The sequence below is a fragment of the Macaca thibetana genome, chromosome 18 (assembly GCF_024542745.1).
Source record: "Macaca thibetana thibetana isolate TM-01 chromosome 18, ASM2454274v1, whole genome shotgun sequence".
NCBI classification, from domain to species: Eukaryota; Metazoa; Chordata; class Mammalia; order Primates; family Cercopithecidae; genus Macaca; species Macaca thibetana.
The window spans coordinates 24,017,203-24,089,291 of NC_065595.1; the positions used below are offsets into that span (position 1 = coordinate 24,017,203).

Here is a 72,089-nt window from a genome sequence, read left to right on the forward strand (position 1 = left end):
GCTATATTTGTTGTTACATATTTAGGATATCATCTCTGATGTTTCCTAAAAAGAACACCCAGAGTGATAGTCAAAATATGTATCCAAAAGGATAATTCTTTGAGGGAATCAAGGAATAAGACGAAGCAAGCACATGTCTTTGTTATAGGACTTAACAGAGACTTTAATGTACTAATGTGATTTGGAAAGTTCCAAGTGAATAACTCAGTGACTGATAGGAGGGAGAGCTTCCTTAGTTTTATTTGAACTCAGAGTCCTTTTTACTGAAGAATCTTTTGTGACTAGTAACCTAAAATAATCTGAGAAACACTGCCTTAAACTTTTAAAAATTTCAGTGAACTCTGAAATGTTTAAGAATGAAGAAAACAATGACCACAACGTTTTAGCACTACAAATACTAGACAAAATATTTAGCTATGTTTTTCTTTTTTTGTATACCTTCAGCTTTTTCTCACAGTTAAAACCTTTATTTATGTGCAGATTTAGATTTCAAAATATTCTCTGATATTCAGGGAGACACACTGATTAGTAGATGAATCCATGATTTTCCCCTCTGACCCACAAGTTCAAAGAGAACTTCAAAAAGAACTAATATTTGAACTATGACTAAATGTATTTTTAAAATAAACACACATACATACACATACTAATCAGAGACTTTGGCAACTTCTCAGCGTATTTTAATTATAAAGACATTATAAGCTTCATATTAAAAGCAAGCATATTATTGATGAAATAATGTTCCTCTAGGGGGATCTGTGAAGCTGTAATATTAAGAATGAAGGAGGAAGGATGGGTACTGTCTTTAAAATGTAGTTGAGTGTATCCAATATCAAATATATATGTAAGTGCTGAGCAGTTCAATTTATCATCAACATGTCTATGATTAAAAATTTCCCTTCCATCTCTTTATATAAAAAAATATTTTATGACCATGGACACTTTTTCAGCTTTCTCATAGTGGGTACTTTTGAAATTTGAATTCTGATGTTATTTTCCCCTTAAGTTTTAAATCCTCTTCAATCCATCCTCAAGTTAATGTATGAACTAATCCTGTTTCCCATGTGCCTGCCTTTCATACCACCCTTCACCCCTGTTACCTCATTCTGAGCAGTTTTTCAAACTATTCCTACATGCTGGCTATTTAATTGGCTGCCCATTGTTGTCTTCTCAAGTGGCAGGACTCAATAACTGCTTTGGCTTTGAATATTCTCTTAATCCTTTTGGTTTTAGCAACAATTTATTTATTGTTTGTCTGAGTCTGTTTAGGATGCTATAACAAAATACCATAAACTGGGTGATTTATAAACAGAAACCAACAGAAATCGATTTCTCACAGTTCTGGAGACTGCGAAGTCCAAGTTGAAGATGCCAGCATACTCAGTGTCTGATGAGGGCTGTCTTTCTGGTTCACAGATGGCACCTTCTAGCTGTGTCCTCTTGTGGTAGAAGAGATAAGGAATCTGTCTGAACCTCTTTTATAAGGGTCCTCATCCCATTCACGGGTGCTCTGCCACTATGACCTAATCACCTCCAAAAAGCTCCATTCTAATACCGTCACATTGGTGATTGGGTTTCATCACCTAAATTTTGGGGGGACAGAAACATTCAGACAATAACACTGCTCTTGTTTGTTTTCCAGGGCTTGATTTTAGAACCAGACTTGTGGGTCCCAACACTGTAAGCTCTAAATGCACAAATGAGATAACGTTCTCTGACTGCCCCCATGATGGGCAAAGGTCAAATTCACTAACTCTGCATGGGATTTTTCCCACGAAGCAAATTGCAATTTGCAAGTTGGAGAACTAGATTTATTAGAGGGACATCAAAATATGAACAACGGTTATTTCTTGGTGGTTATACTGGTAACTCTTTTTTTAAAAAAGTTGTGCTTTTCCATGTTTTCTGAAATTTCTGCAAATTGAAATCTCTGATGTGGTCATCAGAAAAAAAAATCAATAAATGTCTTTAGTCTTATGAGAACCATGTGATAAATATCTTACCTTCAAAAGGCAGAAAATGCTTCCTTTTCTTCTTTCTCCTTCTGCTTCCCTCATGTCCCCTGTTGACTCCCTGCAGCCGTTCTCAAAATTAAATTTAATGATTTCTTATCAATAATTTACAAGGTATTCTTGTTTTCCTAGGAGGATAAGGTGGAGTAGAAATGTTTGAAATAAAGTGTTCTCCACATTCAAGCTATTTGTAATTCCCCAGGGGAGATATAAATAAAATAATTATATAATAATACATAGCAATAAAAATCGTGGACAGAAATGCATGGTGTATGTTACAATTGCTTAAGTATTCAGAGGAGGTGACCCATCTCTCCCTCAGTGTGTTTCTAGAACTTTCCTTCAGATTTCTGGGGGACCCCAACCCCAAATTTATTAATTCAGAATCTCAAGAGAAGGGGCCTGGGAGTCTGCATTTCCCAGGTGATTTCTGTCATCACTGGTGTTTTGGAAACATCAAGCTTGAGTAATAAGGAAAGATTTCAGGAGCTGCTGGAACATGAGAAAAACATTAAAAGACAGGCAGAAATTAGGCAGAAAGGTCAGAGGGCAAGTGCTTTGGGGAAGTCTTTTTGGAAGAAACAGGACCTAAGCTTAGATCCACATCAGCTGGAAAAGTGAGTGAATGAGTTTCTGGGATAGCTGCAAAAGGGGTGTTCCATAGAGGTATTTGACCCTGTAAATCACAGATTTTTCTGGATAGTGAAATTAAAATGACCTTATGTAAAATGTCCACTTCTCTATCTTTTCTTAGAATAGAGTGTGTCGTGGTCTAACCTCTAAGGCTTTTGAAGATTTACATTTGGACTTGTCACTCAGATTTTTAAATGAATGCCAGAGCCGAAAAGGTATCTGTTAAATTCATTGGCAGAACCAGAAGAAGCTATCATGTAATTTTATTCATTTACATTAAATTCAAACCATCCATCTCCATACAATTATTTTCTGCCTTCCCTATAGGATTAATATAAATCATGGGAGATAATTTGCAAAAAAGACTATTTCAACTTGCAGCAGAGCAGTTCATTTGGTAATAATTTGTGTAAAATTCAATTATTACTGATGAATAAAGGTTAGTAACTTAATCATTGTAAAGAACAGACATCTGGGTAAAGAACAAGTAAATTAGGGGATTCCCAAGTCTTTTAATCTCTACCCCCAAGTGATTCTAGAGGATTTTCAAACCTTGGAAGAGCCTTAAAAAAAAAATCTCATCTTTCCTGTTCTTGGATGGAATTCTTCTCATCAGTTTATTTTTAAAGTAATAAATGTGTAAATACATGCCATAAGTTTATAAGTTAGTACAACTCTGTAGTAATTTTTAATCCAGCCTAACTATTCAGAAAATTTGGTCCTGATTTTTCCCCTTCTGGCACAGACCAGAGAGAGAACCACAGCCCATTTGCTGGAAGCCCCGACATCTGCTGATGTGTCAGTTTTGTTTAGTTAAAATGTATTCATGTTTGTGAGGAAGGGGGCCACTGAGAGGCAACAGTGCCGGAGAAGATAAGTTCTACTTTTACCAACATTAACTCCCTTGATTTTGCATTAATTGTGATATGCTTTGTGGCTGGGGAAGCTACCTGTGCACAAAGATTTGGGGCACTGGAAGATTTCATAAATCCAAATAAATACCGAAAGGAAGGCAGGATGTGACAGAGGTCACAGGCTGGGATGCTGTACACCTGGGGAAGTGAGGCTCCTCTCCTGCCCGTCGTACTGCTCAGCTGGAGCGGAGGCCTGGTTCTGATGAGCAGGCAGAAATTCTAAAGAGCTAGAATTTGCCCTTCCCCTCATTATAGCTTCCCACTTTGGGTAGTTAGTATGCATTTAATCCATTCATATTTGTATTGGAATCCACAGCTCTATCCAGACCCAAAGGAGTGCTACTAAACAGTTTTCACAGTTCAGCATTTTTTTGCACTAAGGAGGAAAGCTGGACAACAAGTTTATAAAATGTTGACAGAAATACACAATAATTTAGCGAGCTTCCATTCGCGGTCTTCGAGATTAACTGCCCTACATCTCCCATTATTGTTTCAACTCATCCTTCTGAAATGGCTCACCAGGTAGAGAGACACCGTGAAGGTATGGTCAGCAATGAATTATTAGTAAGCAGCATAAGCTTGGTGATAAACCTTTTAAAACTTGCATCCATACGGCAGGCACTTCAGAAGGTAAATAGGTATAATAACACGTCTATGGGGTTCCCCCTCTCTCCCCACCATCACATGCATTTCTTTTCAAAGAGAAGAAAGGCTGACTAGGTAGCTGGCCTTTAAGCCTTCAATTAATTGAACAAAGATTTTTAAATTGTTCAATTGGTTTCATTAGGAAGTGTACAATGAAATAATAAAGTAAAACAAATGATATAAAGCAGAGCCACTAATTAGCTCTACATGATTGATATAGCTTTGGACCAGGCATTTGATCTCAAACAAAATGCAGTTCCTTGTTAAGAGGATTTTTAATTGATGTGCAGAGAGGTATTAGTTGATGTTAGAAAATAATTACTCCAAAGCTATTCATGCATTTGGCTGAACATAACAAATGAAGTTTGGGCACTGGATCTGGCGAAGTGGACACGTGCTAATTAATAACGAGAAGAACAAGCATCTTACAGGCGTTTTTAACCCAGTATTTGCTAGAAGATTGCTGAGCAATTATGCACCATAATGAGGTTGTCATATAAACAAGATCAACGTTACTCAGATGTCAGATGAGATTTCAAATTCATACAACCCATATGTATTTTCTGGTTGTGATAGATTGCAATGGAGAGCTAACCAATCAAGGCCGCTGCTCCAAGTTCAGGTATGATTAAGGAGACATCATAATGAGATAGCAAATCTTTGCTGTTTTCTGATGGTCAAATTAAGGTTGTCCCCTTAGAATAAATAAGCAGAGATATTGAGCTCACATCAAAGCACAATACATAAAAAAAAAGAACTTCTCTCAAAGATATGAATATTGACTAGGGTAAATATGCTCTTCATCTCTAAAAACTTGATGAGCATATGCGCCAAGTTACACATAATTTGTTAAATCTGACAAGAACGTTAAATTAGCATTTGGTTGGTCTCGGCCAAATTCCTTGCTCAGAAAAATGTGTGCATGTTGACATGAAATTAGAGGGACTTATGGGTGAATATCTGAAGGCGGAATTTGTCTTTCTTTGTTTTATATAAGGCTGTTCCCCCTCCCCCACAAATGGTAGAAAATAAAGCTAATTTGGAATATGTCTTCATAGTTAAAAATGCAGCAGATTCAAGTATGTAGATGACAGACAAACAGCTTAAACTGCAGTTAGGAAAACTTGAGTTTGCTATGAGTTAAAAGCATTGAAATATTGCTTACTAGCTCAACTTAACTTTTACAGCATATAAACTCAGTCTGAGTGACTAATTTAATATCTGCCTTTTAGAAAGTTCATTTTACTCAATTATTCTCCACAAATTCTTATGTTCCCAGCTATTGTACTGAAAACCTGATGTTTCCCATGAAACAGTGGGATGTGTGAATTTTAAAGACTTTCTAAGTTCTTGCCAGATCAAAAAATGTGTGTGTGTGTTTGTGTGTGTGGCGAAAACACATAGAAGTGAAAGAAAGGTCGGAGTCAGAGAAAGAGGAATTCCAGACTGCTAATGAGTTTCTCAGCTTCTTCATGAAGCTTTACTACTCATCTTAGTTGGTGCACAATTCTCTTTACCCGGACTGCTACCACTTTCACCTACACGGAGCAATTAACTGCCAAAGCAAAGAGGAGTTTATTCACAAAGCCTCTTTTCTGAAAAGTCAGGAGTGAGGGTGCTGTCCTCTGTTATTCTGTGATTATTCTTTGCTAATGTTAATCTTTATTATCTTTATTATTTGAACTAATTCCTTTGCTACTCAGTATTTCATTTTTAAAAACATAATAAATTATTTAATTTTTTAACAGAAAACCTCCTAAAATTGAGTGGTGATTGGTCGGGCTCACGCCTGTAATCCCAGCAGTTTGCGAGGCCAAGGTGGGCAGATCACTTGAGGTCAGGAGTTCAAGACCAGCCTGGCCAACATGGTGAAACCCCTTCTCTACTAAAAATACAAAAATTAGCTGGGCCTGGTGGCAGGTGCCTGTCATTCCAGCTACTTGGGAGGCTGAGGCAGGAGAATCGTTTGAACCCAGGAGACGGAGGTTGCAGTGAGCCGAGACTGTGCCACTGCACTCCAGCCTGGGTGACAAGAGCAAGACTTCGTCTCAAAAAAAAATGGAGTGGTGATTATTAAAGGACACTCAATGCCCTGGTCAGTCCCAAGCCCTGTTTTTGTATTAACTGCATAGTCTGCAAGACAATGCAGAGACTAGAAGACAAAGATCGTTGAGAGAAGTTCTCCAGATTCAATGGGGGCAACAGAACCTACAGCAAGAACAAACGGATGGGGTACAGCAAGGAGAGTAGGATTTGTGCCCTGTGAGAGACTTCAACCTTGTCTGAATGGGGTCACATGCAGACCATATCACTGTGGCTTGGAGGATGGATAGGGCTTATATGGATGAATAGGAATATGAAGGGATTCTAGTAGGAAAAGTACATTTCCTCCCTGAAATAAATGAAGGAAACTGCATTGCTGCCCAGTTCTATGAAGACAGAAACCAAAGTGAAGGAGTGGAATGTGAAACTCAAGGAGTGAGCTGGACTCTTATCAAAGTGAGAGACAGGACTATCTGGATTTCCTAGGCCGACTAAGAATCCCTCAGCCTAGCTGGGAAGGTGACCACATCCACCTTTAAACACAGGGCTTGCAACTTAGCTCGCACCCAACCAATCAGAGGCTCACTAAAATGCTAATTAGGCAGAAACAGGAGGTAAAGACATAGCCAAACATCTATCGCCTGAGAGCACAGCAGGAAGGACAATGATCGGGATATAAACCCAGGCATTCAAGCCGGCAACGGCTACCCTCTTTGGGTCCCCTCCCTTTGTAGGGGAGCTCTGTCTTCACTCTATTAAATCTTGCAACTGCACTCTCTTCTGGTGCCTGTTTGTTAGGGCTCAAGCTGAGCTTTCACTTGCTGTCCACCACTGCTGTTTGCCGCGGTCGAAGACCTGCCGCTGACTTCCATCCCTCTGGTTCCGGCAGGGTGTCCGCTGTGTTCCTGATCCAGTGAGGCGCCCATTGCCACTCCCAATCAGGCTAAAGGCTTGCCATTGTTCCTGCACAGCTAAGTGCCCAGGTTTGTCCTAATTGAGCTGAACACTAGTCACTGGGTTCCACGGTTCTCTTCCATGACCCAATGCTTCTAATGGAGCTTTAACACTCACCGCATGGCCCAAGATTCCATTCCTTGGAATCCATGAGGCCAAGAACCCCAGGTCAGAGAACACGATGGTTGCCACCATCTTAGAAGTGGCCTGCCACCATCTTGGGATCTTTGTGAGCAAGGACCCCCCCTAACAAAAGGACAGGACACTAGTTCCCATCTGTGAACTTGGAAATATCTAATTGTTGCTTAAGAAGGCCGCCTCCTCTTGGGTTAAGCACTGAACCATCTGAATAAACACTGCAAAGCAAAAAAGAACAAACAGAAAAATCCCTGGAATCTATATGAAAGTTTGAGTTCTCTCTTAAACATGGCTGTTGAGTATGTCCTGATGCTGCCTGGAGGAAATGCTGTGGATGTTTAGAGACTAAGTAATTACATAGGTTATTATGCTCTATAATCATAAGTGAAAAGAGAGTTATTGAAAATGTAATTACAAATTATGACTATGTTAAATAGATGAATAGGAATAAGACTGGAAGGAAATAAACCAGAATGCCAATGTTGGTTTTGTTAGAGTGGTGAGACTGTGAGTCATTTACCTCTTCTTTTCCAAATTGCCTGTAAAACTTTTAAAATTATTTTTTAACGAGCATTCTTTAAAGTAAGAATTTACTACACTAACTTCTCTCAGAGCAAAAAGGCAGGAAAGTTTCTGGAAGTGCAACTGGTAACTCTGATTGTTCTGTATAACTGGAGATTCCAAGTAGACTGATATTACTCAATAACTTCTATGACATCAAAGGATTTCAAAGTAAATTGTCATCCCCAATGACATGGGTCATCTTTTGACTGGATTGATTTGATTATAAGAGTAGGTCATCTTTTGATTGGATTAAGGGTAAAGAATGGGTAGGTAAATGGGTAAAGAATGCATAGGCTGCTTTCTACACCTTCACATATAGCACTTCAGCTTGACACGTAACTGATATATTTAGGAAGCCTGGTCTTGGCAGCACTGGGCAAATTTAGCCACTCATGAAAGGAGCAATGGTCCAAAGTCACTCCCTATGGCGGAGTTGACAGCTTTTGCTCCTCATGATCTGTGAAATGCAGCCTCAGATGAGATTTTAAATCAGCTCTGAAATATGCTTGAAGATTTACAGAAAATTCCTTGCAGGTAGGTATCTTTCTTTTGTGCAAGTAAGATCACAAGGATAAGTACCCTTTGTGCAAGACAGGCCACCCAGGAGAGGAAATTTCTTCCTGCAATTCACCTAATATCAGCATTTAAACTACTGCATAGTCACTGGTTCTCAAAGTGTGGTCTCAGCCCGGCAGCATCAGCATTACCTGGGAACTTGTTAGAAATGCAAAAATCTCACACCTAATGCATCTGACACTGAGAGCGGGGCCTACTAATCTGTCTTTATGAGACATCCAAGTGATTCTGGATTCTGGATGCTACACACTAAAATTTGAGAAACATTGACGTAAGTACAGTGGCAAAGAGCATGACTTTTGAATTAACTACTTGGGTTCAGATCTCTATCACTTACTAGCAGATGAATTTGGTGCAAGAGAGAAGTAGATGGAAGGAAGATATGAAATTTCAAGAATTTCTGAGAGCCTCTTCATTGAATAGGAAAAGCCCAAGTAAAAAATTTAAGATATTTTGAATTTTATTTCTTCTTAAGTAACTCTGTTTCTTTGATCATTGTTAGACTAAACTATTTGGTTGATAATTTTGAAAGTGTTAACATTTATAAGTTTTTTTAAGTTGCAGAGTACATATTTTATTAAGGAAAAGTATGTCATCATTTTCTATGAGTAATTATGTTCCAACTACATAGAAACATTGGAAAGAGGAAAAGTTCACATATAAAATTGTTCATATGAGATAGAAAAATGGAAGGGAAAAAGACCTGGCCCTGGGCTCTATAAGTAATGTAAGTAATTGTCTGGAAATGGAAGGAAACAGGAATCTTCATGAGAAGAGATGTGAGTCCTCACAAAAATTTAGCAAATAACTGAGAAGTGATTGTTTTAGGCAATGTCTGTTATCTAACTCTTCATCCACAGATTTCACCGGGGCGGGGCAGTGGTAGCAGCACCAGCTATACAATTTGCAGGATCTAGTGATAGATGAAAACATGAGGAACTTTGTTTAAAAAGTAAGAAAAAAGTGCCATTAAAGGTAATAAGATATAAAGCTTTTTCCTTTCTTTTTCCTTCTGTCTCTCAGCTTGTCATATAGATTTTATTGATTGTCCTTATATTGTGCAATCCCAGTTGTAAATGCAAATGTCAGAGCATTTAACTCCTATGTGAGATCACTGAACTTTTTCAATTTTTTTTTTTCCGTGGCTTGTCTCTGAAGGGTGCCTAAAGCTGGCCAGAAAAGGCAAAAACAGGCTGGGCATGGTGGCTCACACCTGTGATTCCAGCACTTTGTGGGGCCAAGGTGGGAGGATCGCTTGAGGTCAGGAGTTTGAGACCAGCCTGGGCAATGTAGGGAGACCCTGTCTCTACAAATAATTTAAAAATTAGCCGGGCATGGTGGCGTGTGCCTGTGATCCCACCTACTCAGGAGGCTGAAGCAGGAGGATCACCTGAGCCTAACAGGTCAAGGCTGAGAGGTCAAGTCTGCACTAAGCCATGATCATGCCACTGTACTCCAGTCTGAGTGACAAAGCCAGACCCAGTCCCCCCAAAAAAGTGGGCAGAAACAAGCCAGATTTAGAAATGTTGGAAGAAGGAAGAGAAGCACCCAAAGTACCAAGTGGCCTGAGGGAGCACCCCCTCCTGCTGGGATACTCTTAGGGTGAGTATGGTTCCCAGAGGTACCTGGGAGCTCCTGCCTTGCAAGTGAGGGAAACTGAGGGCACTCAGGCTTGAGAAATGTTGGATTCCATCTCCTGCCAGGGGCTAGATTTACATGCTGGGCCCCAGCAGGGATGGAAAGTGAAACCAGGAATCTGCCTTTCCCATAGACTTGCTTCCCCAACCTATGGCAAATGGCAACCTCCAAGCCCAGGGATGCACCAGGTCCCCTGATTGGGAGTGAGCAAAATGCTCATCCCTGCTCAGTTGCCCAGAGAATATGCTGTGGCCCTGTCATGCCCCACCCTCACCCTCCTAGGCCTCCCGAGAGTGGCAGAAGTGGTTGGAAGGGAGCCACAATCTCACATGCAGGGATTGGGGAGAGTGAGGCCAAGTGGGGATGGATGCACCAGGAGTGGGGGGCACCTGGCAGGTGAGGGCCTGTCCTGGCCAATGCAGGGAGACTGTAGGAGGTGGGCCTCGAATGAGCCAAGGCTCCAAGTTCCCCATTTCCTTCCCCCCTCCCCAACCCCAGGCACCACCATCTTATTTTGTAGCAGGACAAGCCACAGGCGAAACCCGTCAGGCCCTGAGTTAAAGAAGGAAGGGCTTTATTTGGCCGGGAGCTTCGGCAAGACTCATGTCTCCAACAACCGAACTCCCTGAGTGAGCAATTTATGTCACTTTTAAGGGCTCACAACTCTAAGGGGGTGCGTGTGAGAGGCTCGTGATTGATTGAGCAAGCAGGGGGTATGTGACTGGGGGCTGCATGCACTGATAATTAGAATGGAACAGAACAGGACAGGGATGTTCACAGTGCTTTTCTATGCAATGTTTTGTAATCTATAGATAACATAACCGATTAGGCCAGGGGTCGATCTTTAACTACCAGGCCCAAGGTGTGGCACCAGGCTGTCTGCTTGCGGATTTCATTTCTGCCTTTTAGTTTTTACCTCTTTCTTTGAAGGCAGAAATTGGACATAAGACAATATGAGGAGTGGTCTCCTCCCTTAATTTTACTCTACTTACAAAACATGTATTCAGAGAAAAAGTTATTAAAAATCTCAGGGCAGCAACTGGAGAGTAGTAAATCACAAGCATGGGGACTTCTGTGCACACGGCCCTGGGGGCTGCACTGGTGCCAGCCCATGAGGCCGGTGGCCATGTGATGAATGGGGTGCACCAGGTAACAATGTGCTGTGTGAAGGTAACCAACCCGTGTCATTTGTATTTGGGATCCCTTGTCTATTTGGGAAGAATTGAGACTTAGGAATTTTATTTAATAAAATGTGGCCACAGAGTTTGGTCAAACATCTTATTGAAGCAATTTGCTGAGCTGCTTTATCAGAATCAAGGGCTCTAAAACATAGAACTTTTCACACTCTCCATATTATATGGTTTGGCTGTGTCCCCACTCAAATCTCATCTTGAATCGTAGCCCCCATAATTCCCACATGTTGTGAAAGCGACCTGGTGGGAGATAATTGAATCACGGGGGCAGTTTCCCCCACACTGTTCTCGTGGTAGTGAATAAGTCTCAAGAAACCTAATGGGTTTTTTCATAAGGGGTTTCCCCTTTCACTTGGGTTTCATTCTCTCTTGCCTGCCACCATGCAAGACATGACTTTCACCTTCTGCCACGATTGTGAGGCCTCCCCAGTCATGTGGAATAGTGAGTCCATTAAACCTCTTTTTCTTTATAAATTACCCAGTCTTGGGTATGTCTTTATTAGCAGCATGAAACACAGAATAATACACTGAAGCACATAAGAATGCAGTTTCTTACAGATATGGAAAAACATCTGAATATTCTGAAATTGAAAGTATAGGAAAAAAGTATAAGCCTTAGTGATTTGTTTAAGAGCGTGTAGGTACTGAGAATTCCATTGAATAGCGTGGCAACTGAATTTCACATTTTACCTTCATTTCTCATTGTTGTCTTCCTTAGAATCAATGAAATTGCCAATTATGTTTGTGTGTGTAGTCACTTAAAGTAGGTGTATTTGAAAGAGATTCGCAGTCATATATATGAATCATGTACTAAGTTTTTATTGCTGCCTTTGGAGAACCAGTTGGAGGGGAAGCAGAGTTTCAGTACTTAGAGCCGTCCATGGCATACAGTAATTGCCCAACTAATATTGATGAATGAAATTTCGTGAAGCTGCTTTTCCGTGCAGTTCAGTCGGATTGGCCTATCAAGGCTCACCAAGGAGACACTCTATGGACCCCAGAGCCATCTTGACATTTCTGGCCTTGTGGGCAAATTCAGGCCAACATGTGGATCATCGTCTTTTAAATGAAGCCACTAAAATAAAAGCCAGGTGCTTCCTTTGGTGGTTCAAACCCAGAGTCAGAAACAAGACATAAAAAGATCAAAGCACAAACTGTCACAGTGGATGATGAGTTGGGAGTAGGACCCAGGAGCTTTCTCTTTTGATTTAAATTGTTGTAACATTCCCTCCAATCTCCCACCCTTATTTTTCTTTTTTGCAGGTGTTTCATCTGTACAAATGAATCCAATATTTCCATGTGAGTCCAAAGTTCTCAAATTCTTCACTGGCAGCATTATATGTTTTGGTGTAAAGTCTGTTTTCATGGTTTAAAAAGTCAGACTATTTTCCTGGGACGTTTGATGATAGAGAATAACTCAATTTGCCAAATAATACTGTTTTAATTGACTTGCTCCCCAAACTGACTCTTGTCTAGCAATTATACTTATAGGTATAATTATATTTTTGTATAAGTCTGACTGAACAACCTTTGAAATATTTATGTGCACTTAAAATAAGAAGCTATGCTTCACCAATGGTTATCAATGAAAAATTCATGCATACACAAAAATTCCTGATCCTGCAGTCCTCTTCTGAAAAAAAAAAAAAGCCATTTGAGTATCTACTATGTGTGATAAACATTACAGATGATGTCTCATTTACCCTTCACTGAAGCCCTGTGAGAGACATTATGTTACTTCCCCCAAGTTCCCAGAGGCTCCGAGAAGTTGAACTAGTTACCCAGAGTCACACAGCTAATGTGTAACAGGGAAGATATAAATAGTAGTCACTGGACCCCAAAACTCCTGCCATTGTGGCTGTGATCTCTCCCCTCGACTTCTAACTTTTTCCAAAGGAACATAGCATTCTGTTTCCCTTTCTCCCCAAGAAAAGAGATGCCTGTCTTCGATGCACCAGGCAATATTCTCTCTTTAGGGGATTTCTCAAGCTTTTCCAGTCCCCTGGATTACCACCCCCTACCCCTTTCACATTCTTAGTGACTCCACCTTCCTGCTAGAATATCTTTTAGGGGAAAAGGTGGGGAGAGAGCCTGGGAGGGTTATATTCATGGCTAGCTAATCTTCTCCGAAGCTCCTTCCTCCTTTCTCGTCAGTGAGTCATTTACTTTGAATAAATAGCTTCTTTGCTGAGCAAGGTTTCAGCAATTTTTACAGCCTTATGCTTTTTACTTTTTTTTAAATACGACTGGGCTCTTTCCCTTCTGGATGTGTTTGGGCTTATTGTGAACATAACATAAAACAATGTTAAAACCCTGCAGCTTTGTGTAGATAGAATAGCTAGTGCTTAAAGAACAGGCCTTCCTTCCAGCTCCAAAGGTAAACCTCCCACACATGTCTTTACATGGTTGCTTAAAGCATGTTCTCACCTATTGCCTCCTTTTATCATCTAACATCTTGTGAAATAACCAGAGTGGCCTGTTAGTACTCCCATTACGCAGATTAAAGGCACTGAAACTCAAGTTTTAGAAATTAGTGGCAGAGCCAGGATTCCTACTCAGTTCTTCTCTGGCAGTGGGGCTGTGCGCATTTCTGCAGCGTCCCTCCACGAGGGGCCTGCATCCACCCTTTCCTTGACCTGGGGTCGCTGCTATCTCCAGCCATTCTTTGTTCTGCCATTCTCTGCACTTTCTCAGCCACACATCTCTTTGGCCTAAAAGCAAGGTGAGAAAAATAAATTTGAAGTAGAAACAAATTGTACAAGTCTGAGGGACCATTTCTGTCAATATTTTGGTCTCTTGTTTAATTATTTTTTGAATGTTTGTGCAGTTGTCTGTGTGTCTTTTTGTTGTGAGTCTGTATCAATATTTTTCTTGTTTGTTTTAGAGGGCAAGTTCCGGAGAGAGAGAATTGTCTATTTTTCTTTTCCTGCCCTCCACAAAACACCCAAACTATGTGGTTACTTTGCAGAATTTTTTGATGTGAAATTTTCTCTGCCTGGCCATACCCCTCCCAATTTTGTTCTAGTTCTTTTAGGGAAAAAGAAAATGAATTTATTTCTTGGTTCTCAGAAATATTTGTTAAAGTAATTTTTCTCTGAAAACTCTCAGCTGTAGGGTCTAGTTGTAAACTTGTGCAACAGCGTGGCTTGTAATCCTTTGGTTCTCCTCTCATGCTAGGAGAAATGGGGAATTGTAGCCTTCAAGCTGGACCTTAAGAGTCAGCATTAGCTTGAAAACACAAGTTTATCAGTAATATGTCTTAGTGTGGGCCTCTGTTCACTGGATATATGTGGCCTTTTAATTACGAAGGATGACAGAGCAGAAAGAATATACCCCATGGGGAGCTCCTTAAAAGAACAAATAAATTCTATGTTTATAATATAAAATTCATTATATTAAGTTTGACACTTTGACCAAGTGGCACAGAGAGATTCCCTTTACTGCAGATTTCTGCAGGGGCAGTTAATCTTCTCTTGTTTCTCCTGACTTTTGGAAGAGAAAATAGGCAATGACCTTGACTATAGAACATCAGCAAAAGGAGAAAAATCCAGTTGGTGTCCAAATATTTGAGCTCCTATGATGCCAAGTAGCTGGATGCTTGTGGTCTAACCCTGATGGAAAGAGCCTGGCTTGTTTATGCCAATAGTCTGACCCTACTTATGGTTGCATTTGGAAGGTTTTTTTTGTGTTTATGCCACTCTGTGAGTGAGACTGCAGATTCCAACTTACCTTTCTCCTAATCTCACTTGAGTGGCCCTTGGAGGCATGTGCACTCCCTACCTGCTGCTGCTGAGGCTCCACGCTCATTCAGGGCGGGCCTTGTGTGGTAAATGACACTCATCACTGAGAACCCCTCGCCCACCTAGTGCCTCTCATGAATAGCCTTGGGTACAAATAGGGTGCCCTGCAAGGTCTTTCAAGCTGGGGGCAGACACAGACTGTACTTGGAAAGGAATAAGGACTCCAGGCTAGTCTGAGGATTCAGCTGGAGCCCGTAACTTCTCAGTAAGGAATAACGATCCATGGAGGAGGTGACAGGGACTTGTCATTCCGTGAAGACATACCTGCATCATGTCCATGTCTGAGAAGCAGCCGAGTCCCCAGGAATGGAGAGGATCCTCAAGAGGAGTGAGTCCCTGATATGCCCTATCTTCTTGATTAAACAATGACATCTGCAGATGAAACCAGTCAGGTAAAGAGGGTTTCAATTTCTTCCCACTAACATCTTTGGTGCCCACCAAAGCTGGAGTGACCAGGAAAAGCCAATTTTCTTCTACCTTCCTGCCTTCTTTCCCCCTTCCCTCTCTTCCTATAGCTTTGCATCCTTATTTCATTCAAACATGTATTGAGTAAACATCTGTACCAGGCATTGCAAGGGGCTAAGCAGACCGACTTAGGAATATAATGCAATAAACAGAGGTGCATGTAGAGTGTGATGGTGAATTAACAGAGGCAGTGATCAATTCTGGGAAAGGTAAATGGGACTTATTGGGAAAATTTCCACCTCAAAAGGGACATTAGCATTCCAAGCAGTGGGAACAACACAGTCCAAGGCTTGGATGACTGAAAAAGCATAGCCGGATCATTAGTTAAGAATCTTTTTGTGGTAAATAACAGAATAAACATCTTGATTTTTAAAAAAGCAGAGATTTATTATAAGGACATGAGGGGAAGGACATGAGTATTTATCACCTCAAAAATGTCTCTCAGATGTTCCTTAACCTTCACTGTTACCCCCTAAATTCACAGTCCTGTCTCTCTCACAGGACCCCTGAGAGACCTCTTCCTTCTTTTATTGTGGTCCTATTGAATCCCTGCTCCATACAGCAGCCACAGTCATTCTTTTTGGCTTGCAAGTTGGATCACATCAGTTCACTCAAATCATGGCCCTGACATCCCCTTGCCCGGAGAATTCAACCTGATTACTCGCATGGCTTACAAACCCACACTTCGTGTGGTCCCTTACTAGTTTGTTCCACTCTCGTGTTTGCTCAGCTGGACAAAGCCTTTCCAAAATTCTCTAATCTATATCCTCTTTCTGACCTCAGGACCTTTGCCTAAACTCTTCCTTTGGCCAGAGATGCTCTCCTTTTCTCCTCACTCTTCACCTAGCTATGCTTATCATCCTTCAAGGCTGGGGGTCAATGTTACCTTTTTGAGGGGTCTTCCTGGTACCTCCTCCTCTCTTTCTCTCTCCTCCCTCCCTTAATTCTTAATCCACACCAAATAGTATAGTTCAGTCCAAACTCAGGTAAGTGAAAACAAGGAAGTAAGTATTTTCTGATGGGAGAAATATATCTGCAATCAAAACTTAATTTCCTTGGAATTTATTTTTGTTGTTGCCAAAAATATTTTGATGCAAGCATTTGCACAAGTATATCTTTGTAGGCACAGTTTTAAGTTTTTTATTTTTACTTTTATTTGTGGGCATTATAGAAGCAGTTTCTATTTATTGCTAAAAATTGATTGTAGAATGCATAGAGTGAAGTATTATTCAGTCTTAAAAAGTGTATTAGTCTGTTTTCACGTTGCTAATAAAGACATACCTGAGATTAGGTAATTTATAAAGGAAAGAGGTTTAATGGACTCACAGTTCCACATGGCTGGGGAGGCCTCACAATCACAGTGGAAGGTGAAGGAGGAGCAAAGGCACGTCTTACATAGCTGCAGGAAAGAGAGCATGTGCAGGGGAACTGCCCTTTATAAAAACATCAGATCTCATGAGACTTAGTCACTGTCATGAGAACAGCATGGGAAAGACCCACCCCCATGATTCAATTACCTCCCACTGGGTCCCTCCCATGACACATGGGAATTATGGGAGCTACAATTCAGGATGAAATTTGGGTGGGGACACTGCCAAACCATCTCAAAAAGAAGGGAAATTCTGACACATACCACAATATGGATGAACTTTGAAGATAGTATGCTAAATGAAAAAGCCTGGAACGAAAGAAAATATTGTATGATTCCAGTTCTGTGAAGTACCTAGGGAAATCAAATTTGTAGAGACAAAGAATAGAATGGTGGTAGCCAGGGGCTAGAGGAGGGGAAATGGGGAGTTAGTGTTTAATGGGTATGGAGTTTCAGTTTGGGAAGATGAAACAAATTCTGGAGATAGATGATGATGATGGTTGCACAATAATGAGAATAAAGTATACCTAGTGCCACAGAACTGCATGCTTTAAAATGGTTACAGTGGTGAATTTCATGCTATGTATATTTTATCACAGTTTAAAATTTTTTTAAAAAAATTGCAAAGTAAACACACTAAAAATCAGAAGTTTCCTTAACTTCTTCCCTCCATTCCTTAAACACATTCTCTTCTTAAGAAGTAATTTCTACAATAGTTTGCTGTGCTTTGTTAGTTAATAATATATCTCAGAGTTTTAAAAATAATTTAGTATTCTGATTCTTGATAACTCTGAATTAAGACTTACTTTGCATAAATAAACCATAAACTCTAGACATTCCTTTTTTAATCAGTGTTTGTTTCCTGTTTCCAATTACTACCAAATACAGTGTACATTTTAAATTGTGAAAGATGGTACAAAAGTGTTCTTTAAAAATGCTTCTCATTGGTATCAACAATCTATAAATGAACCCATGTCTTCACATCCTAGCCAATACTGGATATTCTTAATCTTTAAGAAGATTAAACTGTTTTTCCTTTCCTGATTTGCATTTTCCATATTTATTTACAAGAGTTCTTTATATATTAAGGATAGAAAACCTTTGTCTGTTATAAAATTTGCACATATTTTGTTCCAGTCTTCTGCTTGTCTTTACTTTGCTTCTCAAGTTTTCTGTACAAAGATTTATATGGATTTACAGGGTCAAATCCGCTCGTAACTTCCTTTAAGGCTCCTTGGTATTGGAATTTTCTTAGGAATTCTTCACTACCTTGAATAGGAACTTTTTTTTATGTGTTATATAGTTTGTTTTTATGACATTTAAATATTTTGTCAATTTGTATATTTGCATATATATAGCATAAGATAGTATCTAATAACTGTGTGATTGTTTCAACTTCTCTTACTATCATCTTTCAATGGCAAACTCCGCAATTACTTTTGCACCAACCTAATACAATACTTTAGGTTTGGTCTTGCCAAGTGCTCAGAAAAGAATCTTTCAGAATAGTTCTCCTTGTGGACTTTTCTCCATTTATGAACTTGTGTCAGCATTTTCCCCTTGAGCGTCTGTTTAAGCACCTATTGAAATAACTGTATGTGGCATGTTCATTTCTTCCCTTCCTACTTGATGGTGTGTTTGTGCTTTTTGTGTTTGTTTTTATTTTTAGAAATCATTCCAGGGGAAAATAAGGTGCTGCTTTATCCCAGCAGATATCAGAAGAACAAAGTGTTTCTAAAAACAACCTTTGCGCTGGTGACTGCTTTGTGAAGAAATTTCATAACCAAAGGCCTGTTAACAGGACTGATTATTTAAGACAACTGTGGTTCCTGTGTAGATTTCTTGTGCAATGTGTGAACCACACTACTAATTTACTCTTTGACCAAATGCTCCTGCTTCATAATATGCCGTACTCCCCTAAAGCTTTGGAAAACAGCTTTGAGCTTCTCACTTCTTTAGTAAAGAACTTCTCAGTTGATTTCAAGTGAAATGCCAACAGTCTCACTTTTTTTCAAACACGCTTCACAGCCATGGCTGTATATCCAGTTTAAAAGTGTATGTTTTGTGGGTGGGGGTGCGGTGTGCTTTGAGCAGTTGTCAGATGTTTTATTTTTGGAAAATTCTAAATAGCATTTTGAAAGATAATTAAGGGTTGCTCAAGTTTCTTTCAGAACTGAGAAAGATATATTTTACCTCCTTTGTGAATTTTTGCGCTCAGTACTTCACTTGTCACCTCCTCCTCTATTTTATAAATCTTTTAATTAATACTGTTTATTCTCCTCTCAGTCTGGCCTGAGTCGTGTTTTTATGATCATATTATTAGGAAGCGATAACATGTGTGGGTTTTTTTTTTTTTTCTGTTTCTGGGCTTGCCAATCACTATGGAAACAAGCAAATATTTACATAGTCCAGATACTGATTAATACCTACTGGTTATTTTGACATTATAAAGTTACTGTTTGAATGTAAAGAATTTCTCCTGAATAGTAAAGTGGTCTATTCTAATTTATTTACATTTGTAATTTTCCCATCAGAAATTAATACAGTTACTAAAGCTCTATCAAATTATAGCCATTTCTGAAAGATCCATTTTTGCCACCATATGACTCAAAATGTTAAAACGTGCTAGATGTGTAAATACAGTTGTTTTAAATTTTAACAGGGACAACTTTTGGAAAAGAAAAAATTTCACCTGACATTAGTGATACAGATACATCACTTAAGATAGTATTAGCACAACACTATGTACTAAATGTTGAATCTCGAAAGGACTCATTAAAGAGATATTTTATTAGGCCCTCAAAGAAATATTTAGCGAGAAATGTAAGCCCTGGAATTTAACCTCTGGGGGCACTTAGTAATTCCCTCTGAGAACAATATTACCCCACTTCTTCTTTCACTCTCCATTTGGATTTTTTTTTTCCTAGGAAGGTTTTTTTTTTTTAACCTTTTTTTTTTTTTCAGCCTTGGATCCAAAAAGTTGTAGTTTGTATTGGAGAACAGTGGTTCTTAAACTTGAAAGTACATCAGTATTACCCAGGGGCTTGGGCCCCGCATCCCAGAGTCTGTGATTCAGTAGGTTTGATTGTGGCCACAAACAGAATCTGTATTTGTAACAAATTCCAAGGTGACACTACTGGCCCAGGCACTCATCTTTAAGAAACCCTGTCTGAGAGTCTTTTTCTTGTTGTTACCTAAGTTGGGAAGTTTTTATAGACATTGCAGAATGTTTTAAAACAAACCTTAAAAATATGATGCAGCATATTTTATAGCAGAGATAGAGCTTCCTGAAACCAAACAATATGGATTTATTACTCCTGCAAAGCTGGAAAGTGGTACTCTATGGGTCAGGACCCCAATAACAGCCATCATCTCTTCAAGAAAAGTGTTTCTCAAACACCCTGTAAGCATCTCATCTTATTAATCAACTCTTAACATCAATTGTACTCTTATCAGATAAGTCTAAAATTAAATGGTATGTGGTTTGGTCAAATGTAGGTGAATCTATGGCAATTGACTATTTTACATTTTTCATTAATACAACCTCACAGTCTTCAAAAAGACTGGTTAGTTTACCATATTACCCATTTCTATAGAAATGAATATGAATCTTTGCATCTTGTCTTAGCCAGCAAAATCAATGGAGTAGGAAATCTTGGAGCAGCATATTCTACTAAGAAAAGACTAAAATTTGAAGTCAGAAGAGCTGGATGATTCTTGGTTCTGCCTTTCACTTGTTATAAGATCTTGGACACGCTCCTTATTTTCTCTAGATCTTAATATCCTCACCTCTAAAATGGGGCTAGTAATATTTGCTTGATTGAGTCAGCAAATATTTTTTGAATGTCATCCATGCGCTGGGCTCTGCTGTGGTTCTGTTCAAAAGATTATGCCATGTTTTCCTCTTTCAAGGCATTTATAGCATTATTTTACTGAATAAATGAGAGCAAGAGTGTGAAGAACTTAGTAAACTATAAATGCCTAATGTAAAATCTTGTTGTTCCTTGCATAGTAGCTGGCCTTGAACATGGATTAAACGAGCCTCATCTACTCTTGGAAAGTAGACAGGGTAACTCCATGCTAAATGGAATCCTGCCCTGAGAAAAGTTACTACCATTGATTTTGGCATCAGACTAGTGGGTTGCAATTACAACAGGTATTTTTCCTCAAAATACTTTTGATCTCTGGAGAATTCAAGTTATATTTTCATTTCAAGAAAATATTGATTTAGCTGCAAACCAGGGAATCTAAAAGGGATGATCAGAATGCTTGCTCAATGAACAGCATTCAGGTTTGTGATGTAAAAAATAATTTAATGAAGTTTAAGACAGAAAAAAAACACTCCTTTTAAAGTTTGTTGACATCAAATGATTTGTTGCCTTATGACGAGTAGTTGAGTAGTTGTTTTGGTTGGTTTTGCTTTGTTTTTCAATGAATGGAACTCTTTTAACACTCCAGCTCAGAATAGATAGCAGATTTCCTCCTATCTAAGAAATTTGGGCATTGTTAGCATTGAAGGCTGTGGGCTTCAAATATTATCGAATTTTGTTCTGATAAAGCAATTTCAGTCTCAAATGGAACGTGTCATTTCTTTTTTATTAAATTTCCCAGTTATTCTTTCACCTCAGGTTTTCACATTGCCTCCTATTTATTTCTGTACTTATTCACTCAAAATATGAGAAGGCACAAGGGTTTATATCAAGTCCCATACACGCTACAGCTGTCAGAAACCAAGAGGAAAGGACAGAACTCACAATCAAAATGGCTCCTATTGGCAAACTAGGGTAAAGCTCCGAGGGAGAATTTACATCATCAGGAGGCAAATGGCACTAACGTGTCACCACGTCTTTAAGTCAGTCTTCATTTCAGTGTATGTTCAGAAGGGAATGATGCAAACATGGTGTTGCCTCTTCAACATTTCCTGCCAGGTGCCCATTGTCTTCCTGTGAAACACCAAGCAACTTACAATCAGAAAGAGAAAACTGGTTGAACTACTGGTTCATTGTGCTCCAGGTTTTGAAACAGTCCAGTTATGTTTCTGTATTACTTTGCAATATGTATTTTCCTTAAGATTCAGTTTACAAAGTTAAATATCTGTCCTATTTTAAACTATCTGGTCCTTTCACCTTTGCCCATACTACTTACTACATGTCCCCACCCCTGCCATCATAGTCAACTTTTAAAAATATTTTTTTTCCCATAGGTTATTGGGGAGCAGGTAGTGTTTGGTTTGGTTACATACGTTGTTTTTTTTTTATTTCTTTTCTTTTGATTTTTTTTGAGATGGAGTCTCGCTCTTATCACCCAGGCTGGAGTGCAATGCTATGATCTCGGCTCACTGCAGTCTCTGCCTCCCAGGTTCAAGAAATTCTCCTGTCTCAGCCTCCTGAGTAGCTGGGATTACAGGCACCTGCTATCGCTCCTGGCTAATTTTTATATTTTTAGAAGACACGGTGCTTCACCATGTTGGCCAGGCTGGTCTCGAACTCCTGACCTCAGGTGACCCTCCCTCCTCGGCCTCCCAAAGTGCTGGGATTACAGGCGTGAGCCACCGCGCCCGGCCATGAGTAAATTCTTTAGTGGTTTGTGAGATTTTGGTGCACCCATCACCCAAGCAGTATACACTGCACCCAATTTGTAGTCTTTTATCCCTCACCTCCTTCCCACCCTTTCCCCTGAGGCCCCAAAGTGCATTGTGTCATTCTTATGAATTCGCATCATAGTAGCTTAGCTCCCACTTATGAGTGAGAACATACAACGATCGAGTTTTTACTCAATTTTTTGATGACTTCCCTATGTGCAGTTAATTCTGACTGCCTCTAAAGAAGTAATCTATGATGCCATTACTTTATTCCTTAAAAGACTTCTTGAGCTCACAATTCCCACTGATGGTCTTCAAGACAGGCTGTTTATCCTCCCACACTTTTGCCTCATTTTCCCATTGGTCCCTGCTCAGTACCTCTCATTTGGTTTAACTAGTTTACTTCCTGGATAATTCCAGCCTTAGTCATGCTATTCATTCCAACACGTTAGATTGCTTTCAGTCTTCTAAATCTAGTATATCAACTGCTTTTTCTAGAAAAACTTCTGAAGGTATGTAGATATTTAGACAGCCTCTGTAAACAATGTGCAATGTATCAATCCAGGGAAATCTTGATGAGTGAGGTTTAATTATTTAATTACATAGAATCATCTTGTTCTCTTATTGTAGTTTCATTTTGCTTCTCTTCATCTCTCCCTCCCTCCACCCCTTGTTCCTTTTCTCTCTCCTTTCCTTCATTCCTTCTTTTTTTCCTTTCTCCCTCTGTTTTTCTCTCTCTTTTTCTCTGATACCTACCTTCCTTTCACCTAGACCTCTCAAAATATGGATGGGGAAATAAAAGAAAAAGCACAATTCGAATCTGTTGTTTTGGTAACTTTATTATCATTCTGGCCTAAACAGTGTTATAATCTTTTTTAATGACTGAAATAAGCTGTATTATTCAGAATATGTAGATTTGTTATAGACTGTGGGGATTTGATTATCTATTTTGGTGCCTCTCTGTGTAGAGTAAAGATTATTATTTAGTAGTATTGCGTAATTATTAAATTGCTAGCTAGATCACATCTTTAAATGCAAAAAGTACACGCTAAAACATTAACAATAACAAAATATAATTTCTAGTATTGGTGGTACCACTTTCCTCAAGAGAAGATAGGTAGTGGACAAAACTAGTCAGATAAATATTGTAAGTTTACAGATCAACAGTTTCAGGTGAATTCCTGCTAAACAGCATCATCTTGCACAGGCATGTTAAGCCCTGACAATCTCCAGCGGACTCAGGACATCTTCTTCTTAGTTTTTCAATTATTAGGCATTTTTATTCATTAAACAAAATTTTATTGATGTCTGCTATTGACAACTCCCACAGAAGCGAGCACATGACTCAAAGAGGTCAGGTCAGAATATTTTGGATTGATCAATACGGAGAGAAATGAGAGAGCCCTGCTCCTTCTGAGTTCTTACACCCTAAAGCACTTATAAGGCTAGAACTGCAGGGGGGACATCTTCGCAGCCATATGGAGAGAGGCTTTTGGGGGAATGAAGCCAACATAGAGAAAGTGGAGCCAAAAGAAGGGACAGAAAAAGTTTCCAGAAATAAGTTACTGATGACATTAATCAGTCCTTAATCACTGGTAACATTAATAAGTCCCTAGATCCAGCTGTACCTGAAGGTCTATCCTTCAGATTTCTCATTATGACAGCCCATACATTCTTTTCTCATTTAAATAAGTTTGAGTTGGATTTCTGCCATTTTAAACCAAAGAGTCCTGATATCCTGAAACTTTCCTTATTATAAGAGTAAAAACTGATGTAAAAAAATAAAATGCGAAGGAGTACAATGAAACAAATTACATTTAACTATGTGACAATGATATTTTTGAGGGCAAAGTGGTAGAGTTTTAGCAATTTTATACAGTTCAAGCTACTAAAAGTAATATTAATAGTTTCTTCACTCAGAGATAACATCTGGCAACATTTTGGAATACAGTTTCCTAAAACTATTATGATACATATTTCTGGAAGACATGCATGTTTAGAGTTCTTATTTTATTTTACTTTATTTTATTTGTTTTTATTTTTATTTTTTACAGATAGGGTCCTGCTATGTTGCTCAGGCTGGACTTGAACTCCTGGCTGATGTAACCCTTCTGCCTCAGCCTTCTGAATAGCTGGGACTACAGCTGTGTACCACCACATTTGGCTTTAGAGTATTTTTTTTTTTTCAGTGAAAGGATGGCATTATAATATAAACTTGTTTTGCAACTTTTCTTACTAAATAATATATCTAATAAAATATAATTTTAAATCATTTTAATGACTGAATATTGTTCCAGAGTATGAATGAGCCATAATTTATTTATTACATCTTCATTGTTGGATTTCTACAGTGGATATTCCCATATGTTATTTTTCAATTTTTCATTATATGCACTAGTAATCACTATGTACATAACACTGAAATGACTCTGACTCATTCTTCCTTAATCATATAAGAAAGGCGCCTTAAGTTAAAATCATAATGGAATCAAGGTAAGAGTTGGCTACCAAAATGCCATCTTTTGTCCCCTTGATTTGCATATTATGTGAAATATCTTGGCATGTTTAATAGAACTTCTGTACCTTGCTGAACTAAGTTTCAAGCTTTGTGGGTTTTTCTCTAACAAGGAAATAGGCATAGAAATGAAAGGTAAGGCTACTGAAGACAACTGGTCCAGGGTGAATAACAACTCTAAGAAAAGGAGCTAAACACCCCTTCCCAGTAAACAAATAGCATCATGTTACTGTAACAACTGCCCTGGTCCTTCCCATGAGAAGAACAAGACATTCACAGTTGTTTCCCTCTCTTTCTCCTCCCACGTTATTGACTTAGAGCATGACATGTTTGTACAATTGTAACTAAGTCACCAAATGGGAAATGTCTAAATCAAACCGCAATTAATGCGTTGTAAAGTGCTGGGTAATAAGCCACACATTACCTCCAGGAGTGACAAATTTTTAGAACTAAACCCCAGTGTAAGTCTGAAACAGCAGAAGATTGGAAAGAAAAAACAATCCTTGCCCGGTTATTGTGGCGTGTGAAAGCCACGCTGTTGTAGAAAGGCAGTGTGAATCCATATTATGCAGAAATCAATGGCAGCCCAATCTTTGCAGACTGCACGAGGCGCCGTGTGACAAGGGCACAGCGATTCTCCTAATCAAGCAGGTTGTGTGAAAGCAAAGAGTCCAGCTGAGCTTGATATATCCAGCTGGACTTTGTTTGCTACTTAATGGAGCAGGTCATAGTTATAACACCCCAAAGAAATCAACCAGCCTCGGCCGGAGGAGCACGCGGAAGTGTGGGAACTCCAACAGTTCTATGTTAAATCACTTCTATAGGTCATCTGCAGAGAAAGAGCTCAGAGGAATAATAAAGGGGCGTCATTCTGCTGTCTGTGTTTATGATTCTTCCCCCAGGGAAGGGAATCAGGGTGGGGAGGGAAAGCAATGTAGCTGGAGAAATGTTTCATCTTTTTTTATTCTATGCATTATAAAGCTCTTGGCAGGGCATCAGCCACTAAACTTAGCTCCCCCTTTTTGAAAGCTACACATTACAGGGGTTTTAAAGCCAGAGTTATGGTGATAAAAGGCCAATTCAGGGCTTGGGGACAATTTTTCCTAACAACATGCTTTCCCTCTTTGCTTCTTTAAACACCTGCCGCTTTGTGCAGCCTTCTGAGATACAGCCTTCAGGGTAGCCCTGGCTCTGAGCTGGGAGGGTGAGGTTCAAAGTTAATGCCACTCTCTACTGCCATGGCCGGGGGTGTGTGGCCACTGCCCTCACCTTGGCATGAATAATGTCACTGTCAGAATGTATATGGAAGTCAGGAGGGTGGGATGGGACTCTTCAACCTTCTCCAACAACGGGCTGCTAACTTTGGAAGCATTAAGACCCTTCTCCAATTCTTGACAGAGTCCTTAAAAAGTGTCCCCATCACAAAAACTCTTGGGATTTAAGCGTGCTGTACAAAAGGTGCCTGGCAAATAGATATATAGATTAGTTAGGGGAGTGATGAGTTTTCTGACTACAAGTATGTTTAGGTGAACCAGGCCAGACGAAGTAAATGCTCTATCTATTAGAATACTAACTACATTTTTCCTTCTTTCTCCACCAGATAATCTTTACTCACTGCTGAAGAGCTGGACATTGCAACCTGCAGGGATTGAGCCACTAAGGTTTGGTGAAGATTCAATAGGAAAAGCTGGAAGCCCTGATAATTAATTTGATGATTGTGTGAAACTGCATGTCTGGAGATAATGTATCACACTGATCAAAGCACGTTTGACTGCTGAATCCTCCAAGTCAAATGGCCAGCATTTCCTTGTTCCCTTGAGCTGCAATAACTACAAGAGAAAACAAAAATGGGACAGTGAAGGTGTCCATCTTCCCACCCTCATAAGTCTGAAGTGAAGAGATACTGCCCATACCACCGACCCTTGCTTTCAGGCTGTGAACAGAACAGTTTTAGGTAAACTGCAGCATGTACTTAAAGGAAATGGCATAGGAAATTTGAATCTTTACCCTTTCATAATCAAAGATCAAAATATAAGAACCTTGATTCCCTGGGTCTTGGCTGAATGAAATGTTCATCTTTTATGTAGATGGTAACACTGTGGAATGCAAAGAACATGGTGTGGCAAGTTGGGAGAGCTGGGTTCCAGTCCTGGTTCTGCCAGTCCTGCTTAGAAACTCTGAGAAAGTCTCCTCACTTCTCCAGATCTGAGTTTCCTCATCAGCAAAGTGAGAGGCCTAGACATGACAATCTTTAAAGCCTCACCTAACATCTTGTGATTACTCTGGATGCAGTCTGTCTTAGAAAGTGCTTTGGTGGAATTGAGAGGAAATTTTACAAGAGTGAATCTCCCCATGATGACACCCCTCCCAGACAAGCCCAGCCCTGCTTTCTGGGCCCCAAGTCTTCCTTCCCACTGGAAGATAGCACTAGGCAGCTCTCTGCTGTGGGCCACTCTCTTCTGAGGTTGTCCCTGCCATTGCAGGCTTTTCCTTCCTGGTTAAGGCACAGCTTTGCACCATTTGCATCTTTAATACTCCACAGTGAAAACTCACTGTTCAAATTAATCACTCTGGGCAATGGAAATCCTTGGATGACACAAAAGACTCCGTATTTTTCACCATAGTACTTAATTCATGAGTCGGAAAGTTGAATTATTTAATCAGAAAGCTTTAGAAACACATGGCTAAAAAAGGAAGCATTGACTTGTTTCATAGGCTGAATAAGGGCTCCCTAAAGATGTCCCACATCCTAAACCCTAGAATCATGAGTGCTATTTTACATGACAAATGGAACTTTGCAAATATGTTAAGGATTTTGAGTGGGGAGATTATTCTGGATTAGTCAGTTGGGCCTGATGTAATCACGAGAGTCCTTATAAAAGGGATAAAGGAGGTGTCAGAGTCAGAAGACAAGGTAATATAATGACAGGAAGCAGAGATAGGAGTGATGGGGCCACAAACCAAGGAATGCCAGTGGCCTTTGGAAACTGGACAAAGCAAGAAACAGATTATCTTCTAGAGTTTCTTGAAGAAACCAGTCCTGCTAGCACCTTGATTTTAGCCCTGTAAGATCCATTCTGGACTTTGATCTTCAGACTTTAAGATATTAAGTTCGTGTTCTTTTAAGGCATTCACTTTGTGGTGATTTGTTACAGCAGAATAGGAAGCTAATACAACTCATAAAGATACAGTTAACCAAAAAGCGAAATTTTCAAAATGGACATTTGCTAAAGAGTTTGGTTCATTTAGATTTTATTCAAAAGCAGGTTGTCTAATGATTTGATGTTTTTTTAAATATGTCTTTGCGCAAGTAGACCTAAAAATTCACAATTCGCAATTATTTTTTCATATTCTTGCCAATCACAGGAGGTTTATTTACCATTATTTCCCACCATGTTATGGCTGACAGCTGCCATTGCAAAACAAGATCACCCCAAACTGGACGTGTTTTTCCCCATTCAGACCAGTCAGTAGTTCCTGTCCTCAGTGTATCAGTAACCTCTTGGAAGCAGCCTCTCAACAAATCTCTAAGTCCTTAATCTTCAAACTGCAGGTAGGAAAAGTTGGCCTCTTCCAACTCCCAGAATCCCCTGAGAAATACAGGCATGAGGCATTGTTAGTTCTCTATTAAGAAGAGAAACTGTGGAGGATTTGCAACCAAGCCAAGGGGAGCACAACTTTCAGATAGCTTCTTAGTTCGCCTACACTTCATTACCCCAGGCCTTTCTTTGTAAGCTATTTCTGACAACGCTTCCTTGACTACTTGACTCATCTCAATGTGATTAAATTGAGAGAGTGTACTATGTGATTTAGGGTTGGATGTCCAAGGACGATATAAAGATCAATTTTAAAATAACCAAAGAGAAACAAATTTAAAAATCACCCTTCCTTAAAACTTCAAAAAGGTCAGTATCCTTAATTGGAGAGGCAGGTGTTAGATAACAGTCGTTGCTGAAAAATCTTTGCAGATGTCAGCTTATAACTCCACCAGAGCAATTTTCAGTTAATATGGGCCTTGAGATGGAATAGTTACGTCCAAAAGCCCTGCCGTTGATTCTAAATTTGATGTTCTTTCACAAAGTTGCACACAGATTTCACAGTTGATCATCTGCATGGGTGAATTTTCCACTGGGAGGCTGATTCTGGAATCTGCTATCTGTAAAGACATACTGGACAGTGACAATATAATTAATTTTAAAAGTTAAATATAAACCAAGGAAATTGTTAAGATCTGAAAATCTCTCAGCAAGCCATGTTTACTTCTTTGTTTGGTGTAATCCTTTAGATGTATGGAACTAAATTTTGTTTATTCCTTCTCCTATTTCCATTTCCTCCCCCTTCTCTTCCTCTTTTTTCTTCTCCTCTTTCTTCTTCTTCCTCTTCATCTTCACATTTATTCGAGGTCCCTTGATGTTTCAGGTATTTGTTACTATGTGACAACTACCCCAAATCTTGGTGATTAAAAAAAAAATTTTGATGACTCAAAATAATAGCCTTTTCTCATGACCCTGTGAGCTGGCTAAAGCTCAGCAAGGTGATTCTTCTGCTGGTCTTAAGGCAGTGTCCCTTATATGGTTGTAGTCAGAAGGTTTCTGGAGTTGGAATATCCCAGATAACTCTGCTCATACATCCGGCCTTGGAGAAGATGACTAGAATGTTGGAACCTCTCTCTCATACTCATTCTCTTTTCTCTCTCTCTCTCTCCCCCCCCCCCTCTGTCCACAGGAGCATGACTAGCTTGGGCCTCCTTATTTGGCAGCTGGATTCCAACAATCAGCATTCCAAGAGGGCAAGTGGTGATGAGCAAACACTTACCCATTTTCTGTAGACATGGTATTTACTAATACCCTATTGGCCAAACTCAGAGTCCATGTGGGAGGGGACCACACAGGGCTTGACTACTGGGAGGTGTGAGTCATTGGGAGCCACAGCCTAATACACTTTGGATTCATGGTGTCTTTTCAAAAACAAAACCTTCTTTGAGTTTCATTTCAAGGACATATTCGTAGTGTCTTCTTGAAGTGTGGACAGATCTAAGGTTTAGTCATTGTTTAGCCATGAAAACAGGTAGGTTGAGGTAAGGAATTCATGATTTATTGGTACTATCTCATATTTGGTTGTGACAGTTCATAGACTGTGTTTTTTTGATGCTAGAGAAAGCACAAGACAGGAGTTAGGCATCCTAGGTTCATCCCTAAGGACCACATGATTCTCACTCAGTTTACACAGTTAACTTTAAGATCCAACTGTGTTCTGATAATTAGAAGTTGTTAAAACGGGAGCTCTGGTCAAGTGCATCAGAGTTCCATTGCCTTTACCCACTTCCCATCAGAAAGAGTTTGCTTTCTGGTGTCCTAATTATTCCTACCCATTCTTTATGTCTACAGATATAAATATTCTTTTGCATTGTCTATTAAGCACTTCAGTAAATACTTTCTGACTTGGCTTTGCCCTCCGCTATTTCCTAGGGACAGGCCACCTTCCTGACAACTTGTCCTAACTGTAGAAACTAGGGCAGAGCTATGTCGTTATATCGTTATACTGGTGCATAATGAGTGCTCAATAAATAATTCTTGACTGAATACATGAAACACTAGGCATAATATCTCAGGGTATATTGACTTTTTCATTGGTTCAAACTAGTGAGTTTTTTTAAAAAAACTCTTAAAACCTATGATGACAAGATTGTCTCTGAGATTAAAATTAGGATAGGCCTTATTTTAAGAAAGAATGGGACAGAACTTCGGAACATTTCCAACCACACAACAATTTTTCCTAAAGGAAAACTTTCCCTTTGTCATCAGTTAAGGTTATTAAAAATAATCTAGTAAAAAACTTGCTAAATTATAAAAGAAGTCACCCAAAGTCAGAACTTGAAGAAAATGTGGTGACTTATATTCTCCTATTAACACCCGCCTATTCAAGGTCTTTTTAAGTAGTCACAGGACAAAGAAATTGCTAACCACCATGGTTTTTACCTGTGATTCTGAAACATGCTGATAAAATACTCTCTCATTTTCCTCTCTGTCTTGGACTATTAGCATTATTCTGCTCTATTTGGAGCTGAGTGCTAGCCAAATCAATAAAGTCATTTATTATAAAGAAAACAGATTTAAGAAACAACAGACTTGACTACTCTGATAAAACATAGCAAGCTCGAAGTATGAATGCAGTGTTGAATGAAGGATTTGATTTACATGCTGTACGGAAAAATCCAGTAAGCAGGAATGAAAGTTTTTATTGTCTTGTCTATGAATGACTGCTCATAAATATAAAATTAGTATTTATTAAAATAAATTTAGCATTTTATTGTAAATATGGTCATTGTAAATAACAACCCTTTATTATGTTCCTCTTGCAATGCTGCCTTTTAAATTTTAATCACCTCTGTAAAGTAGCTGCCTCAGTTTGCCAAGATTTATGTAAAAATAAATATCCATTTATGATCCAATTTATGTTTTACAAATTACTCACCATTTAAAAAGCTTTTTGTTTGTAAGAGAGAATAGTACTAAAGGAGCAAGGTGGGGGAATCCCATGTCTCAAATACCATCTGGTGTCAGGAATGACGAATCCTTAGCTGGTGTGAGATATCAGTGTCTATACCACACTGTGTTTTCTAAATGCTGAAGTTATTAACATTTCAGTTTGGGAAGGGTTAGGTTCTTTTACCGAAGGGGCTGAGCTCTTTCCTGTGAATGGTGACTCAGGAATGATAGAGACTTCTTGCTGCAAAATGTCTCCCTACCCAGATGCCAAGGCATTTGGGATTTTCCTTTTAGATCTCCTTTCCTTTGGAGTTCTTTTGCTTGCTTGTTTGCTTTGTTGTTGTTTGTCTGGAAACAGAAAAAGCATGTCAATAGTTCTGGGAAAGGAGGCATTAAGTCATGTTAACAATATGGACGAGATCTTTCCCTATAGGTGGAAGATCAAGGCCAAGGCAGCAGACAGAAGCCTAGAAAAGGAGGAAAGAAAGGAAGGCTCTGGAAAAACCCCAGGGAGATAGCAGGAGACAGGCCAGGACACTGATGAGGAGCTGGACCTTCCACATGGTTTTGTCAGGGTAAATGCTGCAAACCATAAGTATGCGGAATAGCAGTTTACTGAGGAGTGACAACTAGACCAAGATGTGACACACAAGAGTCAATGAGAGGAAATTTTTTCAACTGCAGTATATTTTGATGATACATGAAAAGAAGAATTTGGTACTTAAAAGCCCTGAGTTTTTACCTCGGAGTAACTCTGACTAACTCCACCTTTAGCACCCAGCCCCATGGTCACTTGTCACAAAAAGGATGCTCTTGGTGCTACATTGACCTGCACAGTCCCAATCAGCCACCATCCTTTATGGTGGATGATTGATTAGCAATCAAGTGTTTTCTTCATAAATCATAATTGTTAACCTTTATGAAATCAATATGACAAGTTACTGAGTTCTCAAAAGTGAAATCAGCAGTTATTTCTCATTGGTAGTTAACCTGCTTCCTCCTTTTTTTCTTCAAAGGCATACATACATGCATGTATACATAGATACATGCAGGCATGCATGCATCTATGCATACATATATACATACATGTATGTATATATTTGTTAGTATATATCTGTCAACATAAACTAATATACTGACTTAAACTGTTTATTAATGTAACCCATAAAATGATTTATATTGATTAAAATTTCATTCTCTCTTTTAACATTTGTAGTTCTATTAGTTAGGCTTCAGCCAGGGAAACAGGATCCAATGTCAGTGCAACTGAGGGATTTTACCCAGCACTTTGGGATGCCAAAGCAGGCGGATCACAAGGTCAGGAGATTGAGACCATCCTGGCTAACATGGTGAAACCTTGTCTGTACTAAAAATACAAAAAAATTAGCTGGGCGTGGTGGTGGGCACCTGTAGTCCCAGCTAATCGGGAGGCTGAGGCAGGAGAATGGCAAGAACATGGGAGGCGGAGCTTGCAGTGAGCAGAGATCACGCCACTGCCCTCCAGCCTGGGTTACAGAGTGAGACTCCATCTCAAAAATAAATAAATAAATAAATAAATAAATAAATAAATAAATAAATAAATAAAATTTGAGGGATTTTAATGCTGAGAATTGGTTACTGGAGTGACAGAAGAGCCCAGGAGTGCTGGTGGGGAATGAGTGATTAACAACAGCAGGAAACCCCTACCACCCCATGGCTAGAGGAGAAAAGAGCCCAGGGGCTGGACCTATCAGTGGAGCTTGACCAGATAGGCCTGTCTGTGGACCTGGGGTCAAGAAGGAGATCCATCTGTGATCAGAGTCACTACAGGAAGTTGGGGAGTGGTAGGGACATACTCTGACTTCTGACTTCTCCCTTTCTCCCTCCCACCTTATAATTCCCCACCAGCGCTTCCCACTGGAAGCTGGGAGCTCTCTGACATGGAGCCTGGATATAGAGTCCGTTTTCATACTGCTATAAAGAACTGCTCAAGACTGAGTAAAGAGGTTTAATTGACTACAGTTCAGCATGGCTGGAGAGGCCTCAGGAAACTTACAATCATGGAAGAAGGTGAGGGGGAAGCAAGACACCTTCTTCCCAAGGTGGCAGGAAGGAGAAGTGCTGGGCAAAGGGAGAAGAACCCCTTATGAAACCATCAGATCTTGGGAGAACTCACTCACTATCACAAGTACAGCATGGGAGAAACCATCCCTATTGTTCAGTTACCTCCCTTGTCACGTGGGGATTATGGGGATTACAATTCAAGATGAGATTTGGGTGGGAACACAAAGCCTAAACACATCACCAAGTCTTTAAAGATCAGCCTTCCCACCCCTCCCTAGAAGACAGGAGAAGAATGGACCCAAGACCAGACAGGCCTAAGCAAAGACGATGGTCTCTTGTGCAGCTTGTTCAGATGTACAAAAGGTCTTGTTAATCATGTCTGTAAATTCTGGAGGTGGCAAGTTGATCTGGTTCAACAGAAAAGATGTGATAAGTGTGGACAGATCCAGATTTCAGATAGGACTTGTAACATACACACCCATGCAACTGAATAGTAGCCCAGGGTGCCAGTCACCCATAGGCTATAAAGTCCTCCAGGCTTCAATGTCAATACCCCTGCCAGTGACTGGGAAGTTCAGCACCATGCCCAAGACTTGTAAGGTGTGCTTAATGCTCTAGGGTCGCTTCTGGGCCTCAATCCTCAGTTTTGATCTCTGGGAGTGTTCCCTTCTGTGTGTGCAGCTTTGACTTTCCCTAGCCTGCCACCGAGGTCACTTCTCCCATCTCACTTCCCAGCTAGAATAGATTGAATAATGCACCCCCCCCCGCAAAAAAAATTGTGTACACCCCAAACCTCAGAATTTGACACTATTTGGAAATAGCATCTCTACAGGTGTAATTAAGGTAAGGATTGAGATGAGATCATACTGGATTAGGGTGAGCCTAAATTCACTCTGGGTTTCCTTAAATAAGACAGCATAGGACACACGGAAACACAGAGAAGGAGGCCATATGAAGGCAAAGGCAGAGATTGCAGTGAGGCAGCTACAAACCCAGGAATGCCAGTGATTGCCAGGAGCCACCAGAAGCTGGAAGAGTCAAGCCAGGATTCTTCCCTAGAGTCATCAAAAGGAGCCGTACCCTAGCTTGCAAAACAATAAGAACTGATTTCTGTCATTTTAAGCCCCCCAGTTTATGGTAACTTATTACAGCAGCCCTGGGGAACTAACACAACGAGAAAGTGCTAACTAAAGCTGTGTGTTGAATGCCCCTTCGTTTGAGAGTGTGGAGTTAACCAGAAGTGATTTACCAGGAAGCCAATGACGCTTGTGCTCTGGGGACCCCTCACCTGCTTAGCTCTGTCAAGGCAAGATACACCCATAGTCATATTTTTGTTGTTGTTGTTGTTAGAGACGGAGTCTTGCTCTGTCACCCAGGCTGGAGTGCAGTGGCACGATCTCAGCTCACTGCAAGCTCTGCCTCCCAGGTTCATGCCATTCTCCTGCCTCAGCCTCCCAAGTAACTGGGACTACAGGCGCCCGCCACCGCGCCTGGCTAATTTTTTGTTTTTTCAGTAGAGACAGGGTTTCACCTGTGTTAGCCAGGATGGTCTTGATCTCCTGACCTCGTGATCCGCCTGCCTCGGCCTCCCGAAGTGTTGGGATTACAGGTATGAGCCACTGTGCCCCACCCATAGTCATATTTTAAATGAAATAACACTAATACATTTTAATAATTGAATTATTAATAACATTACAATATGATATCTTCTTAGCAATTGATGAAGTTTATTGACCCTTTCCACTTGGCCCACTTCCAACACACTTGAGGAGGTGTTGGAGTACCTGTGAGCACCCTTTCAGCTAAAGGGAGTTGGGGTGGGAAGCTTGGTTTGTATTTGGAGGAATTTAGTGTATGTAGTTCACAGGGACCTCTGGATTTAGTTTGAAGATTGCTGGAAGTCCTAGTGTTAGACTGGCTCCCAGGAGTTCTCCTATTGCTCACGGAGGGAGGGAGAGTTCGAGGTTGTACTGTGAAATGCAGGTATCCCATAGCACCCGATGCTGCAAGGATATGGTCAACAAAAGAAAAACAATAAAGAGTACGAAGCCAGAAGCTAGTTTGTGTGATATCTTTGAATGACCAGATGTGTGTAATTGGAAGTGGAGGATTCAGTTCTCACTGATGACTGATTAAAACAGAAGTGATCTGTCAGAACTGTACTCAATTTTTCAGCACCTACAATTATAAATGCACTGTAATTTTTTTTTCTTTTCTCAATGGGTTTTGTGCAGAATAGACGATAATACAATCCTTGTGCTTGTAGGGAATAAGCATGTAGTAGTTCTACAGACAGGAATTATGTCGAAAACAGCTCATACAAGAAACTTGGTGAAAATTTTTCTAAATTTGAAAATGATCCTAAAACTATACATGATGTTTTCAATAACTAGTTGTGAATCTGACAAAAACGTTTTAAAATTACCAACAATAAAAATGCATTTTAATCAATTATCCTAGAGGAATGATTAAATTATCCTTTAATTCTCTCTATAAAAATTGTATTATAAAACCCTAGAAATGGAAATTGAGGTGGATGAGCCAAATGATGTAGAAAAAAACGTAATATAGAAGTGATTCAGTCCATTACTTAATACAAATATTGTGTCATTTGTCTGGATTTCATGATGTGGAATTTGTCTGTGGAATCTGTCACTTTTAAAATGTGTAATTTGTTGTGATTCTTTTTCTCACTCTAAATAAATATTCACTTTTGTGACTAAATTTAATATTTGCAATTTTGTACTCTTTTCTTACAGAGGGCCTCCCAAATTATACAAAGGCCAGGCCACCCGGGGCCCAGATTTACCCTTGGGGAGGAGAGAGAAAGACTACTGTGTGAGAAGAGCACAGCCACTACAAGTCAGCAGCGTGAAGTCCCTAGACTGTCCCTTCCATTCACAAGCTCCGAAGGCCATTATTTTCAGTAGGCCACCAGAGCTGCCCTGCTTCAGTCTCATCAGCTCTCTCTCCATCTCTCCCCACTCCCAGGCCCCCAACTCCCTTTTGCCTCAGTTGGCCAGTGCAAGAAGCTACTTCCTTATTACTTTGTTTTGCAAATTAACTTTGATTTAAGTGCCAATCCATATCAGGTTGAAGCCCTAATTTTCATATCCAAGAACCCCAAAAAGGAATTTTCTCTACTTGATCTTAGCCAAAAGACCAAGAAGGGGTGCCAATAAAGAATTTTCTTACCAAAAAACCTACCTTCCTCTGATCTACATGATTAGGTACACCCAGAATGTGTGGGATCTTAACACTTGCACTTCTGTTTCCACGGCATAGACATGTGGCTGGGAAGTGGCTGCTGACTCAGGGTTTATATTTTCTAGCATCCCACCTCCTGTTGGCAGGGTTTTGCTCTCTCATTTGCAGCTCTAGTCTGTACCTATTCTCTGGATCCTAGACTCTTATATTCAACAGCTTATTTGATATCTATCCCCCTTGGTTGAGATACGCATTCCAAGAGAATTCTACTCAATGGAACGAAAGAGGAAATAATGTTTCATTTCTAGGCTTGATGTATATTAGCTTTCTCCCTCACATATGCCTACTCTACTCATGCTCCTCCATGCATTTTCTCCCTTCTGCAATAGAAATGACATCCAGAGTTGCCTTGAAAGCTTCACACTGAAAATGGCACCAGGCTGGGTCCCTGAACCACTATGTGGAAGAGGGCTGTCAATCTGGTCACCTGCCCAGTGCTACTACGTGATCAAGAAATCATCATCTAGTGTGTTAAGCCACTGAAATTTTGGGCTTTACTTCTTAAAGTAGCTAGAGTTACCATAACTAAAGCAACAGTTTTCTATTTGGTGTTACCAAATTTCTAGATAAAATTCTTTTCTTCCCTAGCTTGAATAAGCCAGGAACGTTTTCATTCTTTTACTGATATTCTCTTATCCTCTTTAAATAATAATAACAATATTTATAAAGAATAATAAAAGTATTTTAACAAATATCTTTAACGAGGGTCTCACTCTGTCACCCAGGCTGGAGTGTGGTGGCATGATCTCTGCTCACTGCAACCTCCACCTCCCGGGTTCAAGCGATTCTCCTGCCTCAGCCTCCCAAGTAGCTGGGACTACAGGCATGCACCACCACACCTGGCAAATTTTTGTATTTTCAGTAGATACAGGATTTCACCATGTTGGCTAGGCTGGTCTCAAGCAATCCACCCACCTCAGCCTCCCAAAGTGCTGGGACTATACGCGTAAGCCACCATGCCCATCCCTGCACCAAGCTCTACTCTGAGTCTCCTATGTGTACTATGTCACCGTATCCTCAGGTGGTTCTTTCTATTTTGATCTCCGTTGTCCAGTGAAAGAAGCTGAAGCAGAGAGAAATTAAATTGCCCCAGGTGGAGTCAGAATGGGAGGCCAAGGGGCTAAGTCCTCACAAAACCCAGTACTGACCCATTATGAAAAGCTCAATCCGGTCTCCCATTTCCATATTTGGACTTAGATTGCTTGGTTAAACATTCTTATCTTGTCTCCCCCATTCAAACATACACTAATGGGATTCCTATGCCCTCATGAGCTTCTCAGCCACAGAGAGTGCTCTGAAAATGCTGAAAAATCCATGGTCCTGAGGTTGCCAGGATTCTTGATTCATCACATTATTTTATTCATACGTAAAATAGAACTCAAGGAACCTGACTCACTACCTTGGAGTGAGACGAAGGAATGAGCTCATGTCTCTAAGATCTTTGAAGCTCTGTGGAATGTGGGTTTAGATAAATAGGAACTTTATTAGTTATGCTACTTACTAGCCCCTTCAGTCTTCACTTTCCACCAAACTGTGTGAACAGGACACAGTCTCCCTCTGTCCCATCTCTTCCATGGACAGGCTGCCCATTTTAGCTTGGGCTGTGTTTCTGAAATGTCAGTCGACGGGTTGCGGGTGCTGGAGAAGGAGCTGGGAACAGGACGTACCCAAGGCATTGATTTCAAAAAGATGAGTTCCACTTGTTCAGCACGTCAGCGGAGTCCAGTGGCTCGGACAGAGCCCATTTCCTGTTGCTGCAGAAGCTGAGGGACTTGTATTCCCTGAACACAATTGTTCAGAGCAGGCCCTTTTCAGGGAGGAAGAGAAGATGGTTTCTTCATGTTGTTCTGTCCTCCCAAGGAACCCATCTTACTGAACTAAAGAGTAAAGCTCAAAGTTATCTCTATCAACATTCACTTACTCTCAAAACTTTTTCCCCCTCTTCTTTCTCCTGTGAGCCACCATGGTAAGGCCCAGGGGACTCTGACCTCTCCAGGCACCAATGGCTCCCACATTCCAGGGCCAACAGCCAATTCTTCTTCCTCCTCCCACTCCACTGACAGGCTGTACTCAACAGTCTCTCCTCCTTGGACACTTCTTTATTTCAACATTCTTCTCTTTTCCTTCTGCCACAGTAACCGCTCTGTCTCCTTTGCTAGCTTCTTCTCAGACTCATGACCTCCAAACATCAGAGTACTCCAGAGATCAAGGTCCACCCTGTTTTCTCTTCTGTCTAAAATCCCACCCTGGGAGATCCCACCTAGTACACGGCCTTAAATGTCATCTGTATACTAGTGACGGTCATAGTTGCTGATCTGGTCTGGACCTACTCCTTGAACTCTAGAATGCAGCTGCCTGTTTGGCCTCCCCTCAGTTGAGATCTGCATCCTGAACCTGCCCAAAACTGAACTCTGATCTCCACCCCCAAATTGCTCCTCCCAGTGTTGACTTCATATCAATATAATTCTGGATGCTCAGGTCCCAGACTATCAAGTAACTGTGACTCTTTTTCTTACACTCCATATGTAAATCTCACATTCCCACTGGAATGTGACTATTTTTCTCTCCTTCCCAGCTAATTCCTCAGTCTGAGCCTGTCCCATCTGGAATATTGTAGTCACCTCCTAGCTGGTCTCTCAGTTTCCACACTTGTGCCACCTAAATTTGTTCCCAACATAGTAGCCAGATGGCTTCCTTGAAAATCTAAATGAAATCCTATAATCTTTCTGCTAGAAATTCTTCAGCGGCTTCCCAAATCATGCAGATCCAAATTTGTGATCTAAGCTTATGATCTGACCTATCACCATTCCTCTGATCTTACCTCCCACTCCCTTCCCTCTCATCCCCTGCACTCCCACTGTAGTGGCTTTCATGACCAACCTTGAACATGCCCAGTATGCTCTTGCCTCAGGACCTTTAACTTGCTCTTCCCCTCCTTCAAACGATCTTCCACCACATGTCCATGTGGCTGTTTCCTTAACTTTGTTCAGTTCCCTGCTTAAATGTTATCTTATGATAAAGGCCTTCCCTGGTTACCACATCCAATAAAGCATTTTTCCATTAATCTATCATTCTCTATGGCCTTACCTGGCCTTATTTCTTTTTAGCATTTTATAATAACTTGATATATTAAGTATTATTTATTTTGTTTATTACTTATTTCTTTCCTTGAAGTGTAGAATATAGCTTTATTTTTAAAAATAGCTTCCTGTTTGTGCACCACTGTGTTTGCATGTGAGTCACTGTGCTTACAGGGGAGTCACAACAAATGTATGCTGAGTTAATAAATAAATTTCTTCCCATTAGTAGAAGTTAGCATGTATGTGTGTATCTTTCTCTGTGTATCTGTGTGTGTGTGTATGTCTGTGTGTAATGTGTGTTGTTTCTGACTCATCAAAGGCTGTGTGCATAGGAGGTTAGATTTTATTCTCTTCTCAGAAAGTCAGTGTGTTTTTTCCCTGTATCCTTTCTGCCACCATAGCCCTAGTGAAAGAAGCAGAGTCAATGTATTTCCGGAAAGAGAATATGATGTAAGAGAGGATATTGCTGCACAGAAAAGAGGAAGGAAAAGCCCAACCCTCTTAGCACAAGATGATTGTATGGAAGAGAAGGGAGTCAGAGAGAGATGAGACAAGATACAAACATGTTGGACTCACCTTCTGCACCTGCCCTTCTACCCCAAGGGAAATTATGAAAATTCTGAGAGTACAGAAAGTTTTTCCGTTTCTTACTTAACATTCTGAGAAGGGATCGCTTCATGGAATAATCTCTTACCCTCTCTATGCAAATCTGTGCATCAGAATAAAATTGCTGCTATGGTGCCATGGTTAGGAGAAGGACAGCTTGAAATTAGTGCCCTAGAACACCATCTAGTTCAATATGCCTTCAAAAATATCTAGAAGTCCTAACTTGTTTTGTGGAGGGACACAGAAGGAAGGTGATGGTGCTTCTGGTGGTGAATTACTGAGGAATCACTCCAGGGATGGTGAAGTGGCCTTGTTGCCATGGCCTGTTGAGGAGGTTGCCTGGGCTAAAAAATAAATGAAAACAATTTTCAGACCTCATAGATGAACAGAATGAGCAAAAGTTGAAGCACAGTGTGTCACCAGACAAGAACAGAAAATCCTTGCTGTGCCAAGAAGGAAAAGACCATAGATCTACCAGCTGCAGATTTCAGCAGTGATGCCTGGGGGGCAAGAAGTGACCAGCAGAACAATTAGGCCATGGCAACAGAAGCCAACTACAACCCATGTTCCAATCCATGACCTCCCTCTCCTGCCGGTACAAGGATATGGTGAGCTATCTCAAACATTCATTCACCCAGAGATGATATTTGAGAGATCTAACAATGGCATGGTACAGGTAGTGATACTGCCCATAGGATGGTTTAATTCTTTCTTTCCCACTGCCCTGAGGTCAGGAAGATTATTTTCCTGTATTTGTTTTACATAATAAGCTATAACGCTTTTCCTTCCATCATCAGTTATCTTAATATATTTGGAATTTATTTTTGTATATAGTGTGAGGTAGGGATTTAATGTAATACTTTATCCATTATTTGCCCATGAAACTTCCAAAAGGGTCTAGATTTTTCACCATGACTCTTAGGAATATGGCAAGGGGTGAGATTTCTTATAGTGGAATGGGTTTGGTGGGATGTTGGCAGACATTTGTATACATGGATTATTGGTAAATCAAAGGTTTATTAGTTGGATGGTTTATGCCTCTCCCTCATATTGCCCATTAGTGCTCCATGCTTTAACCTTTTCATTTCCAGGCCTTAGTTTGTATAAATTGACAGACTGAGTCAAGTACATTGGCTGGTGTTGTCACACCAGACATATCATTTGTCCAAGTTCCTCTGTGGAATCAAAACAGAAAATAATTCTGTTTAAGTATATGACACATTTGCCTTCCCACATTACTTTGATAGAAGGGAGCCCCAAGGCAGAAAGGGTTGTACAACAAGAGGTTTGTACCTCTTGTACCAAGAGGGATGGGCTTTTCCCCAAGGCAGAAAACTGCATATCAGAGAGAGTGAAATGAAATCTCCAAGAGCCTGATACTCTTAGGAAGTTCTTTGCACAGACTCCATACATTTTGTGACTAAACAATAAGCATTTATTCAGCATCTATGAAATGAATTTCAAGTTTACAAAGCTTTAAAAAACAGCAAAATCCCTAGGTCTCTGCAATAGGCAAACCAGAATTTCACTTAATTTGTTGCTCATCATTTTGGCCTATAAACTCAAATACTTATTAACGCTGTAAATATGCCTTTTTACTGTCTGTCTGACAGTGCCCATGCTTCCTGTGCTGTCTCCTTAAACATTTATGAGTGTTCATGAATATGCAAATACACAATCTAATGTCTGCAAATGGTTGCAAGTACAAATGCTATGTTAATATTTCATACAGTGATGGGAGCAAATCAACAACCATAAATTTTGAACAAATATGTTGCCTCATTAATAACTAATGAGGCAGTGCATAGAGCTGAGGATTTGGCATTTAATGCTAAAAGTGGTGTTTAAACAGAGTCTATCAGACAAGGCCACTGCTTCCAAAAATTCACTAAGATCTCCTCCTTCCAGAGTGGTTTCTGTTTGGAGGTGAGGGAAGGTTTTTGAGAAGAGAGTGATTCATAATAGTTGTTTTAAAAGATGAAACTCCATTACATGGGTAGAAACCAAAATGATTCTATATGACCAGTGGATTTCCTAAAAGTAGACCTTTATGAACAAGAAGTGTATTTGATTCAGTGTTCCACTTTCCTGGGAGTTGATGATGTGTAAGATGAACTAAGGAGAGTTTAAATACTTAGTATCAGGTTGGTACAAAAGTAATTGTGGTTTTACCATTAAAAGTAGTAGCAACATAGAAATGTATACAGCCAAGGAATTGGAAGGGCTAATCCTATTTGCCCCTCATGAGACTAGTGCTAAGTGAGTTGGCTTTATAAAAGAGCTAGGCCAGTTCTGAGACTCATAATTTTGGTTCATGATTCCAGTACTTCCACACTTTACCATGTTCTTAATTTTGTGGGGCACCAATTTTTTTGTATCTTGGTCAATTAAATATTAAAGCTAAAACTCACAATTACTATATATTTGGGACATTATGTCAGAGATTTTAAATAAAGAAAAATACCAATACTAGGCTCAAAAGTCACTTTATAGCTCTGGGTGTCAGCACATTCATTCATAAATTGGACCAATCTCCAAGTTTTAAAAACTTTCAGGGGACTCTTCCTTGGATGAGATACAAGATGTTTAGGAATTTTGCAGCTTTGCTGAATTATCATGAACAGCATCCATGGCCATTTTGTAGGCCTGAGGAGTAGAACGTATAGTAGATGGGATAAACTAATATTGACCATACAGTATATCCTGGAAGGTTTTCTTCAAAAATCATTCTTGATGTCGGCTTAATTTTTTATCCCTTGCTTTCCTCTTCATGGAAATCATTATAACCCTTTTAGTAGTAGTAGTATTTTACCATTTTTAAAGTGCCTTTTAAACATATTACTTTATTTCATCTTCAAAAGTTGCCCCATAAGTAGGTATGATTATCCACATTTTACAGATGAAAAACCCCATCTCAGAGAAGTTAAATTACCTGCTCAAGGAAAAAGTAAAATAAAATCTGATTATTTGAAGGTGTGAAAGTTGGAGTTTATTATTAAATGCATCTTTATAAAATACCATCCTAAAAATATTCTTGACTTTTTAAAATAGGTTCCTTTGCCATTCATACACCTAGACCAATTTACTTTCATCTTCTTTTATTCAGATTCTGGTTTTGGTTAGCCTGATTCTCTTCATTACTCAAATCTATATCCAGGTAGGAAATAAAGTATTTGGAGGTCAGCAATAATTTCTCTGATGATGTAGTTCATGTTCAATGAAATAATGTGTTAAGGCACCACTTAGTGAGGACTCTTGTGGTGAACTATTCTGTATCTTGACTATGGAGGTGATTGTAGGAATATACATGCATGGTAAAATGGCATAGAACTAAAGACATACACACAATCATACATATTAGTACATGTAAAACTAGTGAAATCCATATAAGATCAGTGGACTATATCAAAGCTAATTTCCTGGTTGTGATATTCTACTATAGTTATGCAAGGTGTTACCATTATGGGAAATGGAGTAAAAGGTACACAGGTTCTCTCTGCAATGTTTCTTAGAACCATATGTGCATCTATGGTTATCTCAAAATTAAACTACAATTCACAAAACTGTAGTTAAAATACAATTAAACTGTTCTTTAAAAGACCCTTGTGATTAGTTAATATTAAATTGTTTACATAATTCTTGAGGACACCTTGGACCCAGAGAAGCATAAGTGTTTCAATATGCTTTATGCTCTCACTCTAAGCCATTACAACTGTGAGTGTGTCAGTGGGTGTTGTGGAAGATCTGTTAGGCTTAAAGGCCCAGACACTAACTAAACACTTCTATTTTCTAGCCATGTGATTTTGAGCAAGCCGCTTTCTACTTTGAGTCTTGACTTGACTTGTAAGCTCTATGATTAGGTTAAAAAAGAGGTAGCTCTTAGCAAGCAGTAAGACACCACCTCTCCATCTTCACTGCCCTTCCAAATTTACCTCTTTGCCCAAAACCATAGTAGATATATATAGTTTTTAATTTTCCTTTAAACGTATTTTTGATTTCCCCCTTTTTTATTATACTTTAAGTTCTGGGATACATGTGCAGAATATGCAGGTTTGTTACATAGGTACACATGTGCCGTGGCGGTTTGCTGCACCCATCAACCTGTCATCCACATTAGGTATTTCTCCTAATGCTATCCCACCCCTTGCCCCCCACCCCCTGACAGTTCCTGGTGTGTGGGTGAGTGATGTTGCCATCCCTGTGCCCATACGTTCTCATTGTTCAACTCCCACTTATGAGTGAGAACACGCAGTGTTTGGTTTTCTGTTCCTGTGTTAGTTTTCTGAGAATGATGGTTTCCAGCTTTGTCCATGTCCCCACAAAGAACATGAGCTCATTCTTTTTATGGCTGCATAGTATTCCATGGTGTATATATGCCATATTTTCTTTATCCAGTCTATCATTGATGGGCATTTGGGTTGATTCCAAGTCTTTGCTGTTGTGAATAGTGCTGCAATAAATATTTGTGTTTATGTGTCTTTATAGTAGAATGATTTATAATCTTTTGGGTATATACCCAATAATGGGATTGCTGTGTCAAATGGTATTTCTGGTTCTATATCCTTGAGGAGTCACCACACTGTCTTCCACAATGGTTGAAGTAATTTACACTTCCACCAACAGTGTAAAAGTGTTCCTATTTCTCCACATCATCTCCAGCATCTGTTGTTTCTTGACTTTTTAATAATCACCATTCCAACTGGCATGAGATAGTATCTCATTGTGGTTTTGATTTGCATTTCTCTAATGATCAGTGATGATGAGCTTTTTTTCATATGTTTGTTGGCCACATACATGTCTTCTTTTGAAAAATGTCTGTTCATATCCTTTGCCCACTTTTTGATGGGGCTGTTTGTTTTTTTCTTGTAAATTTGTGGAAGTTCTTTGTAGATTCTGGGTATTAGCCCTTGGTCAGATGGATAGATTGCAAAAATTTTCTCCCATTCTGTAGGTTGGCTGTTCACTCTGATGATAGTTTCTTTTGCTGTGCAGAAGCTCTTTAGTTTGTTTAGATTCCATTTGTCAAGTTTGGCTTTTGTTGCAATTGCTTTTGGTGTTTTAGTCATGAAGTCTTTGCCCTTGCCTGTGTCCTGAATGGTATTGCCTACGTTTTCTTCTAGGGTTTTTATGGTTTTAGATCTTACATTTAAGTCTTTAATCCATCTTGTGTTAATTTTTGTATAAGGTGTAAGGAAGGAGTCCAGTTTCAGTTTTCTGCATATGGCTAGCTAATTTTCCCAACGCCATTTATTAAATAGGGAATCCTTTCCCCATTTCTTGTTTTTGTTAGGTTTGTCAAAGATCAGATGGTGGCGAATGTGTGGTGTTATTTCTGAGGCCTCTGTTCTGTTCCATTGGTCTATATATCTGTTTTGGCACCAGTACCATGCTATTTACTGTAGCCTTGTAGTATAGTGTGAAGTCCGGTAGCACAATGCCTCCAGCTTTGTTCTTTTTGCTTAGGATTGTCTTGACTATACAAGCTCTTTTTTGATTCCATAAGAAATTTAAAGTAGTTTTTTTCTAATTCTGTGAAGAAAGTCAATGGTAGCTTGATGGGAATAGCATTGAATCTGTACATTACTTTGGGCAATATGGCCATTTTCATGATATTGATTCTTCCTATCCATGAGCATGGAATGTTTTTTTATTTGTTTGTGTCCTCTCTTATTTCCTTAAGCAGTGGTTTGTAGCTCTCCTTGAAGGGGTCCTTCACATCCCTTGTAAGTTGTATTGCTAGGTATTTTATTCTCTTTGTAGCAATTGCGAGTGGGAGTTCACTCATGATTTGGCTTTGTGTTTGTCTCTTATTGGTCTATTATTGGTGTATAGGAATCCTTGTGATTTTTGCACATTGATTTTATATCCTGAGACTTTGCTGAAGTTACTTATCAGCTGAAGGAATTTTTGGGCTGAGACGATGGGGTTTTCTAAATATACAATCATATAATCTGCAAACAGAGACAACTTGACTTTCTCTCTTCCTATTTGAATACCTTTTTTTTTTTTCTTTCTCTTGCCTGATTGCCCTGGCCAGAACTTCCAATACTATGCTGAATAGGAGTGGTGAGAGAGGGCATTCTTGCCTTGTGCCAGTTCTCAAAGGGAATACTTCCAGATTTTGCCGATTCAGTATGATATTGTCTGTGTGCCTGTCATAAATAGCTCTTATTATTTTGAGATACATTCCATAAATACCTAGTTTATTGAGTGTTTTTAGCATGAATGGGTGTTGAATTTTATTGAAGGTTTTTTTCTGCATCTATTGAGATAATCATGTGGTTTTTGTCGTTGGTTTTGTTTATGTGATGGATTACATTTGTGGATTTGTGTATGTTGAACCAGACTTGCATCCCAGAGATGAAGCAGACTTTATCATGGTGGATAAGCTTTTTAATGAGCTGCTGGATTCAGTTTGCCAGTATTTTATTGAGGATTTTCGCATTGATGTTCATCAGGGATATTGGCCTGAAATTTTCTCTTTTTTGTTGTGTCTCTGCCCAGGTTTTGGTATCAGGATAATGGTGGCCTCATAAAATGAGTTAGGGAGTAGTCCCTCTTTTTCTATTGTTTGGAACAGTTTCAGAAGGAATGGTACCAGCTCCTCTTCGGACCTCTGGTACAATTCGGGTGTGAATCCATCTGGTCTTGGGCTTTTTTTGGTTGGTAGGCTATTGATTACTGCCTCAATTTCAGAACTTGGTATTGGTCTATTTAGGGATTCGACCTCTTCTTGGTTTAGTCTTGGGAGGGTGTATGTGTCCAGGAATTTATCCATTTCTTCTAGATTTTCTAGTTTATTTGAGTAGAGATGTTTATAGTATTCTCTGATGATAGTTTGCATTTCTGTGGGATCAGTGGTGATCTCCCCTTTATCATATTTTATTGTATCTATGTGATTCTTCTCTGTTTTCTTCTTTATTAGTCTGGCTAGTGGTCTATTTTGTTAATCTTTTCAGAACACCAACTCCTGGATTCATTGATTTTTTTGAAGGGTTTTTCGTGTCTCTTTCTCTTTCAGTTTTGCTCTGATCTTAGTTATTTCTTGTATTCTGCTGGCTTTTGAATTTGTTTGCTCTTGCTTCTCTAGTTCTTTTAGTTGTGATGTTAGGGTGCTGATTTTTGATCTTTCACAAAATGTAATTACAATATCACAATCACATTTAAAAATTAACAATTCTTTAATATCATCTAATATTCAGTGTTCAAATCACTGATGTCTCATGATTTTATAAAATCGATTGTTCAAACCATCACCCAAATAAGGTCATAGCAGATATTTCTAATGCATGCTTTTTTTCCTATTGATCTAGCAATTACTTCAGAATCTTTCTTATCACAGCACTCCAGATGACCCCTACCCTATGGTCAGGATTGCCCCATAGGGGAATTGAAACCAATTTGCTTTTCCTGGACTAGAGTTCTTGATAAATCCATTTAGGTCAATTGTTCCTAATGGATTTTTAAGTCATTACTGAGTATCTGATAAAAAGTTGATGATTCTTTCTCTGATAATTAATCTTTAGCTGGTTTTTTTCTTTTTTCTTTTTTCTTTTTTTTTTAAACTAACCATAGTTTTGATCCAGCCATCTATTCTATGCAAGTAGTTAGGACCACAGCCACTGAGGTCCAGCTGACCTGAATTTGAGTGAAATCTCCGTCACTTACCAACTGCATTACTTAATGATCTCGACCCTTGTAAGCTCTAGCTACCTCATCTGTTAAAAGGAGATGAAAGGATGCGTATCTCAAAGGACTGTGGTGAAGACCAAATGAACTAATTTAAGTATTGGATAATCATTAGAAGCAATTAATCAAATGAAAAATAACTGGCACAATAACGAACAAGCAGCTAATATTCACAAATTATATTTATATTTTGTTATAGCTATATTACTTTAGAAAGTGGCTGTAGCATCATTTTCGGAAGCCAGAATGATAATAATGAAAATCACTGCTTGTCTCAAGATCCAACTTCTGGAAATCTCAACCATTCTGAATACAGCCATCATTCTTAAAATTGAAGAGAACTGTTTTACAAGATCTTGACTTGTAAAGAAAGCAAGTTTATTAAGGTTAAAAAAAAATGGTGCTACCCTTACCTTGAGAACTGTGTTTAAGAAGCAGAACAATGTATTAAAGGAATCTGGCAGTGAGAGAAGCCACAAGAGCATTGAAAAAGACCAGCATCCTTGGATAATTTAGGGTGGGGGCCAAAGGGTCTGTTTTATCCTCTGAGGGCATCCCTCTATTACAGAAGAACTCAGAAAATGATGTTTCTAGGGCTGCCCAATGAGATATTAGAAACATATTCAAAAACACTGATCTAAAAAAGAGGTATAGGCTGGGTGTAGTGGCTCACATCTGTAATCCCAGCACTTTGGGAGGTTGAGGCAGGCAGATCATGAGGTCAGGAGTTCGAGACAAGACTGGCCAGCATGGCCCATTTCTACTAAAAATATAAAAATTAGCCGGGTATGGTGGTGCACACCTGTAGTCCCAACTACTTGGGAGGCTGAGGCAGAAGAATTGCTTGAACCTGGGAGGCGGAGGTTGAAGTGAGCCGAGACTGTGCCACTGCACTCCAGCCTGAGCAACTGAGCGAGACTGTCAAAAAAAAAAAAGGTATACACAGTAATCATTCCTTCTCTGTGGGGCATACATCTTCAGTGGATGCCTGAAACTGTGAATAGTACTGAACTCTAAATATACTATGTTTTTCCTATATATACATTCCTATTGTAAAGTCTAATTTATGAATTAGGCACAATAAGATATTGAAAACAACTACTACTAATAAAATAACATTACACTGCAATATAAAGTTATATGAATGTGGTCTCTCACAAATATCTTATTGATTTACTTACTTATACTGATAATATTCTTGGACTACAGTTGACTATGGGTAATGGAAACCACAGAACAAGAAACTTTTTTTATTTTTATTTTTTTGAGACAGAGTTTCACTCTTGTTGCTGAGGCTGGAGTGCAATGGCATGATCTTGGCTAACTGCAACCTCCCCATCTCGGGTCCAAGAGATTCTCCTGCCTCAGAGGAAACTAATGTATTACTTTTAAACACGATTTCTACCCAACTAGACAGAAAGCTGTAAGGTTCTTCTTCATATAGGATGGTGCCACACAATAAAAAGGGAGCGATGCTTCTCATTTAGGTAAATACTTTTCAGAGTGCTTCAAAAACTATATTGCATCTACGTTTTTTTAAAGCACTTTCTGGCACTTTGCCAATTGCAGGATCCACACTAGAAAGAACTTAGTGTTATCGTGTGGCCTAAAAAGGAATAGTTTCTGCCTGCATTCTGGAACTTCTGACTCTATATCCTATTAAGAGTGGCTGTCTTCTTTAAATGTGGCCTCTCAGCATCTTTTGCATTTTTCCATTTCCAAAAGCCTCCGGGGGTAGATCAGAATGGAGCCATGCTTGGCCCATTGGTGGAGCAAAGTTATGAAAGAAAGGAAACAACACAGAGCCTGGAGAGGACAGAAGCTTCTAGAGCCAAGAACACAGCTTAGTCCTACAAGCCGAAAACTGAGTCTGGGCAAGTGGGTCTCCCCTATGCCTTAGTGAAGTGGAAAGAGAGGAAGGAGACTGAGTTTGGGGAACTTAACACCAAACCTTCTCTTGGACCTGAAATTCCCCAGGAATCTTGAAAAACAGATTGTGTTTGGAAGGCAGGGTGTCTAAGCCAAGAGCTGCCTAAACCAGCCCAGGCCAGGGAGCCAGCCAATCTGTACTGGATTTTTTTTTCCTCCCCTTTAATGATGCTGTTTGTGCCTCTGGACTGACATAAGGGCTGGTGGGTGGCAACAAGAGACGGAGGATGGTAGGGCGTCAGGGGTTTTCACATCTGAGTGAGAAAGAGAACAAACTGTGGCCACCAGAGGCAGTGAATGATAACATTTTCATAAGGCCATAGACTGACCTTTTACCTGGGTGCTGGGGTAGGGAAAGTATGTTCAGAATTACCAGAGACCCTTATGAAACCACAGGATTGAATAACACTGGTGAGTATCTTTGTCATTTCAACCCTTCAATCTGGAGTCTTATAGAGTTCATAACCCACCATTCCTACCCTTCCCTGATGCTTTCTCAGCTTTAACGTTATGCCTACAGATTACAGCCTGCTCATCACTTCTTTTAGGAGAGGCGAGAATTAAAAACAAGCATAGGTAACAAAAGCATCTATTTTCTCTTTGATTCTTCCTTCTGTTTCAAACCTCTTTGCTTCCAATATGAGTCTCCCATTAATCAGCTTTCAATTGTAATCTGAGTTGCTCAATTCTTCCCTTAGCTGTAAAATACTCACTTTCTCTTGCCCTCAGAATGTTTTTCTGTTGCCAGACTAAACCTGTGTATATTTTACAAGACGTTATTTTCCCTTTCTTAATATAAACAAAATAAACTGGAAACCCACAGCACAAAATTATTAGAATAGAAAGTATGAAAATCATCCTTAAGTTAGCAGCCAGGAAGCAGATAAGGAGGAATTTCCTAAGGGCAAATGATCCAGAGGGCATACACTGTTGTTTCATAAACCAGATGGTGCCTATTGGGGCCAAGAAGCCCCAATTTATTCTGCTGTAGCTGACCTTACTATGAAGTATATTAGTGACCTAAAAAAAGTGGATGCAACTTCCTGAATTCTTATTTATGATAGACTAAGGGCAACTGAAAAAGGAAGAACTCAGAAACACATGTTAAGAGAGCGTAAGCCAGATTCAACTACCTACCTAACATGCCTTAGGTCCCCTGTCCTTCTAGTCACAATGCTGAGCCAAACCCTTGAAGCCATCTCCTCCCTCTTTTCCATGCTGCTTCTCTGCTGTCCCAGGCAGGATAACAAAGCCATCTCCCAAACATGGAGTCTGTCCTACTGAGCAGAGTTGGGAACTTGGATTCTCTGCTTACTAGGTGCCCTCTCTGGATGGAGTGATTTCTACTCCATGAGCTTGTTGCTTCAGTTGTAAAATGAGATTAGTAAAGATTATCGTAATGGCTAATTATAAATGTTAAATTGGAACACAGTAAGTGATTAGCTAATAGTAGCCCTTATTATTTATTGCAATGGCAACAAGAAGACAGATCACTTAGCACCTAACATTTACTCAAGAGTGATGTTCAAAATGTTTAATAAAAGTCTGGGCATAGTAGACATCATCTCATCAGAGCAAATGGTGGTCCTGGTCCTGGGAGCAGAGGTTCCTGCTGTGCCCTGCATTAACCCCTCAGTTGCTGGATTGTAGGGAATGGAGATGGGTGTTTCAGGGAGAGCTTGAAGGGATCTGAGTGGCAAGCCGGGTACTCAGCCAGCTTCAGGCACAGGTTATATACCACCCAAAGGAAACGAACTAAAATATTTTAATTACAAGTAAACTTGTGGCAGTAGAAATAAATTAAATATTAACCCTGCATATAATGTCTTGTACTACTACTTATCACGTTATCTGCACATGGCGTATTCTCAGGTAGGTTACAAGCTGGTAATTGAATGTCGAAACTAAATCTTGTGCTTCTGACTTCTCCAAGTAATAGAGTCAGTTATCAGAGGTGTTCAAGAACCATTTGCTGTTTGGTTGTCAACTAGAAGATATTATTATGTATTATTTCTATGTATCGCTCATATTTTGACAACTTTTTAAAAGGGATTAGTGGTGATTTAACACACAGGAAAATGGATGCCTTGGAATCACATTAGGTCAAGGGCAATAATACAAGATCCATTGAAAGTAATGGCAAAAACCGCAATGACTTTTGCACCAACCTAATGATAATGAAACATGGCAAGTCACGTTGTGGTCTGTCTACCAGAGAGCCCAGAGCATTATAACAACCAAAGCAAAAAGGGAAACTGGTTTGTTGCACATATTCAATTATTTAGTAAAAGGAAGGACATAGGAAACAAATATCTCACTCTAAGAGAAAATAATAATCCTGATAATCATTTGAGAGATTTGAACACCATGATGGGCATTGTCTTGAGGAGCTGACATTCTCTCCCTCTTCATCTTCACTCCCGAGCTCCTGACCCACCCAACCATGTGCCCTGTGTCCCAGCTTGTGGACTCATCAAGCCATAGCCTTCCATCCCATGGAGTTTTTGCAGAGCTGAACCCTCTGCCTGAAATTCTCTCTCCTCATTTTCTTCCTCCATCGCACAGTCCAATTTAGCCCTCTTTGACACCTGACCCCACTGAGCTGGCTGTCTGATACCTCCCATCCCACCCACAGACTAAGGCACCTACACCCCTTATAGTCATCATAGCTCAGCAATCAGTTCGGAGAATTTACCCCTTCTGCCTTCTATCCTCAGTTTTAAATCTGTATGGTCCTATCTGGCTTCAGTTTCAGGGCCTGGTATCTGGATTCTTTCTCTGGAACTTCTAGATGGAAAATTCATGTGAGCAGTCTGTTGGCTTTCGATTTGGCTTCTCCCAAAAGCAAGAGTAGGCTTTCAGATCATCCCTCTTTGTAACAGATACTACAACTCCAGGAGGGCATCGGTGTACCTTTGTGTGAATTAGAAAAAGTTGCCCAGCTTCGTCCATGTCCCTACAAAGGACATGATCTCATTACTTTTTATGACTGCATAGTATCCCATGGTATATATGTACATTTTCTTTAACTAGAAGCCATTATCCTCAGCAAACTAATGCAGGAACAGAAAACTAAACACCACATGTTCTCACTTACAAGTGAGAGCCGAATAATGAGAACGCATGGACGCAAGGAAGGGAACAACACTTACTGGGGCCTATTGGGGGAGAGCAGGGGTGGGAGAGCATTAGGGAAAAGAGCTGATGCATGTTGGGCTTAATACCTAAGTGACAGGTTGATAGGTGCAGCAGAACACCATGGCACACGTTTACTTATGTAAAAAACCTGCACATGTTCCCCAAAACTTAATTTTTAAAAAGTTGCCCAGAAGGGAGAGCCAACTTAGAAACCCTAGGGCTGCATGGTTCCACGGCCTTTTCCTCAGGTGGACAGCCCTTCCTGCCAGGCACATGGTTAAGGGTGTGGAGCATGGAATGAGCCTCAGAAAACTCCCATGTTCCCCTCTTCTGCTCTACCAGTCCCAGGTACCTGTGTGTACCATGCAGACTTCACATCCCTAGGTAAGGGCTCAAAGTCCCAGGTTCGTGGGGCAACTCCTAGGCTCACAATGAAAAACAGCAAATAAAAAGTCTTCCCTCATTCTTCCAAGTGAAATCGGAGTCTTTCCTTTGAACTTAACTAATGAATGTTGTTCCGTTAGACATGCTATTTCACATTATGAATTTGTGCATGCATGTCTGACTCCCAGGGTTGTGAGACCTGAGTCATCTGCATATTTCTAGAGCCTTTCATCTACCTATTACTGCTCCAAAAAATTCTCTTAAATGAATCAGCCTATGAATATACAGCAGAAAGTTTTAATGAGTCTCCTGATTTTCTTGATTAGCTCCTTTACCGACAATGGTCAACAGAACTGCAATTGTGCTAAAGTCTTTCTGTTCCTCAGGCACATGTTAGGTCAGGAGGATCTGGACAGACCTTTTTTGAGGGTATAAGCTGGAGTCAAGTCTAGACAGGATATCCAGCTGATCGTTTGGTCAATGTTTTGCCAAAAAGAGAGAATGTCTCTTAACTGGCAAGTTAATTAGAAGTAAATCTTTATGCAAGATTAGGGTATAGTTCTTAGAGGAGGACTTAGAGAATACTGGATTAAATTTTCTTCCTCTTCCTGTGACTCATTATTCTAATTTTCTTTAAAACCATGGGCCTATAACATCAGAGAAGTTGCTCACTCAGAGCCAAGCATTGAACAAGAGAGGTGTCCAAATCTGCAGTTGTTGTGTGCCTCAGTAGCAAGGTTCAGGATTTGCTGCGAGGTATGTCTATTTAAAAGTATTACTTCCTTTGAGAGGAAGTTCTATCAATAACTTCTCTAGGCCTTACCAATCAAGAAAAAAGGGAAAATCAGTCTTACCATTTGTCTACATAAGGTACATTCCAGGCACATTTCAATCTAATCTGTCTAAACATTTCTCTTGGGAGACAGATAGACTTGTGTGTTTGAATCATGGAGGTCATTATGTGTTCAGAGAGCTCTTGCCTCTGGTTGAATCCTCCTGAACTCTTTCCATCACAGTTTTTAAAACAGTTAAACTTGAAGAAAATGCAAATTTCATGAAAAATTGTTACTTGTTACCCTCACATCTTTATTCCTGAAAATGGTAAATAAAGAAGGGATAATAACCAAAAAAGAATAAACAGTAACTTCTATAGAAAAGTGTTCATTTAACATGAAAGTATACTGCTTCTTAATGTTTCTCAATGGCTAAAACAGTGTCTGGCACATAGTAAGAAATACAACATATGTATATGAAAGAATGACTCTGATAGGTAGCAACTGAACAGTATTGAACTATGATTATCTAATAATGCGAGCCAATAGCTACCCCTAGAAAAATAGCCTATGAAAATTAAACTATCCCTTTCAGGTCTTATGATGATTATGAATCAGCAAACCCCTACATCACCTTGACAGTGTGAGTCTTTTGGATCCTGGGTTCAAGAGATTTCAAGTACACATTAGTCTGCTGATGAAGTCCTAGGCTTCTTATTGGTGGAACTATACAGAAGGAGAAATCACAATGATGATAATGAAAGTTATCCTTGATCTCCTATCATGCACCTGTGATGTTTAACTCTGAGACACAGGTGTGAATATTCACTTTTATAGGTGAAACTAATTCAGGGAGTTAGGGGCACAATCTTGATTTGAATCTACATATATCACAGACACAAAACCTGTGTTCTTTGCTTTATTTTATTTTATTTTATTTTATTTTTTGAGATGGAGTCTCGTTCTGTCGCCCAGGCTGGAGTGCAGTGGTTCATGCCATTCTCCTGCCTCAGCTTCCCAAGCAACTGGAACTACAGGCGCCTGCCACCAGGCTCTGCTAATTTTTTGTATTTTTAGTAGAGACGGGGTTTCACTGTGTTGGCCAGGATGGTCTCGATCTCATGACCTTGTGATCCACCCGCTGAGGCCTCCCAAAGTGCTGGGATTACAGGTGTGAGCCACCACGCCCGGCCCTCTTTCCTCTGTATTTGTACCAACAATCCAAGTGTCTCCTTTAAAGGAGTCAGGTTAGGATTAAGAGTAATAAACCCTTAATTTATAATGCCCTACTGACATTAACTAAAATCACTTTCACCAGCCTGCTCTTACACTTACCAAGGGTAAATTGTCCAGTTGCTGAATAATACCACCACCATCACAAAAAATGAGAAAATTAGTCTCTTAAAACAAATCTTTTGTGACTAAATATTGTTAAAGGCCATAAGGATGATTATCAAATTAGAATATTTGCCTTTAGTTCTTCATCCTGTCTAAAAGATAGCTTTTGATTGCTATGGTGTCTATTATGTTCCAGTGAATCCTCAGAATGAAAGCAAAATGCAGTTATCTATTTTTGAAATTTAGAATTGAATGATTCTATGGTCGCCAATTATCCAACACCACTTGAATAGGACTGGTCTAGATGATCATGGCTCGCCAATTTCCTTGCAAGGGCAAGAGCAGATAATCAACTGACTAATGAGGATTGACTTCTACAGTTAATGAGCATGGAACTGGATGTGCCTAAATCAACAGAAGAGGGATTTTGATGGCATCACCCTGTAGCCCCAGAAGACAGAACTCTCAAATCATGAAGGTGTCAGTGGGCAGAATTTGTAGATGACACACAGCATCCAATGGATTAGTCCTATTCAGATATTGCTTAATGAAGAATAAACAAGAAGTTTAACTGGTGGGAGAAAAAGGTTATAAGATTTAATGAATTAATTTTAAGCAAGAATGAGTCCAGGATTCCTATCTTAGACAATTAAATAGTGTCATTAATCCAGATGATAGAGTATTCATTAATGTTGAAATGACTAAAACAAAAGAAACTGAAGGTTTAGTCTTTAGAACAAAGGAAAACGAAATTAAGAACATACCAGTAAAAACATGGAAATATATCATTAAGGTCTTTATCTAAATCAGAAATAACTAAAAAAAATTGTACCATGAGTAAATGACTAGTCTGAATTTTAATGCCAGAGGTTACTCTTGAGGATAATGGAAGAAAAAGGTTCTTACCCTTCAGCGGATAGCATGCTAAGCCCTGAACAAATTTTATGACTTCTGGTGCAAATCTGACCCAGTCAGCTTGCCTCTAGCAACTGGTTAATATTACTCCAAGGAAACCACCCTTAAAATTCTTGGAAGTTCCTTTACCATCACATCAAGTTGCATTTTGAAGCTAAAGCCCTTTGAATCCATTCGTACCTTGTGATATTCCCTTACTAGATTGTTTTTTTGTTGTGGTTTGTTTGATAGACATGATTTTAGGATTTTGTCAAGGAAGCCATCTATAACCCCAATCAATCGAAACTATAAGGATCAACGAAACTATAAGGATCAGGGTTGAAAGAACCATAAATTTTCTTTGACAGTTTGTGTATCTAGTATTGAAAGACATTAATGTTCCTAACCCTCAAAATATTTATTTTCAGTGCTATATATTTTAACAGATCACACGCTCTTTCTAAAATGTTCTTCGTTTTTCTCCCCAGTGGAACCCTAAGCTCTATCACCATTCTGTCTCTAGTATTCCTTAAAGCAAGGAATGGGATGACAAGCAAGTTGTGAAACCTCAACTATCTACAGTTTAACACCAAGGAAACAACACTGTTTAAAGAGATGGGAAAGATTATCATCGATGTCTTTCAGAAGTCATCAGAGGAAGTAAAGGAGAAAAAAGAGGAGAAAGCAGAAAGGTACAGGAAATTACCAATTGAAGTATGAAAATTGAAGAGCAAGGAAAAAAAGTATTCAAATGTTCATATTGAGGTTCATATACTATTAAGAAGGAGAAGTGTAACTTAGAAATTTTGTAAAAAGGAACTTTTAAAAAGGATTATAAAGTGCTTATGCAAAATTATTTGGAAGAAAGTCTTAGGCACCAGTCATTTATTCTAAAGCAGGAGAAGGAAACTTGTGTATCTTTATTGCAAAAATCTTTATGGTAAAAAGCGCCTCCAGGCACTTCATAAATCGAAAATGGGTAAAATATGACTCGTATGCTTTTATGCTTTATAAAATATGTAGATTTGAAGCAATGTTGGTTTTAAGCAAGACAGTTCCTCAAAGCAATTCTTGAGACCATGGCTCTATGGCAAATATCAAGTTGTGGATAAAAGCAATTATCTGAGAAATCATGCAACTTACATTAATAGAGCATCAACCCGTAGGGCAAGACTTTGTAGATTCAGAGTATGTAATCACTGACTTGTCCCACTGTAGTTGAGGAGGCACTGAAAGACTTCATCTACCCCCAAATATCTCCCTTTCTGAATTAGAATTAACACCTTTGAGGACCACTGTTTTTAATTAAAATATAGTTAGAAAGCTCCTGCTAGAATGCATATCAGCTACCCATGCGGGCAACACAGCAATACAAAAATGATCTATTATTGCCTTAAGTTGATCTAGTAAAAATCTTAGGTAAACCTGGAAATTTTAGTGCCGAATCCAGAGGGTATAGAAAAGGATGGAGCCATTTTGCAGAGGAAGAATATTTTAAGAGTTACAGACTTGAGTGAATTCCTCAGAGAGGAAAAGCCAGAATCCTGGACCTCAGATCCGGCTTCCTTAGGGCACAGAGCATTTGAAGGGGAGGGCCCAGTAGAAGAGTATGGAGTGATAAATACAATTTGCCTTTTTAATAATATTCTCCAGGGATATCCCTGCTAGACTTTCTGGAATCTTATTCTAATTTTAGTCACTATAAAACAAGGATAATTTGGTCTGTCTTGGTCCTCATGCAAACATACCCTACTACTGAAGTATCATAAAGGACTTGAAGTAGACTGAATACTTGGACATTGCCTTGTAGCTAGGAAATTTGAACCATCATTGGAGTCTGACATTCAGATGGACCTAGGAGGTCAAGACTTGAGTTATTCACTCCACCATCACCTTCCTCTCCCACACACATATTTGTATAAGAAGTAATAGTAAAGGACTAATAGCTAAAAAGAGATGTGCATCCAGTGACCAATGAGCTAAATGGCTCCACTGGATCCGTAGGAGAAGAGCTTTATAATGTAATGCCTAGATGTGCTCTCAGCGGGAGCCAACATTCTAAAACAGAAATAACGATAGGAAGTAAAGCAGGGGCTTTCCCCCTTTTTGGTGACTTCAGTGAATGTTGCCTGGACGTGGACACACTTCCTCAACAAGTCATGGCATTGTTTTTTCTCCTTTTTTTTTTTTCTTGAATAACCTTTCCACTTTCCTCCAATCACTGAAAAAGAACCAATATCTTCTCAGTATGTGTCCCTGAACATTGTATTTGTGAAAGGGTGGTGTCACCTCCCAAAGACAGATTTGGCAGGTAGCAAGCTTGGGGAAAAGGGAAAGTGCATTCACTGTTGGTAACACAGAATGGAAGATCTCAGCGTAAAAATAATCTGGTTAGGAATTTTATGTATTCTTCAGTGTTCTCCAATTCTGACTTTCAGCAATGGTGGATGAGAAAGACTAGAGCAATTCAATGCTTGTGACAAACTATTAATTTCAACAATTAAGCAAGAATGCTGTTGATGTAGCTTGAACTTTGATTAATATTTGTTATTTTAGGGGGATTTAGTAGAGAACTTTTCTAGTACAATAACTACAATGCAGATATCCTTGGTTTGATTTAACACTTTGCCTTTGGGGACTGTTAACTCTGATATTGTTCCTTAGTAACCAGCATAGGTCACCAGTAGAATAGTTACCTGGACTAGAATTCCTAGAGGAAGAGGACAAGATAATCAAGGATGTCTCTGAGTCTTTGACTGTGTCTTCATTGGGAAGCAATTTACTTTATATTCTCTTATCAATATTGAAGTATCCATAAGTGTAAATCTATCCCCAGCTCCCTACAAACGTGGAATGCTTTTTATTCTTCCCAGTGGATTATTTAGAAAAATACAGCCAGAGTTTCATTTTAGATAACTTCCCCAAAATAATAATTTTAAAAATGTGTGTCTTTTGAGGGTCTGCCATGGAATGAAACTTGTTAGAACTGAATCTATTTATTTTATTTAATTTTGTTGGAAGCTCCGTAATCCCATTGTGAAAACCTCTACGTCTTAGGAGGGCTGCTAAAAAAGAAGGAAGACTGTGGGTTTTTAATCTTATTTTTTTCCCCTCCCTTCCCTTCTGTTGGTGAATTCTATTTGTATTGCAGAGATTGAATTCTCAGTTCAAGTACGTTCTTGTTAATAAAATAGACGTGGGTGAGTCCTCTAAATCCCTGCACATATTCTTCTCAGATAAAAAAAAAAAAAAAAAAAAAAAAAAAGCAGCCTGCTTACTAAATATCCATTTTTCTTTCTTGTTGGCACTCGTTCAGGAAGAACCAGCTCAGGGCAGGGTGAGCTGGGGCAGCAAATGTCACAGGATGCAGAAAGAGGTCAAGTGTATCACTCCTTCGAACCTATTGGTTAGTTTTAAGTTGACCAAAGCTACAGCAAATAATTTCATCATTAATCCTAAAAGGAAAAGGGATGGTGACAAATAATAAGAGTTGGTTAAAAAAAAAATACCAACACCTGTAAAATGTCTTCCTTTTTATGGTTGAAAGTGATGGTTTGGAGAGAGCGTATGAAACTCCTTCACTTAGCAGAGCTATTCCATTTTTATTCATATTTTCTAAAAAAGAAATTTTCATTCTTAGACAATCCTAATCCTGTTATGAGGCTGGAAATGTGTATCATTTTTAGCCCTTGACATCATTTTTCATTTGGCAAACTGGGCCTTCCTTATCAGTTGTTTTAAAATTTCTTCCTCTGTGCTGCTACTGATTTTTGGCATTTTCATTTAAGCATAGTTTTAAAAAAAGTCAAAGAAAAGATCATTCTTTTCCCTACCTTGATATAAAGACGAACCAGTCAATCATTCATGGAGTACCCTGCTCACATCTGATAGTACAATTCCAAATGTTGATAATTTACTTTTGATGCTAATTAATTACAAGTAATCATAAAAACAAATTAAAAGCACTATACTTATTGCAGGTTTTCTTATGCTCCTGAAATAATGCATTTTTATGCATCTGTTTACTTGATTTGCAAAAAAATGTAATAATCTATATTCATAGAAAAACAACTTTAGTGCTCTGCATCAAAGCTGTAAACTGTTATTGGTTATTTGGGTTTCTCTTCCCCCAAGATATTAAAATGGAAGAATGAAAGTGAGCTACATCAAGTGAAAGAGATTAATGCGTTTCAGGGCTAACCTAAAAGCAGGAATTTAGGATTTCTTTTTCATTCCTGTTTGCTTGTTTTTTGTCTTTTTAAGAGTCAAATAAACAAACAAGCAAACAGGAAAGAAATATTTTGCTCTTGAAAATTGGTTGGAGGGTAGAGGACCAGCTGTGGCTTGCAGGCCTAGAAGAGGTATAAACCCCAAGAGACACTTCTACGTTTTCTCTGCCAGGGGAAGTGGGGGGGGATTGCTTTTGGGGTTCTGTTCTCTCCAACAAAGAGGTCTTTTCACCACATTTTAGAAATGTGGTGAATGGAACCACAGCGTTATCTTCCCGCAGAATCACTATTCATACTCTAATTTGTCATCGACTCCTCCTCCCACCTCCTTAAAAGCTCAGCTGGGAGGCAGCAGAGAGTAGTGGGGAAAATGATGGGCAGGAGTCAGGACACCCGTGATTCTGGGGTGGGCTCCTGACTATACCACGTTCTACCCAAGGAGAATCACTGACCTCCATGGATCTCAGTTTCCTCATCTGCAATGTGCAATCTATGTCTTCAGTCTTTCCTGTATCAAAGGAGCTGCTCCACCTGAAGATGGGATGATGCAACTGTGGAAGTGGCAACAAAAGGAGAAAAGCAACAGAAAGAGAAAAGCAGCAAAGGCTCTTTATTGAGAGCGTGCTACAGCAAGGGGGTCAGCCACAAGCACCTGAATTTTGGCAGAGATTTAAAGGCAGGCAGGAATGGGAAAGCTTTAGAGTGGAAAACAGGGAAAGCGTCAGGTATTCCCTGATTAGAGCCTGTTGAAATGGAAAAGTTGGAAGCAGGCTAACTAGAAGTGGGGTGTGCTATGTGATTAATTAGAGATGCATATTTGGCTTCCTCCTATTGGTCCTAAGTTGGAAACAGGGACAAAAATTAGGAAAGCTGCTAGTTATTAAACAAATTCTGGCCACTTGGAGCTGACTGCTACAGAGGTTATTGTATAGCTTCCTAGATTGTCACTGGAGACAGCCATCTGGCTTCCTGCAAGTCTGACTTCTAGCAGGCTGGCTTTCTAGGTTGTTTACAGTAGATAGAAAGTTGGTTTCCTGGAGAGCTTGCTCCGGGTTGTGGATAACAGTTCTAATTTTATATATGGTCTAGCCATTGGCAGCTTGTATATTTAGTTTTCCTCAACTGAGGGCATGTTAAGAAATTGCAAACTTCTCAGTGGTCATAAGGTATTGTGAGTTGTTTCTGTTGTCACTGATGTGTGAGTAATGTATGTGTGGGTTTGTGGTGTGTGTAATGTGTGTATGTAGTGTGTGTGTTTGTGTGTGGTGGTGGTAGTGGTGGTGAGACACTGGGAAAGACCAGACTAAGAATTTGAAGACAATAATGCAACTTTAGCCTCTGATTAGTTGTATGGCCTTGGACAAAAGAATCATTTTCTATTTTAGTTCTTATCCGTCTAAAGAGAACTCCTGCAATAAACCCTTATCACCTATCATCTACCTCACAGGGAGCAACCCAAAACAATGAAATCACATACTTGGGAGTGCTTTGCAAAATGCCATACTCCTATTATCACCATCATCATCACCATCATCACTCTGATGGCTCGTGTGTGTTGAATGTTAAAGACAAATACCTGCACCTATAACATCTCACTTAATCACTCCTATACCTCTGTGAAGGCAGATTATATTTTCTGCAGCTTTGGAAAAGTCTGTCCTATCTAGCAAGGATGAAAAACCTCAAGGAAGAGACTGCTGGGCCTGGTTTATAGGTTTCAGGCCCTATCGCTTTCTAGGGATACCTGTACACAGCACGCTCATAGTTTACAAGGCATTGCACATCTACCAGGGAGGAACGGGTGGGAAGTGTTCCCATCTCCAGAGCATGTGGAGTAAAAAGATTTTCATTTTTCTCAATTTAGTAGCCATTCCCTCATTCATTTCCCAAACATCCTTTGAGTGCCATCTTCTTATCTGGGTATCTGCCACCTTTGGGCTAGGTTACACTTGAAGACGGTATTAGGCAAAGCTGGGACTTGTGCAGGAGTAGAGTTAAATTTCTTCCAACTATATTAAGGTAGTCTAACTCCAAAAATTGCCTCTAGGGTAAACCCAGAATGAAATATAATTTTTGTGCACACACATTTCCCATCTCCCACCCCAAATGAGATTCTATCTCCAGGCATAAGTTATATGTTAACTCTGAGTGTAAGTCTTGTTTGAACCTGAAGAGGTCTCTGAAATCTGGTCACTCGATTTGTAAATTCTGGGGCCACCTTGAAGCTGTTAGAAGTCAGCTAAATTTGAGGGCTAGGCTTTAATTTATATGATCAGTTTTTTTAGGTAACTGAAGCTGCAGTTGTTAGTTACACATTACTGTTCAGAAAATTATTGCCTTGTAGAATTTTAATTGATTTTCACAAAAATGCATTTGGTTTATCTACATAAATAATTTGCATTTATGAATGTTTGGTTTGCCCTTTTTTAGTCCCTGAAAATCCTAAGGAAAAACATGTCAAAGCATATGTTGCTAGACCTATTTCTAGACCTTTGGAAATACCAGGGAAGTCATAGGCACGGAGGGGCAATGTGGTAGAGTGCCTTGCAGGCAGGCACATCTGGTAGGACCTGGCTGCAGCACATGTGACTTTAGGTAACTGAAACTCCACGGACTTTGGTTTCTTCATTTGGAAACAGGGGGATTAAAAAACCTACTACGATTCCTAGGAAGTTTAAGTGAGGTAAAGTTAAAAGTGCAAGCAGAATGTCTGGCACCGAGTTGGCACATAATAAATGTTCCTTCCCTTTTCTTCCGCCCCCTGACTTTTAGAACATGTAGCTAAAAGAAGGAAGTAATCTCTGTTCCTAAGATCATCTTTGACTCACTTCCTAATATTTTTAAAAAATCCATCCACAAATGGATTTTCTGATATATATATATATATATTTAACCTTTCTCTTCCCTGTTCCTCTTTGTTGTACTTTCCAAAGGGAAGAAGCAAGTCAGGCTCATCAGGCCCCCCCAAGTCATAGGGTCTCCTCTAGTGCTTATCCGGGAGCACCTACCAGACGCTACTCTCTTTTCCTTGTGCCATCTTTATCCTCTCATACTCACCCTATTCGGCTGTGCACTGATCCCATGGGAGGAGCAGAAGTTGGGAGGATGGGGTTTCACCTCTGCTTAAGATCTGTGTTGCTGGCCTGGAGGCACTCTCGTGAGCAAGAAAGCATCACTTTGATAACAGAATGGCTTCAAGCTGGATTTGGTTTCCTGGTTTGACATTCTGGGGGTTCCTGCTGCCTCCATCTTCAGGGTAGAAGATGTGCTGAAAGACAACGTGCAGCCACCATAACAATCAAGCCATGTCTCATTTCAAGTCAGGGCTGGAGGAGCACAGAGCAGGGAGAATACACTGGGTTCTCTTTCAGACAACGTTTCACACGTTTTAGATTTAACAATACCCTAAAGGCAATCTACCCAGTGCCTTACTCTCATAACCATCAAACATGTTTGTAAGGGAGGTTTAATCAACATAGCTCTCCTTCATTGGCTGTTAACCCATTAAAGTGTTATTTTAAGAATTAGCTGCCATCAATTTTGAAAAATCACAGAGTGACTAAATATCCCAGTGTCTAGAAAATAGATCTATGCCTAATGACTGGCAAGGAAACCCCTTAGCCCCAGAGTAGAGAAAATACTAGACTACCTCATTTAATACCACTGTCTGTAACCCCCAAGCCCCCACCTCTGATAACCCCACCAGCCTACACATTCAACCACATTTAGCTATGCAGAATAATTTCCTGGCTTGGAATCATCCTCACATAGGCCTGACCAGTGAAAGGAAAATTCTCAGTAATTTTTCATGTTACTGTAAGCAGCCAGCAAGAGGCAGGATAATCACAATTAATATTTGAAGATATATGCAATGTTTTTCCATTTATTGGCCTTTTTTAAAATAACACCTCAACTGACACTTAAAAACAGGTTTGTGGTGACTTGTAAATTATTATTCTAATTTTACTGATGAGAAAGTTGGGGCTTAGAGAGGATGCTCAATCTTTTCAGGAAGGAGTTGTCAGAACTTGAATACGATCCCCTCTGACTCTCAATCTTGCACTTGATTATGACACTGTGTGTCTTCAGTCTTCACAGGGTGCCCTAGCTCAGGTGTGTGGGACCAATATTGAGGGTGTTGCTTAAATGGAGTGGAGGGAACAACCCCAATATGCTCTCTGGCTAACCAGACTCTGGAATGAGCACCACACAAAATTGTGGCATTTATATTTGGAGTATATCTTCCTTCTCTTTTATGTGCTAATTTACCTCCTACTTGCTTTTTTATCTCCTTCTTTATCCCCATTGTAGATGCCCAGATAAGTCATTAAAGAGTATAAATGGAAAAAGAAAAGCAGAGAGGTTTATCCTCAGTCCTCAAATCCCATCACTTCTCTGACCCTCCAGGGCATTGATGATTTCTGCATTTGACTGCCTGGTATTTCTACCCAGAGCACAAAGAGCACAAACCTTGTAAAGTGCTGAATATATATACAACCCAAGCAACTTCTTGAAGACTATCAGAGCAGAACAAAAGCACAGTGTTTTAGGAGGCATGGCCTTGGAGAATCACCATATTCGGAAGCATTTACTAGACAGGTGAATGCTAGTACTTGTTGATGGCTGTTTATTTGCTCCAAAACAGCAACAGAGCCTTCATACCAGACCCTCAAAAGAAACATACTCTAGAGAATTTTCACTCCAAGTGAAGAGCAAGTTGTAGAGATGACGATAGCAAACAAGTCAACTGAGCAGGCTTGAGCCGAGAAGATAAAATGCACAGTCCAACTATTCTATTACTAGAGCACCACCTAACCCAAGTATTCTCCTGGAATTGGGCAGGCTCATTTGGAGTGCTTTTGACATAATCTGCAACTCACAGAATAAAACGGAGAAAAGGAAAAGAAAGAATGTACCCAGGACAAGCTCCTTTCTTCACGGTTATGTTAAAGGCCAGTCTCGACATAAGGAAAACCATAAACCTAAGAAGCAAACAAAAAGCAGAGCAGAAATTGGAAAACTTCAACAGGAGAGGCTATCATTCAAAATTGGGATAATGGTGACATTTGCTCTTTCTAAACTTGGAACTCAGATAAATAAAAAAGGCTGATGAAAGAGACTAATAAAAATGAAGCTGGAGTGCTGGATGCAGGAGTCTGGTTTCTCTATGTTTTGGGCAGGGTGTGAACAAACTTTCCACTACAAAGAAATTTAGGAGAGCATTGGACAGAGGGCTGGGAGCTAAGCAGGAATAAATACAGAAAAGATTAGAGTTGAGGGCTCCTCTTTGGCAGAAGCGGGGAAGCCATGTAATAGAAAGGTCTAGAAAGGAGGCAATCAGATCCCAACAGTGGAAATGGTCTCTTCAGAATTTATATTTCTGGATTGGTGGTGTGATGATGGTGGCTTAACTATAGCAGGCTTTGAAAGGCAATGACCCAGGACTTCTGGAAAGCTCCATCTGATGTATGATTTCCTGATCTTACAGTACATCCTAATACAACCCATATCCTAGGTCTGAGTTATAACACAACAAAATGAAAAGTCATTTGGCCCATCCATTCATTCATTTTTTCACTTCTCGAGAAGCATTTATTAAGTATTTCATGCCGGGTACTATGCTAGATGCTGGGAATGCAGACACAAGGAACAAGTGCTCTCTGCCCATTGAGAAACAGACAGCCATGTATTCAGACAATTATAAAATACTGTGATTAATGATAGAAGAAATAGCTAGGCACAATGAGAATAGATAGTAGAGGCATGAGAAAGCCTAGGGAATCAAGAATAGGGTATGATTCTTTTTCCCAAAATTAAAGAAATAAGGGGACACTTTTCAGGGACATTTAGTACATATCTGATGCAATAAGCTCTTTTTAAAATTAATTTTTTATTGATGTATGATACAGTTACAGCAAATTTTACAAATCTTGTGTTCTGCTAAGCTTTTACATGCATACATTTGAGTCATCACCAGTCATATCAATACACAGAGTATTCCCACACCCCAGAAGGCACCCTCATGCTCTTAGTCAATACCCTCTCCCCAGAGGTAACCACTGTTCTGACTTCTGACACCTTGGGTTAGTTTTGACTGACATCAACTTCCCAGAAATGAAACTGTACCGTATGTATTCTTCGTCGCTGTCTTTCTCCACTCATCATTAACTCGATGAGATCCATCCAGATTACGTAAATGTCTTTATACTAAAACGAGGTGGCAGTGGAAGTCGTTCCTGGATTTTAGGATTTTTCTTGAGGGGAGTTAATTGGCTGGGAAAGGGGAAACAGATGGTAGAGTGGAACAACATAAAAGTTTAGATTCAATGAGGGAGGGTTTCAGTTTTGCAGAGGCCACTTGCTAAGTGTGTATCTTGAGAATATCAGTCTCTGAACTTCAGTTTTCTTCTCTGCAAAATGAAGATAACACCACCACCTACCTCACAGAGCTGTTAATATAATGTATGTAAAAAAGATCAGTTCTAAACTGTAAAGTGCGATGCAAATAGATTTTTAACTGTTTCATTAGTTTATTGTTTCTGCACAAATAGATATATGTGTGTATTTATGAATGGCTAAAGATATGTAAAAGGCAATTTTTCTATCATGCCTTAGCATACTCTTAGCAATCAATTGGATTTTATTACTCAAATGCAATTTAATTAACATTCAACAACTGCCTTGTTAAATTTAAAAATTTATTCTAGTTGCATGTAATCTGAAGCTAAAACATGAGTTAGTATTCCAAGTCTTGGGATCTGGTTGCCAAATCAAACAATACTTTGAATTTACCAGACATGCTAACACCTGTAATAATGCACATTAAAAAGTGCCCTACCTTGAGCCTCCATTTCCTTCTGTTACAAGTCGTGCATTGTAAAACAGCAAAGGCAAACATTCCACAGAAGGAAGGAAAGGTTTTAGATTTCTTCTTAGTTTTTTTCCTTTTGATTTGCAGTTTGTGACCACAAAGGAAAAATGCAGAGATGAATGTCTCTTGAAATAAGAAGTGATAGGAGATGGCTAGGGCTGAAAAGCTTCCATTTAAGTTAGAGGAAAGTGAAACTTTGAAAGTGACTTTTTAATTTCTTGAATTAATTGGTAAATATCTTGCTCTTCCACAAGATTATACATTCAAAATTAGAACATAGATTCATTCAAATTCTCTACCAACTGCTGTACATTCTCTTGCTGATGGGAAAGGGAGAATTCATTTTCTCAATGGCTACATTGCCAGCCATCATCTGGAGGGCTCTGTCTATAAACATGAAACCAGAAACGTTGGCGGGAGGAGACATTAGCCAATCCCCTACCAGGCTGTAAGTAATACTACATCCTCCACCTGGCACCATTAATAATCCTATTCAATGAACCCTTTATTATTAATATTACTGGCATAAAAAATGACCCCGCACTTACAGGTGTAACTTAATGAGGCACATGTTGTAGCCAGATGTCTTACAAGGCCAACTCCGCCACCACAGTACACATCTTTGTGCACGTTTCATAAAAGGAAACCATCTGAAAGCATTCATTTCGAGAGCATATTCATCATGTAGCATGGTCAGTTGAGGAGTGACGCTCTTTTACTTAAGTTTAAACAGATGGATCAAACCTGGGAATTATATTCAGCATACCTTTAAAAAAATAATTATCTGATTTAAACTGCCAAATGCATTTTCTTCTTTTCACCCTCTTCATGATAATATTGAGGAGTTGGCAGCATGGGCACAGCCCAGAGTTAGGGGGTGTCTACCATTCAACCGGCTCCCACCTGCTGCCTTTAGAGACTGGGCTCTGTGACAGAATTTCTTTTCATTCTCTGCATTTGCTAAAATCTAGAACAGATTTTTGTCAAAACTCAAGTGGCCATTTCGAAGTTGATTTAAATAATAGGAATAGTACCTAATTGTGACAATGTAGATGTCTTGTGCGAACTTTCTGGTCTGGGTCTTCCAGAGGAAGTAAAGTGTCCTGTGGCCATAGATGTTGTCTGTGCATATGACACCTTACTCCACAGAAGATATACCTGCTTTCCATGGCCAGCTAATAGCATGGATGCCCTTGTGTCAACTAGCATTTGCAGGAATCACATCTAGAGTACCAATTTGTTGCCTCTCTAGTTCTCATTAGCTCTTCTGCAGAGGGTTCAAGGTTGGTGTCGCTGGTGGCTTAGATGGAACCACTGGGTTAAAATATAGAAAATGTAAACTAGTCCTTGAAAAAAGTATCATGTGGAGATAAGAGAAGAGCCTAAGAAGAAATACAGAAGAAGGAACAATCACTCAAGGCCAGACATGTGGGTGCCCTCCAGACGATAAAAGAGGGGGGCTCTAGACAGGCTTTTAATTCTGCACTCCTTCAAACTGATGGTCTCTAGATCTGCTCAGAGAAGAACAAGAGTAGGACGTTACATGAAGGGAAGGGCAGAGAATAAGGCAGTGGCTGGCAGCAATCAAAGATCTTCCTTCCCAAATAAATTCAGCTTTGGCCCCAAGCTCCATGAGAACCCTGATTTTAAAATGACCCAGTCTCGTTTGAAGGTTATTTAAAGACCGTCTGTTGACCTCAAGCATGTCTCATAGGGGAACGCATCTGCTTTCCAAGCAGCTCGCCAAAGAATCCCTTCCCTCGGCATGTCGGAGTCTCCCTGAGAAGAGTATTAGAAATGCAATTTGCTCCATCTTGCGACATTTCTGGTGTCATTGGATTCCCTGTGGATGTTCCAGTGTCAGTAAAATGTTCCTAGGAGCACTTGAATGCATTTATGCATTAGTGTACTATGTAGCTATTTAAGTGGTCCACTCCTCAGTCCAACTCTGATCTTGGTGTGCAGGGCAGCAGTAAAGAGGTGAGGAGATCTAATTTTCTCATTCAACTACTTCCCAGGACTTGAATTTCCCCTCCCATATCCCTGCTGCTGCTCTCTCCTAGTATTCATTCAGGGAAGGGCCACTTCGATTCCTTTTTCTTTCTTTTCATCTTTGTTAGAATGTTTATCAGAATGTCTCTGTCTCTGTATTTCCCCCTACACACACACACTCTTCTCTACCTTTGCTGACTCTTCTCCCTCTGCAGGCAAACTTTCTCCTCTTCCAGTGTTCACCTGGCAGAAAACATGGCTGCTTAAGTTGCCAAGGTTTACATATGACCGCCTCACTGTTCCCTCTCTTGAGAGAGAACAATTTTTCTTCCACGGTCTTCTCTTCCAAAACTCTCCTGGAAGGACTCTTGTGGACTCCCTTCTCCCAACCAATCCCTCTCCCTCTGAGAAAAAGTGGTTTAGATTCTAGTGTAAAAATCAGCTGGTAGTTGTAGCCAAACTTAAGTAGCAGAACCTTGGGAAATCACCAGGTGATCATGAAGAAACAGGAGGTTAAAACTATATTGTGGAGGCTCTGGGCACAGCCAGAATATCTGACCATCCTGTTTTCAATAAAATGTTGTTTCCAGAAGAATTATCTTCATGATTAATAAGTCAGGGGCATGGAATAGAATGACTGGAGCCGAGAGGGAGTGGAGCCAGAGGCACAAGTTTAAAGGACATTACTTATCTACAAGGATGTCCACTACAGAATTATTTACAATAAGGGAAAGATTAGCAAATATAAAACTGTCTAACAATCAGGGACGAGCCAAATAAATAATAATAATAAGACAGAAAACCATATGATGAAACACTGTGTACTCAACAAAAATTCTGTTATGGAATATTATTTAGGAAATGTACTTCAAAGCTCATGATTTTATAATATCTAGTCTCTTGGGAGACATAGATATCACATAGCACAAGTTGAAATCATTGAGTCTAGAAACAGTTGAATTTCAAACCTGACTTTGCCAAACCCAAACCAACTTTTCTCATAAGTACTATCTAAGCCTGATTAGATAAGACTGTTAAATCTCTTACTTGTTCTTTTTCTGGTAGAAATGTATGCAATCACTACATGATTTTCCAAGAATTTGGTCAAAATAATTGTTATTAACCTCTTGCACAAAATACATTTTTAATCATCCCAGCTGATCCCTCAAATCATTTGGCACTGACTACTTTCAATTTAAAACACAACCTTTGCTTCCTTTGGAACAAAGTTTGGGAAAACATACTGTTGATGAGATAGATAAAAATCACACTATCTCTGGCTAGGTTGTACCTTATCAGTGGAAAAATATAGCACTTCAGATTCCACCGCTATCAATTTGAGCATTCTTTTGTAAGTACTAAGCTGTTTCATGGACTATTAGCTGTTTGAAGGAAGTCATGCTTTAAATCATTTTTTAAAGCCAGTCTTAAGAAAAGTGGGGAAGCACATTAAATGAGTAAATAAAGTTCAAAGAAGTTTGCGGTGGTCAATGAAACAGTGAGCTCTTTGCTGATAGAGCCTTCAGAATTCCCTAGCCTGGAACCTCTGCACATCCTTATATCCTTGGTGCAATTATGCACTTAGCAAAAGCAGTGTCTTTTGTGAAATATCTTCCATCAGGGTTCATGGAACTGGCTTACAAAGAGCCATCGCTTTAATTGTGCTACAGGAAAGAATAGAGCTATGATCTCGAAAGGACAGAATACTTGTAAAATTTATGTAGCTCTTTAATACAAGGCGCTTTGATTTAAAGAGTGGGGGATTTACATGTGTTAAGTGCTCCTACAAATCTAGTTTACCCTTTCTTGGAAAAGGGCAACACAATAATAATAGTTAAATTTATGTGTAAGATGTCTATATGGTAGAGCTGCCCAAATCAGTAAATATTACACAGTTGACTAACTGCCTCTGCTTTTAATCTTTAAATATCTACAACTAGATGCTGTCTGCTGAGTGAGGGGCACTTAGCCCACGCTCTTTAAACCTTTGTGGTCTGGTTCTATATTATGAAGAGAAGATTATAAAATTCAAACTCCAAATGGGCTGCCTGCCCACTGTTGTTTCCAGAGCCTGCCTACCCTGCATGTAGATGTCAGAATATTCTTTCTTAAATAACATTTTCAGAAAAGTGCTTTTCTATTGAATTTTATATCCTATTTTCATCTCTCTGTCCTTACAAGCCTCCAACAACGTAATTTCACTTTTATTTTTCCATTAGAAAAAAAACCTCATTTCTCATTTTTCTTTAGCATAAAACTTACAAGCAAAATTTTCAAGTATTAACTAGCTCACTTGTTCATTTTACACACACACACACACACACTCTC

At 39.5% G+C, this 72,089-nt stretch overlaps 1 long non-coding RNA gene across 1 annotated transcript; it reads right to left on the reverse strand.

The window, feature by feature from the left end:
- Positions 1-35,224: 35,224 nt before the first annotated feature.
- On the reverse strand, positions 35,225-39,826 carry LOC126941015 (uncharacterized). The gene is made up of 2 exons (XR_007721048.1): positions 39,719-39,826; positions 35,225-35,574 (listed from the first exon to the last, which is right to left on the reverse strand). It is a non-coding gene; the product is annotated as an uncharacterized LOC126941015 (long non-coding RNA).
- Positions 39,827-72,089: the final 32,263 nt, after the last annotated feature.